Genomic DNA, 72089 nt, shown 5'->3' with positions numbered 1-72089 from the left:
TGGGTTTATGCATAGATGATCAACTTTCATGGAAGCAACAAGCTGATTATGTCTGTAAAAAATAACACCCAGTCTATATGTCTTAAGAAGATCATCACTGTATCTTAATTCTGAAACCCTAAGGACTGTATATTATGGATTAGTGTACCCTTTCTTGTTTTATGGAATAGTACTGTGGGATGGGACATGCCAAACCAATAGAAAAGGGTTTTCACACTGCAGAATTGAGCCTTGAAGATCATAGCAAAAGTAAAAGCAGGAACTTCTTGCAAACCCCTATTCATTAGACACAATATTCTCACAGTTTATGCCATGTATATACTAGTAACTATAATGATAGTGAAAGAAGATACTAAGATCACAAAAAAAATATTCACAACTATGAAACAAGGCATAGAAAAGACCTGCACACTGTTGACAGGATATTAATTTTAACAGCAAAAAGCTCCTTTGTCAAAGGAGCTGTTTTTAATAACTTGTTATCAAGTGAAGTTAAGGTATTGACAGGGGATACTTTTAAAAAGCAAGTCAAGCAGTGGCTTATCCAAAAATATGCTTATAACTTAAATTTATCATGAATTATTATGTAATAAGAAATAATGTAAACTCAAAAATGTAACTGAAATACTTTATACTTAGTTGAAAAAACACATGCATGTAAAATTACATGTTATGAGTAATAAATTGAATTGAATTGAAATGAATTTGCTCTCAACCAAGTCTTCTAAGATATACTGAGCTCTCTGCATCCTAGGTACAGTAACAAGCTGTATTGCATTAACTGTTCTTGCAATGTATGTGCAGACTGAATTCTTATCACTGGCGTCATAGCAGGCTACTCTTTTCTCTTTTGTAAATGGACCTCTGCTACTGTGCTTCTACTCAGAAGTAAGACTTTAATGTTTTGTGGTACTTTTTAAATGGTCTGTTCTATAGCATCTCTTATAATATCAACAGCTTTGTGCTGGTGATAAAATTTTGTTGCAAGATGTTTACAAAAACCTCCTACCTCATCACACACATTTTTACAATGCCCTGTTGCCAAAATTCTCAGTTTTCTTGTCTTTATTTCCTGTAGGGTGTATTCTGAGCTCATAAAGCTGAAACTAGTTCTTAAAATAAGGTGTTACACCTACAGTCATATACACATATTTAAAAAAAAGTGTGCCTGCTAGAGGCTTTTTCATAAATTATTGTCATGTTGACAGCACAGTATGACTTTTCACTGTCAGAAATGAGATTGTCACTGAAAATAACTTAACAATGTGATGTTCCAAGGAAGTGAGTAATATGTGTGAGTACTGTCATTTATAATGTCTGCCAGTGGTAACTTCGAACTTCATTCAAGAAGTAACAGACCAGTTCTCAGCAAAATCAAATCATACACAAAACTCTAAGCATGATGATTCTTATGCAAGTTCAGAGCTGCTTATAACAAATGGAAGAAAGCTGAAAACAGTGTTGACAATATGCTTGTTTTGTACTAGAAATTCGACACTAGATATGCAGAATGATGAAAAATTTTCAACACTTCACACACAAAAAAATTAGGCATTCTGATTGCACCAACTACTAACACAGTAACCAAAAAAATATACAGTACAATTCTTATAAATTTTGTGATAGCGGCGTTTGAGTAAATAACTTGTAAAAACTCAAAAAATGTAATGTTCTAAATTTTTGTAAGCAGGTATTTACAGAACACATATAGCTGGAAGATAGAGGATATTGTTAATGGTTAGACCAGTTGTGCGTGGTAATGTAACCAGAAAGTTAGCATTCTGTCTCTTTCCAAACTAAGAAAAAACTTGATAATTAGAAAAAAGTCTGAGATTGTTGTATTTTCTTCTTAAATTTCTAAGTTAAAAGATATCCCATAAGTGTATATGTCAACAAAGTCTGAACATACTAAGACGGACCTTTAAAGCAAAAAACTTCCAGATTTGCAGTATTTTTGGTTTATTAGTTGTATATTTTTTGTTCTCTATTGTGTTAAAAGTTATTTACAAAATATACATTTTCACAAGGCCACACGATTCAAAAAAATGAAGAATATATGAAAGTATTTTTTTCTTAACACATACCATACAGAAGAGAAATTCATGATAATGATTTGATATACACAGTATGATCTGAGATGAAATTGCCCCTCTGTAGGTCTAATGATTTGTCTTTGTGTGAATGCGATAGTTGAAAACATAGTAGCTGTAAACAGTGAGAACTCCTAATCTGGAAAAAAATTTGTTCACAGTGGTCATAAACACTTTTAAATTAAAGGAGACCCTCACCAAAATGCAGAAGTGTTCAGTTTTCAATAGACACACACAAAAGGAAGAAGACCTGCTAGTTTTCATGAGTTATCCTTTGACAAGCTTCAATTAGCTCATCAAAGGATAACTCCAAAAACTAACATGTTTTCTTTCTTTTGTACATGTAGTCCAGGCAAATTAAGAAAAAAAATTTATAAAGTTTTGAAGCTTTGGGAAAACACTCTTATAGGATAAAGAAGTAAAAACCAGAAAAGTTCCCTCCCCTATCGGGAGAGCTTCTCCTCCTGCATTCCTTAATGTAATTTGTTTTCTTTTTTCCAAACTTTACGAAAAACGGTTCATTTAGTGTAGTTATCTATATGACAGAAAATATTTCTGGTGAAATTCTGTTCAGATAAGGTCAAATGCATGTTTAAACAAGGTATTTAGTTTATGAGTGCTAAAATGTGTAGCTAAGGAAAAGTGAAATTTATTTTAAAGCAGACTTTTGTTTATACACGCCAGTTTTGCTTTATAATGTTTCACTTAAGACTTATGCAATTTAAATTATTGGAATGAAAATCATTTTTCACGAAAATTAAGGATTACTGTAAAGCCATTCAGCAATTACTTTTGTTAGAATAGATTTACAATCATATGCACAGCATGTAGACAATGAAAATACCACAACATCTACGAAAGAAATAAATTCTTGTAAATATTTTTTTTACATAAAACCAACAGCCAGATCTTCTGCCAAATCACTGTGAGGCACATTAGTGCAGCTTTGTCCATGACAGTTTTTGCACATTGTTGTGCAATGTAAGTCAGCCTTCACACATCCACACTTTCTTCCACACCCTTGAGTGCAGGTGTTTGTTTCATGTGAATTGGGGAGAGGGATGAGTTTGATTTCCTCCAGCCCCAGTTTCTTGAATCCAAGTTGTTCCCCAGCCATAGCTGGACTTGTAGGTAAACTCAGTAAGAATGGAGGTGTCCTGCATCAGCAATGGGTGGCAAACGAGAGAGTATGACAGCATTGTTTTCCTGATCCACAAGTACATTAAAATATTTAAATTGAATGGCATTTAAGTTATCATCAGGACTCTCTACTTATTTTGTGTAGAGAGAGAGAGTATAAATTTCTCTCCTGCTTTTGCAATGGTATCAGGAGAGGAAACAGGATCATTGAATATATGTGGAATATTATGAAGTTGGGGATACTGGTTGAATAGTTGGAAAACTTGCAGCTTTCCTTTCCCAAACATTGCTGAAGCGCTGTCGCAACCACTTACTACATGAAGAAACAGTATTGAATTTTTATTCATGAATGAGTGAGGAGTTATGTATGTCTTTAGATCTGTAATACCTTATTCTCGTGCTACCTTTACTTTCCTTCATCAGGATTATGCCTGTGCTGTCAAGAGCAAGAGCGATAAGTAGCACAAGAAGATCTACATCTTGACCCATTATAATCACTTGCTGGTAAAATATTGAGGCATTTATTGCTTTTGCAACAATTTCAACATCTGTATCATCATCTGCAATCCTGGTTTCGATACCAAAACTGTCAAGTTTTTGCACAAGCATAATAAACATTTCCTAATTGCTGAGGTTACTAAGAAAGGCAGACTCTGATTCACCCCATAATGTCTTGTCATTAAAGAAAATTTCTCGTGAGATCTGCTTCACCATCCGCCTTTAGCATTCAATAGTTTTTATGTTCAGAGAGCTTTCTGAATATCCAACAAATATAACAGCAACATCATCTTTATTATGTCTCTGAATATAGACTATTAAGGTTTTATAAATGTTACCAAAAGTTCCATTCTCTGGCCACACACTGTGGTGGATAAGAAACCCTCCATCTACAACAAAGAACTTTGATTCATTATTGTCAGTATTCCTTTCAGGTACATGACTGAAAAGATTGTACAGTGATGACTTTTTTGTATTTTCCTCATCAATCCACTGCTGTCAAATGAGTCACAGGTACACATTCATATGTGAAGCAATCCTTTAAATCATCAGGTGTATGAAATGTGCACAGTAGCTCTGAAATAACTGAGTTGTATCTACTTCAGTTATATTTTTTCAAGCCTAACAGTTGACATGCACACTGTCCTCATGTTGAACCACTTAAGCTTCAGAGAACCAAATTTTGGTGAGACAGTAATTATTGTTCAAAGAGATTCTTCACCAACAGACACAGCTTTGTAGTAGTTTACTTCCTGAAAAGCTACTAATCCAGATCCTAATGAATACAATTGCTCCTCATAAGCAAATGGAGTGAGTTGTTGCAACCATAGCTGAAATCTTCTGTGAATTTTCTCATCAGTTTCTATCCTCCCAATCCTCATTTCAACATTTTGATCACTCAAAATCGAATGTAAATTTCAGAACTGATCCATAGCTTCACATACATGATGGGCTATTGGTACACCCCAAATTCGTCTCTTCAACACACTATTGGTGAAACCCCTTCTGTGTGAAACACCTCCAACACTCTTCACGTTCTTCATAAGCATTTGTTCTATCATCATGTTGGTCCATACTCCACACCAATACTTATCAGAGCATCAAATGGTGAAGAAACTATCCTTGGTGAATTTAGTGAACTCCATGGGTTTCATGGTTTCTTTCAATTTTTCCACATCCTGGAGGTACAAATGACATGCCTTAGCATAAGGAAAGTGTCCAGTAGCATGGAATATTGGGAGCATAGCTCTCACACATTCTGTATGGCGCTCCCAATTCCCCGTACACTCTGCTTGGATGAAATGCTATGTCAAGATGACAAGCTGAATGTATTTCATTCATAACTGGAAAATTTTTCCTCTTTGGTTAATATCATCCATTGTGTTGATAAATTTATTTTTCAGCTTTTCAATTACTTGATCTTTTTCCAAATCAACAAAAGATCCACCATTTCCACTCACATCAAAATTATAGTCTTTAATATGTTGCTTCTCCTCCTCCATGCCTGCATTTCCTCCAGTATTATGATGTAAAGAGCACACATGACTGCAGAGTGAGCTTGAATTGCCCTCATGTATGCATGACCAGAAAGTATATGGCGAACAGAAGCTGAAGTATATACAGTCTCCAAAAGTTGAGAGAGTCCACTGTCTCTTATTAAGGATCCTATTGCTCCTAGAAAAGACATTATCAAGTCAAAGCCTCCTAATCAAATAACTATGTTATTGAATAGCTCTTTCCCTCTGTTAGCCTCCACTGCAACTATATCTTTAGCTTTCATGTAGAGTGGTTGATCAAACTTCACAATACATGTTTACTGTGTGGTCTTCTTACTCTCTGTGATGGGATAAGTTAAAGCAGTTGAAATAGTGCCATAATCTGTGGGCAGGTTGTTGATGGATGGAAGTGCTGATACATTTGATTGCATATAAGGTTCTCCAGTTGTGATTTTCTCCATAAAACCTTGCCATGAAGGAATAAAAAGCTATAAAAACTTTCCAATCATCCAAGTAAAATCGTGATTGGTAGACACTGTTGGTTTAGTGAATGACTGTTCTGAGTACACATTTTTCAGAACAATTTCTTCAGTTCCAACTTTATTCTGCCTTTGGAATGTTAGCAGACTGATTTTTGGGCACTTGCTGTTTCAGTAGAGCTCGGCATGTCAGAGTTTCATTACTTTCTGATGTTCTATCACTCTCCTTGGAGTCACACACATGATTCCACCCATAGCATGGAATGTACCTTTGCCCGTAATTGTTGCAATATTGAAGTCAACGTTATCAAAAACTAACTGTGAGGACAAATCATTTTAAATATTTGGTTTCCAGAACTGAAAGGCAGAAGCCTCAAATAAAGTCACACGTGACAAAGCAAGCTGGCATAATTTTAATTCCCCTCTTGTTTTGCCATCTGCTTCCTTAAATTTGTTTTGTTACTTTTAACTAATTATCATTAACATATGAGAATATAATCTACATTTCCAAAAAGAGAAAGATTGGCTTTCAATTTTAAAGTAAATAACACCAGATCTAATTTTGTGCTCAGTTTTATGGTGTAATTGATTTTCTAATTTATTTTGAGTATTACTAGTTAGTATCTTTCATTATAGGGTGAAATCAGTAATTTTTTGTAACTTAAATTCTATTGTGGACATGTAAACAAATATAAATTCTGTAATAATTGTAAACATTTGGAAGACGAAATGCTAGTAATCTTAAAGTATCTATTTGGCTTTACTCAAAAACATGTTAGAAAAGCCAGCCCTGAATTAATTCCAAAGTAATTAACAGTTCTGTCAAAACTATTGTTTATGTAACTATATATGTTAATTTCATTACTTAAACAAATAATCGGCTTAACCCTTGTTAAGAAGACAATTTTTTTATGTATTCAGTTAATTGAGTGAGTTAAGTTTTAATTATAATTTCTGTAAATTAAACTTCAAATAACATGTAGTTTCAGTACCGATTATTGTGATGATATATAACAGCCTGATTTTTGGTCATGAGACAGCCAGTCCGCGGCTGAGTTTCTGACGAGTAACCTGTGCTGGTTAGAACAACAATAATGCTTCAAATTAACTGTGGAATAACTGTTAAACAATTAAGCCATGTGTATAAACAGTATAGTGTTTGCTCCATATGTACCTGATTATTCTTCAAGAACTGTGAACTTTGTGGTTAGGTTTTACTGCTCATAGATGTCCAACAAGAAACTATTGTAGCAATTGATTGGCGACTCCATAGTGTCCTGTGCACTACGACCAGATAATGGGTATACTTGGAAGGAGAGACAGCATTGGTCATATATTTTTGTTTATTATCACAAAATCGATTTTCAGTCACTTAGTGACCATCTTCAGTGCTGTAATATATAACTTAAATTAGTAAGCACTGGTGTCAATAAGCTTACGGCGATCACATAGACTGACCTCAGTCTATGTGATTGCCGTAAGCTTATTGACACCAGTGCTTACTAATTTAAGTTATATATTACAGCTCTGAAGATGGTCACTAAGTGACCAAAAATCGATTTTGCGATAATAAACAAAAATATACGACCAATGCTGTCTCTCCTTCCAAGTATTGTAGCAATATCTGGAGTTTCACATGCTAACTATTAATGAGGCTTATCAAAAGTCAAACAATAGTGCACTGGCCATATAACTGTGTATTATTAGGGGGATGTGAACAGTGAAATTAAAGTACTGTAAAATGTAACTGTGCATATGTCAGCTACATCATTTAAAGTAGTCACTGTTGGAATCCACACAACCCATTTTTCAGCCAGGACTTCGACACCAAGGACAACAAAGAGAGAAATAAAAGCAGGAGGAACCACTACACACAATGCTATATGAAGAGCAGAAACCCATATTTGAGACAATTTCAAAAATGTTTTTTGATCCCACTTGACGAAATAAGTACACTGCAAGACCAAGTTGCAGTGGGGAGATGAATGTATGAGGCCTGGTAGCTGACACAATCGTGTGGAATATTGCAGTACATTTTTTTTTTAAAGGTAACTTTTCACCACCTTTCTTTCTTGACAAAACCATACCCTTCACAAATTCGTGTAAAGGGTCAGGAACCATAACTTCAGCATTCTCTGTCAAGTCATTCATATCTGCATAATCAGCAATACTGTAAAGAGTCATTCTTGTATCTTCACTGCTACAGCTGCTTCTACTATTCTCTTTCTCTCATCTTTTTCATTAACAGCTCATTTATTGTACCACTGATTCAGTAGTTTGTGGCCACTGCGATGAAAACATTCAACTGGGATTTTTTATTTTTTTGGCATAGTGGCATACAAGACCCCATCACTGAAGTGTTCAGTCAGTTTATTTTTCAGAGCTTTTATAGTCATTGTCTCTCCTTCTGGGAGACATCCATTAATTTTCTGCAACAAATCGAGAAGTGAAAGTGGACATTTCTCTGAACTATCTACAAATTTGCATAATTCTTGGAAAGTAGCCTCTTTTTCGAACAGAGGAGGTGTTCGACACTAATTTAGCATAGCAATCTTCATGATAACGGGCTTCTGCAGCTACTAAACACAAAACACTGTTGATGCATTCAGGAACCATTCTGCTGAAATCATCATCACATTTCTCTGCTTTGTCAGGCAGCATACATTTCACAGTTAAAGAGCAAAGTCCAAACACTCAACAGTGTTTGTGGAGTGGTTTTTTTTTTTCCACCTTTATGTCAAACTTTTCAGCACATATGAAACAGTCTTTTTCGAAATTAAATGGATGAGAGGAAGAGGATCACAAATTTTTACCATGTGGTTGTGCAACATTCTGATTAATCAGTTTCCTTATATTATGTTCCTTAGCATATTATCATCATCATACCTTATGCACTTAAATTAGTCCAGTGTTCAGTAGAAGATTATGAGCCCCGTCCTTCTGTTTCTTGCTGACGTGTATCAGTTTTTCTAAGTCCTTCATCACTATTAATGTCTCTCCTTCTGAAACAGACTTACCACAAACAAGACAGGTAGTAGGGTCCAGATTATTGCTTTCTCAGTCCTGACAAAAAATGAGACTAAGAAGAAGCTCTTCATAACACCATAAATTTATGAATACTGCCACAAAAAAAGAACTCTCTGGCACTACTTTGACAGTTTACAACATTAACTCAACTGAACTGGACATTGGGTAGGAAGAAACGGCAGCTACAATAGTGGTAGGGGTGCGCTGAGTGAATGGGAAGGGGAACTTGTGCCTATTGACAACTCAACTATTTTGCTTTTCACTGAGTGGTCTCATATTTACATTTTACAAGAACTTTCCAAAAACATTTATAGTAGTCAGATTAGTTGTTTGCTTGATGTAATGATCCTCGTAGCTTTCATTTGTAATGAAAGCACATTCTTACAGTCCACATGGTAGCCTCACAACAACAGCCCATAGCTCATGTGGCTGCAGAACTTTGCATAGTATAGACTGTTAATAGTATTAAGGCCAGGTCATTTGAACAGAATATAGTCAAACTTTCCAAAATGGAAAAATTGCAGGAAACCTGCAGGTCATAGCTTCAGGCTGGTTGTCTCCAATAACTGCAGTGCTTTGGATAATATGGACAAAATAATTCAGACAATTCAGTAAGTTTGAAAGCAGTGTGACAATGTATGGCATACGATGCTTTCTAAGTCTACGAAGAAAATTTTTAGATGAAGAAGGTCTTATTGCTGCATAGTAGTCATGGTGGTGCAGGGGAAGGGGCGGCGGGTGGGGGGGTGGGGGGGAGGGAATATCAGAACAGTACTTAACTCTGGGAAGTGATTACCAGGTAACTAATGTTTTTAGACAAATGCAGGGATTAACAATTTGATGTGATAAAAGCAGGGAGGCAGGCAACAGATTGGATCATAACCTTCATCAAAAAATTAAGGATGACATCAGGCACATTGCTGAGAATGCTCCTCACACTAGTGTGAAAATCATGGAACACTTTGAGTGTTGTGGTGAACCTTGGATGGTGTGTCCTATGGAATACAGTACTTAACTCTGGGAAGTGATTACCAGGTAACTAATGTTTTTAGACAAATGCAGGGATTAACAATTTGATGTGATAAAAGCAGGGAGGCAGGCAACAGATTGGATCATAACCTTCATCAAAAAATTAAGGATGACATCAGGCACATTGCTGAGAATGCTCCTCACACTAGTGTGAAAATCATGGAACACTTTGAGTGTTGTGGTGAACCTTGGATGGTGTGTCCTATGGAATACGTTAATCCAAAGCTTGTATAAGCATACAGGGGTGAAGGATGTTCATCACTGATGAAGTGCCTCTCACTTGGCAGCATCACATGCCATTGTTCACAGCAGAATACTTCTAGAAAAAGGATATCTGCATGACTAATTGCTGGAAGCATCCAGTCTAGCCATATCACAATCCATCATATACCATAATGTACCATATTATCCCTGGGCTCTTCATAAAGTAAATTCAGCCAACAGTCAGAGCTACAAGATGCTCATACTTACAGTTCGAACATCTACCAACAAAACAGTATACTACTACTGCCTTCAACAAAACCAAAGATATCTTAAAAAATTACGTTTCATGTTTACTACTAGTACATCAGAAATCACATTAATAAAAAGTGTCACTTTATGACATCCATACTGGAATATCAAAGGACAGCTGGAATGCCAGCACACTTGTTATACATATCATAATATCACATAAAAATAGTCAAAATCGAACAGATTGAACTTGATGGAAAAACACAAGCTCATTTGTAGTCCTGCAGCTAGCAGTGTTTTAACCTCCATAATTCAATGGGAGACAATTTCAGTCAAGTTATGCAGAGTTAACTGAGGTATCTTCTGGTCTGTGGAGACCATAATGTTGATTTATGTCAGACAATATTGATTAATGGTACCTACAGTTATTAATGTCCAGCTGTGATTTATTGTCAAAACACTTATAAACCACCCTCTTATGGAGTATCTCTGTCTGGCATGGAATCTGCGTCAGAGAGGACTGACATAAGACATTGAAGAAGTTCAGAGAAAGGCAGCTCCTTTTGCATTGTCATGAACTAGGGGAAAGAGTGCCATGGATAGATATATGAATTGGGGTGGCAGCCATTAAAACAAATGTGTTTTTTTGCTGTTGCAGGACATTCTCATGATATTTCAATCATGCAATCAGAGCTTCCTCAAAAAGATTTAAGTGTTCGTTTTTCCTGTTTGAGAGAGGAACAGTAGAAAAATAGCTCGAAGGTGGTTCTATGAACCATCTGCCAGGAATGTAATTATGAATTGCAGAGTAATCATGTAGATGTAGATGTAGACTTAAGGTATTTGCCAAAGTAAAATTTCCTGTGATGATTGAAGAACATACTGGTAGTGCCACACATACTTACAACCAGTTTGCATTGATTTAGCTGTAAAACCAAGTTATCTGCGCATGAAGGGTCAATTTGAAATATGCCAGGATGTAACAGTTAATTAGCAAATACTAAACTATGTTTCTTGGCAAAGCAGTACCTGTAAAAAAAATCTGCAAATAACTGCTCCACCAAAATTTTCTGCAACTTGCTGAGTTCTTGACAGTGCAGCTTTTTATTTGGTGGTGTCAAGAGAAATTTCAAGAAATTCAGCTTGACACAATGTTCTCTTTCAGAATACATATTTATAGCATAAAACTGTATCAAAACTTACGTGCAAAAAACTGTCAGAGAACTGAGACCCTTATGGCTGATCTGCCACTGTTTATGTCATCCATTTTTAGGAACAGAAAATTTATGGGTTAGAAACAAAAACTTGCTGGTGTATACTGACTGGTCTCAACTAGTTACACATTAATTTGTTCCTCTCACATTGCAACATCAAGTTTTACACAGTTTTTAGTATTGAAATCCATAAAATATGTCCGATAACAATGCTTTTTATTAAGTAGCCTTATGTCATGATGATTATTAGTTGGAAAAGTTCCTAATCTTTGCAAGAGTTTATTCCATAAATACTAATGGAAAGCTACTATCATTTCTTCTAAGAGGTATTCTGGAATTACAAAATAAGAATCACTTATTTTTATGTTTAAGTATCAATTAGTAACATTAAAACCAGCAGAGAGATATTTGTATGCTTGCTAAAGCTGAAACAAGATCTGTGACAGTATATAAACTAGTATAATATATTGATTTCTAAAATAACCAGATGAATGAAATAAGATTGTTACAAAATTTATACAAGCCTATAAATGTGACAGCCCGAGAATTTATTTTGACACTTCATATCATACTTATCCTAACAATCATATATTGGTATGCTTCAACAATGTATCGCAGATGAGTATCAGATACAATACTCTGTCAAAAATTAAGCTTCAATCAATTCCCAGAAACTTAGTATAAAATTCCCCCAAAAATTCTAATCAGTGCAAAATGACATTCACTTCAGTGAACATAAAATGTTACAGTAAGTGCACCAGAACAAATATGCAAAAACTTTAATCAGACTCAAAGCATAGATTAGCACAAAGATTCGAATTTAAACCTTATCCATTTCCATATAATTCGAAAAAGAAATAAATGAACCAATCACACAAAATTATAAAAAAATGCATTCTTCTGCATTATATGCTTATTTCATTGCTTCATTTGTGGTAACACATACTTCCAGATACATTACATTCCTCTGGTGCTCACTGGCACACAGTGTTCAGTAATTTCTGCAAACACATACAATTGACTTCTAGTCACCATTTACCATTCCAACATACACAGTGTAGTGTATTAAGAAACAGAACAGGAAACAATTATACACAGTTGATGCTCAAATGCCCAGATATAATGCTTATATTGAATAGTCTCAAATTTGATTATTATTACACAAATACAGTTTCATAGACAGTAGCTTTCTAGCAAGATAAGTTTTGGTCAGTTCTATCAACATGGGTGCACAATTCGCTCAAATGGCGTATGTGATTAATGTACACATTCTCAAATATCACTGCCAAGACACAACAGAAGTTAAAACAGTATGTAGACACCATGATAATTAGTTTGTGTGTTCAGTTTCTCTGCATATTTGTATATTCATTTTTGCAGTACACTTTCTGTTTCCTCATGGTACTCCATAACATAAAATATTGAAATATTAAGTAATAAAACATTTTGTTCAGAAGGGGGAAACACTGTGCAAGCACATGTTTTTGTGCTAGAGTACCTCTCATGTCAGCAAAGGGACATTTATAATAATAAAGTAATGAAATTAGCAATTAATAAATTCCTCCCTTCAACTTCTCAGTATTGTACAATAGTGATCACATAGGTAATGGAATACTATGCAGGTAAATGCTTTTGTGTTAATATTCCTCACATTGTTATGTAATAAAACTTCTTACAACAACAAATTGATATGTTCAGTGTGCAAATTACCCAGTTACAACTATTAATCCATTCAATTTGCAAAATTTTCAGTTACAACTATTAATCCATTCAGATGTGTCTAAGCAATACCTTACATACATTTTTTTCAGTTAACTCCTTTTTTTATACATTAAAATTACACTACAGTAAGTCAACAGCTATCCTTTACCATAGCTCATCCAAAACAACCCTCCTTTCAAAATCCCTTAAATGTATTGTGTAAATAGCATTCATTATGTCTGCAATACAAATATTCTTTTGACATACCATATACTGAAAGTGTACTCATGACTCAACAGCAGGCTTGTGTTTCAACACATCTGTGACCTCCCATAAACTATTCACATAAGTTTTGCAATTACATACCTCTCAGAATGCAATAAAAGTTAAAATTGTGTTACAAATGCATCTCTTGACAAAAAAAAAATGAACTCAAGTGCACATTTCCAAGTGCACCACTGAGGCCATGTGTCTTTACCATATTAAAATGTGAAATACCATTGTAGTAAAATACAAGAATACACAACAAAAACCAAGCAAAGTGGCACAGTAGTTAGTACACTGTACTCACAGTCGGGAGGATAATGGTTGAAACTCGTGTCCGGCCACCCTCATTTAGGTTTTCCGTGATATCCCTAAATTGCTTTAGGCAAATGTCAGGATGGTTCCTTTGAAAAGGCATGGCTGCCTTCCTTCCCCATCCTTCTCTAATCTGATGGGACCAACAACCTCGCTGTTTGGTCCCGTCTCCCAAATCAACCAACACAACAAAACTCTCTAATGATCCTTGTCCCTGAACGAAAGCAGGAATGAACATATCTGACTAGAACATTGGCTAAATGGTAACACGAACTCCTGTGACTCCCATCACTCAGACAATCTTTTTTGTTTATTATTCAATATCTCATTACATAGATTCTATGGTTGTTATGATAAAAAATAGGTAATTCATGTCTCATCAATAAGATATTTCTCATAACATAACAGGCTATACTTTCAGTTCTCTTAAAGTCACTTTTTAGTTTTGTGTATTGTATAACTATTTCATGAAAATATATTTGAGATATTTCATTTATAAACTTCAATGACTTCTTTGTAATAGTCTCCCAGACACTCAGCATCTTGATGATAAAAACAACAGTGGAAATTAGTATTGATCATATTCATTGTGTACCACTAACTTCATCTTTCCTTTACCAGTAGCATAGAAATCATGTTAAACAGCATACAATCGCAATATGTATCTATAAAGCAGCTTCATATGAATAATGGGTGCATTGGTTCAAAACACTATTCATCTCCTTCTTACTCATCTCAACTGAACCACAAAATTATCCACAGGAAGAACATAAAGTATTTGGCATACATTTGCAGCAATATTCTCATTACAGTATAGCACCTTTTAACAAAGTAATTCTCACATAATAATTTTTTTTAACCAAAGTAGCATCCTTATCTCTCATCAACCTAAAGAAGCATAGCTATTAGCATCAATAGTAGATCATGTGTGTGCTCTATTTTTTTATTTTTATTTTTTAAGATTGCTAGTATAACTGACTTACTGATTTCAAGCATAAAATTCTGCATGCATAGCCATGTATTCACATCAAAAGAACTCATCACAGTTCAGTTTTAAACAGTGTACATACATAGATTACTTAATATGTAGAATCTACTCCTTCAACAAACTCTTCTAATGCCAAGTAAAATGTGCCTCACCTGTGTAATATTTTTGCGACATAATTTTCAGTGTGCACAGGGTGAACATTAATAAAACTAAGAAACTACAGAGACTTATTCCTGACTGGAAATGGAGGAGAAAAGTCCTATGAACATGTATCCAGAAACGCATCATTGCCACCATAGATGGTGCTGATGAATGAAAGTTCATCTGACTATGCCATGTGTTCCTTGTGTGCTGTAGGCTGTGTGATTCAGCAGCAGAATGGTCTGGTATTCATGTCAGGAACAAGCCAAGATGTTGTTAGTGTACAGCTAAGCAGATGGGAAGGGTGAAGAGGCAGCACAGCTATATCAAAATGAGTACCCTCACAGACACCAAACACATCATACAACATTTCAAGACCTTTTTGGGTGTTTGTGTATCGTGCATCCTTTCAGACAGACAAATGTGCAGTAAGGCAATGGACTGTGCATACATCAGATTTGGGGAGCACATTGCATGATGCATGATGCCTTTCCAGACACATGTTCATAAGACGTTTCTTCCTCCATTTCCGGTCAGGTATCCATCCCTGCAGCTTGCTTGTTTTATTAATGTTCATCCTGTTTATGTGTTTGATATTGTGTCAGTTTGAGGGAAATCTTAAAGTTATATTATTCATGAAGAATCAAATTAGCCAGTATCACTAGAAATTCTTTTTATTGCTAGCACCAGTTTCAACAAATCTATGCTGTCATAAAGTTACAAGATCCAATTGTGATGGTGTAGCTCTGTAGAAACCAGTCATAGTAATAAAAAGAATTGCTATCAATCTTGGCTAGCTCAATCCTTCAAGAATAATATTTCAGTATATAGTTGTGTAGTTGATAAACTCATAGGATACAAATAAGATGAAATTAATGCAGAAAACAAATAAATTTTCAGTACACAGATTGAGATTCTTTGAACTGATTGTAAAAATAACTTCTCTATGTGCTTTAAGCTGTTTCCTTCCAAACATGTAAAAGGACCATAATTCCACAATACTAGTAAAATTAAAATTGGAATTCACAGGTCAGACATCACCAGCAAGAATCGAGTAAAAAATAATCAGAGACTACCTGAACTATCAGGAGGCTACATTACAGAAGTAAATGGTACAGGGGTGGGTGCCCTGAGACTGCCACACTCTTAATGTACAAAGAAAACACATTCACTGAGGGAATATTGACACTGTTGTAAAATAAAAATTATATATATCACACTTTATGTGTTCATAAAGTAGTATGTAAAAGATTTCTAATTTTCCACTCCACATCATATGACAGTTCACTTTCTCTCTGCTTTTCTGTAAGCCTTTATTTGTACTGCAGTCCTTATGCCAAATGTCTTTTCCTTGTTTTACAATTAATTGAATGGTTTATTTCAGAAACCAGTCAAGTGCCAAAACCAGAAAAAAATGTGTTAATGGTGCCATATTTGTCTTTGAGGGTAACGGCACATATCAGTGCAGAAATCTGTTAAATATATCCAACTGTTGTCTGGCATTACGTTTAATTTCATGTTTAGATCAGAAACCAGTCAAACGACTCTGTTTGACTGCTTTCTGCAGTAAACTGTAGGGACACATTACGTTTCTCTGTTGTCAATTGGTACTCGTGTTCTGAATCAACAATAGTTAAGTAGAATACTGCTTGCATAAACAGATGAGTCAATATTTTAAACATAATGATATACTCACCTCCTCACAGTATGGTTTCAGATCCAGCCTTTCTACAGCCATATATCTGCCGTACAAGCTGAGGAACAGTGTCAGTAAAGAACTTCTGTTATATGCATATTTTGCATTCTTCCATTCACACCTGAGTGATGGAATACTATCTTGGGGCAATACTGTAGGCTCAAAATTAGTGTTTATATTGCAAAAGAAAGATATAAAGTGCATAGCAGAACTTAGCCCATATGAATCATGTCAAGATAATTTTAAGAAACTAAATATAATGACAGTGCCTGGCCTGTATATTTACAACTGCCTTGTATTTGTTAAAGAGAATCTGAGTAAATTTGACTTAAGAAGGACAGCTCATGACCATAACATAAGAAGTGGATGAACAATTAATATGCCATTTGCTAGGCTTGCAAAGACACACAGCAGCTACAAATATCTTGGCCCTGTCTACTTCAATAAATTACCTGAAAATGCCTACACAGTGCCAGTAAATAAATTTAAAACCAGTCTTTTGAGGTGGATCAAAAGTAGAGCAATTTACTCTGCTCAAGAGTTCCTTGAGTACGTGACAAATGACCCACTTTCCTTATGAGAATGAACTATAAATTAACTGCAAACTGTACAAATGCCACACTGTGCAACTATTTTATTACTGTTTCATGTACTTATCATTAATTATCTGTTTGACTATTTATTTGTCATTCCCTGAACTATGTAGCTCATTTATGTTGTAATTGATCTATTAGGAAACTTCTTGTTGTTATTGACATTTACACAAATATGTATTCCATCCATCTTGAATTATTACATTGTAGTTAATAACATTTGTCATGTCGAAGTTTATATTGTTATTATTGTTATTATTATTATGTTAACACTGACAACACCAATTGTATGTAATTATGCTCAATGGTGGAATAAAACATTTGTAATTGTATTTATTTGTATTCAAATGTTTTCATTGTCATCACTGCTCAGTCAGCTTGAGCTTTTTGAGTAAATCTGTTCTTTTTTTACAGTGTTCAAAAGTCTGTCATAACAGTAAGTGTATATCAAAGTGAGATGTCTACAAGTTCAGAAGATGAACCTCAACACAAAAGGAAACAAGGAGTAGTAAATGATGACTCGTGCAAACATAATCGTATTTGGAATGCAAGGGGAAATTAGAGGGTTATGTTTCTTACTCCTATGAAAAAGAAGCCCAGCAGTATCATTTGTAAGTGCAATGCAAATTGCTATTTAAATATTAACCAGGATCTCATTAATGAAATGTGGAGATATTTTCATCTTTTGAAAATAAAATCTGTTAAGATATCTATACTCAGACTTTGACTGAGATTAATGAAGTTAAGTGTAGAAAACAAGCTCCAGACAAAAGGTTAGGCAAAGAAAGTGGTAGGCATACTAAAGGCAGTTTTTAAAAAAATCACTCTTGCAGATATAATGTAAATATTGGCAGTGTACTAAAACACATTTGCAAGAATGTGTTTATGGAAATCCATGGTATATATCATAACAGATTAGGTAGAATTTGTCAATTAATGCAATGGCAATGCTCTTCCTGGCAACACTTGTGTACATATCCATGATCATATTAAAATTTTGAATTTAAAGAAATCCACTATGGTGGGCAACACAAAAAGTATTTGGATGCTCGTTTAAATGTCACAAAACTTCATGAGATGTTTATTAATGGCAACCCTGACTTAAGAAATACTTTCAAGTACCATTTTTACTGTTCTTATTTACTAGAAAACTTTGGTTACTCATTCGGTCAACCACAGGTTGATGATGTAAGCAGTCAATGTGAAAGCATAAGTGCAAAATTGAAGGATAGACAATTGAATGATAATGCTAAATGTATGGCAACCGCAGAGCTCATTGAACACAAAAGGATGACCAAAAAGTTTTATATTAGTATGAAAGAAGCATCTCAAAGTGATGACTAAGAAACTGCTGCTTAGTGTTTTGATTATATGCAAAACTTGCCACTCCTGAATATTCCTGTTCAGGAAATTTTTTACATGTGGCAGTTATGCATCAATGTTTTTAGTATCCATGATTTGAAAACCAACAAGTCCAAAAGCTACCTTATCATTTTGGTTAAGGTAAGAAGTCTCCATATGAGGTATGAAGTTCTTTATTGAATTACATAGAGACTGAAATATCCAGTAGAGTAAAGAGATGAACTCTTTTTAGTGGTGGTCCATTGGGACAGAACAAGAACCACACAGTTGTTAGAATTTTGATGAACATCTGTGAGTAAGGGCAATTTTATAGTATGACCCACAACTTCCTTGTTCATGGTCACCCGTATTCACCAGGTGACAGAGACTTTGAGGCTATAAAGTGTACCATGAAAAAAGTGGATCAAATTTATATACCAGAGCAACATATGGAGCTTATACCAAAAGCCAGTAAGACAAATCATTTTACTATACACAAAGTTTCCATCCAAGATATCAGAAGTTTCAAAACATAGTGGCCTCAAGCATACAAAAAGGTTACAAACTCAGACAAAACTTCTGGTAGAGGTGTTCCTATAGTCCAAAATGAGAATTTCAAGATATCCACATACAAACAATTTTGTTACAACAGTAATACACCTGGAAAAGTGGCAGTAAAGCCGCATATTGATGGATTCATTCAGTCAACTTTCACATTGCTGAAAACACAGCCTGTTCCTGACTCACCTACCAATTTGGCCTACCCTTTCAGGAAAAGTAAGTTTATGAATAATATAATATATCAGGCAAATCACACAAAAATTACTGTTAGGTGTGACTATTTTCTTCCATTCAAACATTTACCTAAAATATTGTAGTGAAGTCTGAAATAATATTTTTTGGACATTCTCCATTTGTGTTTAGATCTGAGCCCTAATTCCTTCATTATTGTTTTAGGTTTCTATCAATATCCAGAAGCTGCCAGACCTAAATGCCCTAAGACCTTACCTGGTGGGGTATCATTAAAAATTCTGTCCTTTTCCAGATATAGGAGTTTTATTTGTAAATACTAAAAATAATGAGAATTATACCATAAAACTACATTTGGTTTACTTGTTTACTACAGAAACCAGTTAAGTAAAATTTTTTTGTTCCATTGACAGCAATGTTAAATAACCCAATACATTTTGTCTTTGATACCATGATTTGCAACATATACTACTTTCAGAAATAAATACCAAAGTCACTACCAAAACAGGTAGTATGATGGTAGAGAGTTTTTTGCGTTTTCCCAAAATGGATAAACTTGGTGCTTGACTGGTTTCTGAAATAAACAATTCAATTAATCTGTAAGCATTTGGATGAGGATTTGATATTACTTCAAATGGCTCAATTCATTGATCATCACAAGAACCAGTTCCCCAATTCTAAATTGTGTAAGTTTTATTTTTCTGTCATGTCTCTATTTTCTTAAACTGTACTGTCATTCCATCATCCTTACTACAGCCCCTTTCTATGACTCCAGTTCATTTTTTTGTAATTTCCTCTCAACAACTTCTCTTACGATCAATGGATTATACCATTCACTGCAACCCCTTTCTATGACTCCTCCAGCTCTTCATTTCCTGTAATTTCAGTGACACCTCTTTCTGAAACTGAAATCCAGTAAGGCTTTGGGAAAAATGGTTCATGAGGTTTCAGCTTGAATTTACATTGACAGTTCTGCATTCTTACAGGTTTCTCACTACACATCTTGATTTAATTTTTTTTTTTTTTTTTTTTTTTTTTTTCAATTCCCTTTTTGTTCATGGTCATCATAACTTTTGAATTCATCAATTTACAATACCCATCCTCATCAAGTTCCTCGTCACTACTGTATACATAAATTGCATGCCCCCTGCCTTCATTTTAAACTGTCACTTTTATTTGATTAGCTTCACCCCTACTGTTTCACACTGACAGTATTGTTTTCCAGTACATCACTCTTTGGCTTTGTAAAAATGAGTTCCTCAGTTCCTCAACTAAAACATACATTTGGTTTAATAATTCAATCAGTCTCCAAACATAAGTCCTCACTAAGCATCCTCATACAGTACACCACAAATTTTACTCTTTTACTGTGCCTCCCAGTAGCTCTGTAATCCTGACACCAGCAACAGTTAATTCAACAAAATTCTTATTATATTTAATTCTATCTCTAGGTTCCTCAGAAATTTCGCAGATTGTACTGCCAGTGTCCATCAAACAATTACCTTCCCAGTTAGCAGTTTTAACAAAGCCGTAAGGATTCCCATGCAGCTCCGCATCATCTCTACCTTCTTTTTCAAATAACAAATCATCTGCTTTCATCACTGAAGATCACAGTGTGCCATTCCATTTATTTATTTATTTAGTCCTCCAAATCCTATATATATAGAATATATACAAGGATATTGTACATGGTTAAGTATTTACAAGATAAAATACAGTTTGTATTGCAATCCTAAGGACTAGATATTGAAGTAATTTAGCAAAGATTCATACATACAACAAACATTACAGGCAACATACAAAGTAGAATATTAATAATGCATCTTTATTTTTGTTGTTTGGCTTTTATATATTCTGTCAGACTGTAAAAGCAATGATCAATTAAATATGCCTTTACTTCAGCCTTAAAACTACAGAGTTTACCTATTGATTTAATATAGTTAGGTAGATTATTGAAAATCTTTATCCCAGTATGTAGTGTGCCTTTTTGGCACAATGATGTTCTCACCTGTTCCATATGAAGGTCAGATTGTTGCCTTGTATTGTGTGCATGTATATCTTCATTTTTTAATAAGATATCTGGGTGTCTATCGATATATTGTTTGATGAAAACCAATGTTTCGTAGATAAAAATGCAAGGAAGAGGAAGAACTGACAGTTTTTTGAATATGGGTCTGCATGATTTCGTATTGCTTACCCCATCAATAATTCTTACTATTCTCTTTTGCATCCTGAAAATTTTAATATTTGTTGTTGTATTGCCCCAGATGATTATGTCATATTTAATTACAGAATGCACATAGGAGTAGTATGCATTTAACAGGCTGTATTTGCTCCAACAAGCTTTTAAGATCCGTATCATGTAACAGGTTTTGCTTAGTTTTCTTTGCAAATATTCAATGTGTACTTCCCATTTTGTGTTGTTCTGGAGCCAGAGTCCCAGAAATTTAGTGCTGTCAACACTTTGAAGAACTATATCCCTAAGTTCTATTTCTATGTTCGGGTGGTGTCTTCCTTTTACATTATACAAGTTCAGTGCTACTGTCTTTTCTTTGTTTATAATTAGCTTGTTGTAGCTGAACCACTGTTCTACACTGTTCATTGTTTGGATAGTGGAGTCTTTAAGTTTTTGTTCTGTTTTACCACTAATAAGGAAGCTTGTATCATCTGCAAATTGGAGGGTAGTTTGGCAATACTTGTTGTACATAAGATCATTGACATAGAGGAGAAACAGAATGGGTCCTAATACTGATCCTTGAGGGACGCCATATTTCACATTTTCATATCCTGAATAGTAGTAGCTGATTTTGTTATGGTTAGTATATTGCACTTCAACCACCTGTTTGCGACCACATAGGAATGTCTTGAGCCATTCATTGTATATACCTCTAATTCCTAATCGGTCAAGCTTCTGCAGTAGGGCATTACGGTCAATGATGTCAAAAGCTTTAGATAAAGCAAGACATATGCCTGTCACAAACTCACTTGCATTGAGTTTAGTATAGATTTCATTAAGAAATTCAAATATTGCACTTTCAGTTGAATAGCCTTTCCTGAAGCCATGCTGCGAAGGAGAGAGAATTTTATTTTTATTTAGGAAATCAGACAATCCCTTATAAAAAACTTTTTCTAAAAGTTTTGAAAATACAGGCAGTAGGGCTATTGGTCTATAATTTGAAACACATTCTGGATTTCCTTGTTTGAACAGTGGTTTCAGTTTTGCTGTTTTTAAGCCTTAAGGGAAGGTTCCTGATGCCAGTGAGCTGTTGCACAAGTTTGTCAAGGGTTCAGTTAAGGCAAGACAGCATTTTTTTAATAAATGCATCTGGTATCCATCAATTCCACATGAGTACCCTGTTTTCAAGGTTTTTCTAACTGATAAAATTTCTTCAGTATTTGTGGGTGAAAGGAACAAAGATGTAGACACATTTCTCCCACTATTGCATGATGGAGGTGATATTTTGTTGTGTTCTTCCAGTCCACTCATCAATTTTGTGTTGAATGATCACTCGTTTCAGATACCATTCGAATAGTAAAAGTGGCAGCATTAAGTCTTTGAACAAGATCCTGAACGTGTGCTTTCCACGACAGTTTACTATCTATCTGAACACCTAGAAATCTGAACTGTTCAGTTTCACCAATCACATGCCCATTCTTTGAAATTAAAACATTTTTAAGCACTTTACAATACTGTTTGTAATGGGCTACTGTAGCTTCATTGTGACTATTTCTAAAATTTTGATCTAATTCCCATTTTGCTCTACATGATATCCTTGTCCCATTAGTCAGGCACACAGGCTATTGCTAGAACCCCATGTAGAACATTCTAATGGAAAGCAACTCTCAAAAAGCATGAGAAATGTGTCAGCAAAAGCATTATATTTATCATCTATGTTATCAGTACTATAAACATCGTGCCACTCTTGCTCCTTGACAAGGTTTTGAAAAACACTCGATTGCTGTTGGATTAACTTTCCTACATAGTACATAATTATATTTGACATTTGTTTGAGTACAAAAGCCTTTTAGTGTTAAAATTTGTCCATCATGGTCTGAAAGGCCATTCACCCTTTTACTAACAGAATACCCATCTAGTAATTAAGAATGAATAAAAATATTGTCTATGGCTGTGCTACTGTTCCCATGTACCCTAGTTGGAAAAAACAGTCTGCATCAGATCATATGAATTTAGGAGGTCTATCAACATCCTTTTTCTTGCACCATCATATGCAAAATTTGTATTGAAGTCATTGCATATTAGTAATTTCTGGTATTTCCTACAAAGTGAATCAAGAACCCTCTCTAATTTGAGCAGAAGTGCTCTGAAGTCAGAGTTAGGGGACCTATAAACAACAACAATTAGTAGTTTCAATAAATTCAACTGCCCCTGCATAACATTCAAATATGTGTTCAGTATAGTGCCGTGATATGTCTATGGACTCAAATGGAATACTGTTTTTTACATACATAGCCATCATATATATACCAGTACTGAATATTTGCCAACAGAGATACATAGTTCATTTGCCCCAACTATGATAATAACTTATGTATCAACTAGTCCATTATATGCAGGTTCTCTGCTAACATTTCACTCTCAGTTAAGAACACAGATCAGTTGCATATTGTCATCAGTGATCTATCTGAAAGTGCTTTCAACAATATGTTTACAAAACACCTGTTAGAGTTTTCTGTGTACGTTACGTAGAGCAGCCTGATTACAGTGAACATTATTATTTGTGATGCAGTTAATAGCACTCTTCATTCTTTGACCTCAGATAATTTTTAGATTGTGTGACTGATACAGTTGTGGCGCCGATGAAATCGACACCAACGTCGATGCATCCATCTTTGAACTGAGCTAAGATTATCTTTGGCCCCTTCTGCCATGTTCAGTCCTTTGTGAGCCTTTGATGTGTTTAGGTGAATAAATAAACTACTGTTAAATGGGTGTTGTTTGGTGTAACCAACCCGGACTTCCAAGTCCTCTGTGAAATAAATGGATATCCACACAATATTCTTACTGCCAAATTTTGCTGATCGATATTTTCTTTATTTCAGATGTATGATTTCAGAAGATAATCCTAAATATAGTAGGCGGTGACAGCAAAAGTTCCAAAGCCTTTCCCTAGGACATCTCTGAAGTTACTTCTATATCTGTTGATAGCTCTCCATCCAAGATAAGATATTGCATCCACCCTAACAAAAACTCCTCAACCCAAATAAAAAGTTCCTTTGAGGGCTTATGTGATAATACTTTTGTTAATTAGCGTTTGTGTGATACTGAGTCAAACGCTTCTCAGAAGGCAAGCAATACATATACATCTGATTCCTTTGGTACATGGCTTTCAAGAAGTCAAGTGAGGAAAGCCCAAGTTGGGTTTCCTATGACTAGTGTTTTCTGAATGCATGCTGTTTTACATGGAGAACATTATTATGGCTGTGATACTTCATTATATTTGAATTCAGAATACATTATAATATTCTACACCATACAAAACATGAGCAATGGAGTTCAACTACAAAATGAAGATAGAGTATAATGGATAACTAATTCATTAGTCAGTTATAAATTTCTCACTATTCTGAAGAAGTTTAAAGGAATATGTGCCACTGATTCCATTAAAAAGATATAGTACACTAACATCTGTTAATCCCAAACGAAGTGGTAATTCACACTAATTGCTTCATTCCATAATTTTACTCCTCACCTCTACATCTACATGCATACTTTGCAATCCACTGTATGATGTATTGTGCAGGATACCATGTACCACTACTAATCATTTCCTTTCCGGTTTCCTCCAAAATTGGAGTGAGAGAAAAACAATTATTTGCCCCTGTACAAGCCCTAATCAATCTTATCTCATCTTTGCAGTCCTAAGACAAGATGTACGTTCATGGCAGTAGAATCATTCTGTCATCAATTGCAAATGCTTGTTCTGTAAATTTCTCAGTAGTGTTTCGTAAAAAGAACACTGTTTTCCCTCCATTTATTTCCATTTGAGTTCACCAAGCATCTCCATAACAGTCACATGTTCATCAGACCTACTGATAGCAAATCTAGAAACACACCCCTGAATTGCTTTGATGCCTTCATTTAATCTGATATGGTGGGAATCTGAAACACACTAACTGTGTAAAAGAATGAGTCGTGTAAGTGTTCTGGAAGTAGTCTTCTTTGTAGAAGAGCTACACTTCCCTAAAACTCTCCCAGTAAACTGAAGTTGACTATTCGCCTTCCCTGCTACCATCTTTATGTGCTTGTTCCATCTCATATCACTTTGCAATGTTACAAATTGATATTTAGTTTATGTGACTGTGTCCCACAGGACCTCACTAATACTGTATTTGAACACTACAGGATTGTTTTTCCTACTCATCTGTGTTATGAGAGTCAATCACAAAATAACATGTCCCCTTTTTTTGTCAACAACATCAAATGCAAATACATACATTGAAAACCACAACATTGGTGATTAATTTAAGATTTTCAATATAATCCCATCCATTTCCACAGATTTGGCCCACATTTTAACAAGGACATGTATTCTAGTGTGGTAAAATGTGTGGCCTTGCTTCCAAAGCCATTGACATATGGACATTTTCATGGCCTCCTTATCTTCAAAGTGAGTTGTAAAATGAGCTTCTTTTAGTAGCTTGACAGATTTAAGTTTGATGGTTCCAGGTCAGAGCTGTGTAAGAGATGACGCAAGATTTCCTATTCAGTTTTCACTATCTCTTCAGTAGTTTGACGACTGGAGTGTGGTCCTGCATTGTCATGTAAAAGAACAATATCTGCCATAGCTTTCGTTTGACAAACTTCTGTAGACACATTTTAAGCTTTTCAGAGTTCTGACATGTTACATAGAATTTATCATGCATCCAAGCTTCAAGAAATCAACCATAATCACACCCTCTGCATCCCAGAATACCGTAGTCATAACTTTCCCTGCCAGTCACAGTTTTAATTTTTTTCTTTTCCAGTGAGTTTCTGTGATGCCATTCCACCGAACGCCTCTTTGATTCTGGTTAAAAGGAAAAAAAGAAAAAGAAAAAAAGAAAAGAAAGAAAGAAATGTTTCATCTTCCACCACAACTTTTTCCAGGAACACCTCTCCCTTCAAACGGAAATGCTGCAAGAGCTGGGAGGCAAGTGTTTCTATTGTCTCTTTATTCTGGTTGTTTAACATTCTTGGTACCCTAGTTGCACAAACCTTTTAGTATCATAACTGATGAAGAATTGTCAGCACACTGTCTTTTTGAGGGAGGTAATGTGACACAAATCATCTGCAGTCACCCCGCAATCAACACAAATGATGTCATCATATCTGAATGTCATATGGTGTTACTGTAGTCACCAGCCTACCACTTTGCATTTCATCAGATGATGGTGATGGGTGCTCAGCTTCATTTCAGCACTGAACCCATCATCTAACCATGCTGATATCCACTCTCACATCATCATACACTTTTTCAGTCTTCCATAAATACAAACAGGCATTCCACTTTCTACATTCAAGAAATCTATCACAGAATTCTGTCTACTATGAACATCAATGTTGAACTTTTGCAAGTACTGGACTCTGTTAAAACAGAAAGTTATGACTGCAGTGCATTAGAATAGAATCTTTTCAGAACAACACCAAATTTAAATTTCTCACTTAGTGAATTTCATTTAAGGAAAAAAAAATAGGAGGCATTACTTTTTGACTGATCCTAGTAGCCTGCCAGTGTGGCCGAGTGGTTCTAGGCACTTCAGTCTGGAACCACGCTGCTGCCACGGTCGCAGGTTTGAATCCTGCCTCAAGCATGGATGTGTGTGATGTCCTTATGTTAGTTAGGTTTAAGTAGTTCTAGGTCTAGGGGACTGGTGACCTCAGATGTTAAGTCCTATAGTGCTCAGAGCCATTTGAACCATTTGATCCTAGTAACTTAGATTTTGCTACATTTAGAGCAACAGCTGCATTTAGAGCAAGCTATTCATCATGCCAAATATAAATTATGAATTTAATCTTCTTCCTGCCATACCATCTGCCAATATAACCTGGTTTTCTGTTGTTAAGGTACGACTCCTTTCACAGAAATCTACTTTTACATCTGTCGATGACTCTCCACCTAGGACAGCACGCTGCATCTTTCATAGCAAGAAATCCTCAGTCCAGTCTCGTATTCTGCCTGGTACCCCATACGATCATTTCTTTGATAATAAGCATAGTTGTGACACTGAGTCAAATGCTTTTCGGAAATCAAGAAATACTGCATCTGCCTGACTGCTTTGATCCATGGCTTCCAGGATGTCGTGTGAGAAAAGTTTGAGGTGGGTTCCACATTAACGATGTTTCAAAATGTGTGACTTTCTAAGGGACCAAACTGATCTGTGTTTCATATGATCAATGGTTATGATGGAGGTGTTCCATTTTGAGATATCTCATTATGTTTGAGTTGAGAATTTGTATTAAAGTTCTAAAAGAAATGAATGTCATGGATATTGGACAGTAGTTTTGTGGATCACTTCTGCTACCTTTCTTGCAGACAGGTGTTACCTGTGCTTTCTTCCAATAACTCAGATCAGATATTTATCTTTCTTTCCTTTCTTCTTATCCTCCCCCCTCCCCTTCGCCCCCCCCCCTGCCCCCCCCCCTCCTCCCACTCTCTCTCTCTAAGAGATCAGTGATAGACTGTAGTTAACAGAGGGGCTAACTCAGCTGTGAATTGGTTATAGAAGCTGAGAGGCATTCCATTGGCCCACTGAGGCTTTGTTCAGTTTTAACTGTTTCATCTGTTTCTTAACGTCACTGACAATAGCATCTATTTTACTCACCTTACTGCTGGATTTTCCTTCGCAAGTGAACATTTGAAAACAGAGTTAAGCATTTCTGCTTTTGCTTTTCTACTCTCAGCTTCAGTTCCAGTCTTGTTGATGAGTAACTGGACTGGACACTAACTCTGATGCCACTAACAGCCTTTATGTATGACCAGAATTTCTTTGAGTTTTGTGAAAGATTATTTGACTTGAAGGCTTCATGCATTGCGCTCTTGACAGCCTAGCACATTTCATTCAGATCTCTCTATCTATAGCCCAATGCTTTGTTTTATACCTATTATGCAGTAGCCCTTGTTCCTTCAGAAATTTTTTACAGTGACTACATACCATGGAGATCTTTCCCATTATGAACTGTCCTAGTGGCTACATATCTGTCCAATGCATGATCAATCATTCCTTCAAACTTGAGACATAGTTCCCCTACATGCTCCTGTCCTGAGTTAAAAGTTTCAAATTCCTCATTGAGGAATTACACTACTTTTTGTATGTTTAATTTGCTGAACACATAAATCCTTCTGTTCATTTTAGTTGTCCTCTGTTTTTGGTATTCATTGTTGCTACAACTGTCTCATGGTCACTGACACCAATTTTGATGTCAATTTCCTCAAGGATGTCAGATCTTTTTGTTGCCATTAGATCTAACATACAAGGTGATTTTTTCCACAGTGTGTGAATTCTAGGGATTGATTGATGAGAGGATATGGAACAAAAAAGGTCTAATGAACTTAAATGCTTGGTTTTCATGCTAGAGAGCACTTATTCAATCACGCATTGTCACAGATACTGTGGTCTATATGCACTGTACCATGCAGCACAGTTACAGTATGCATGGTTTCCTCCTACAGGGTCGTACTGTTCCTCATACATCATCCCCTAGCACTCTCCCCTGTCATAGTAATTGGACATGTTGTGTCTGATTCATTTCTCTTGCTGATTCACCTTGCAGTGGATGTGATACAATGTTGTATGCAATGGTTCTGTATTGAAATTGAGAGCAATCCGACATGATATTTACTTACAGAAAGACAAATGACAAACAGGCAGCGGGCAGAAAGGTTGTATCAGGAGACATATCCCCACCAACAGCAACCACACCATTCAATGTTTGCAGCAGTGTTTCACCATATGTCTGAGACAGGGTTGTTTCAGGAAGCAGGCAGTCATGCAGGACGCACCTGAAATGTTCTGACACCAAACTTGCAGGAAAATGTGATTAACACTGTGGAAGGCAGTTGCCGTGTCAGTACCAGGCAGTTGGCCCACCAGTACAGCGTAAGCCAGATGACTGTTTGGAACACTCTCCATGAGAATTGTTGCTATCCTTATCACTTACAGCATTTTCAGGGCTTACTAGTGACAGACTTTCCATATTGAGACCAGTTTTGTCACTGGTTTCTTCACCAGGCAACCATGATTCTGGGATCTGTGTCATCCATCCTATTCACAGATGAGGCCACTTTTACATGGAATGGTATCTTCAACTTTCATAATAGTCATCTGTGGAATAGTATGTACAGCCAGCCCCCATAGTATGGTGACAGCGAGTCTTCAGCATCAGTGCAACTGAAATGTGTGGACCATGATAATTGGTGACCATATTTTGGGACAAGTCTTTCTTCCACATCGCCTAATAAGCCAAAAACATAGGCGTTTTTTTGTGGGTGACTTTGCCTCCCCTGCTGGAAGAAGTGCCATTGATGTTTCGAAGGGCTATGTGGCTGCTACATGATGGTGCTCCAGCCCATTTCGCCGTTAACATACGGACACTCTCAATCATGTCTTCCCTAGCCAATGGATCAGATGATGGGGTCCACTTGTGTGGCCTGCTCATTTGCCAGACCTCAACCCATGCAATTTCTGGTTATCGGACCATCTAAAAGGTATTGTGTATGCTGAGCCCATTCCAGATGTGGAGACACTGGAGAAGCATATTCATGCTGCCTTTGACACTGTTCAGATGGAGTCCGGCTAATGTGAACATATGAGACAAAACATGCTACTGCACATACCTGCATTCATTGAGGCACATGGAAACCATTTTGAACACATACTGTATCTGTGGCTGCATAGTGCAGTGTGTATTAGATTGCGGTCTCTGTGACAATGTATGATTGAATAAATGGTCTCTAGCATGGAAACCATGCATTTCCAAATGTAGGTTCATTATACCTTATTTGTTCTGTATCCCCTCACTGATCAATCCCTAGATTTTGTATACTGTGGGAAAAATCACCCTGCATTTCTATTGTCGGAGGGGTTGTGAAGTATCTGTCCTAGATAGGTTCCAGGGAAGGCATTTAGTAACATTTCACACGATGCTTTGTCAGGCCCACCACTAATAAAACTGCAAGTATCCCATTTGATTGTTAGCTGATTAAAGTCTCTTTGATAATTGTAGTATCATTAGGGAAGTTATATACAAGCAAACTGGGGTTTTCTCTAAAGTTTCTGGTTACATCAGGAGGAGAATCTGGTACTCATAGAAGGACCCTACCATAATTTTTCACCCACCTTTGATACTGAGTCCTACTCAAACAATATCATACACTGGTTCAGCTTCTATTTTGATGTATTTGAGTTTCTTGTCTATTGCAACAAATACACCAACTCCATTTACCATTTCCCTACCTTTTCAGTACATGCTTAAGTTTCCCCCAAAAATCTCACCACTATCAACTTCACCTTTTAACAAGCTTTCTATGTCTAATGCTATGCGAGCTTCAGTGTATTTTAGGAGTGCTTTGAACTCTGGCACTTTGTTGCAAACACTTCAGCAGTTAATTACTGAGGTTGTGATACCTTCATCTGCAGGAGGCATTTCTTAGGGTCTTACACTGATACTTCTGGGTTTCCTACAACTATTGTTATCTTGACTCGATGGAGAGTCACCTAATTCCACACACAGTCATGTACTTGGGCAGCTGGTTCTGATGTGCAGTGCACACCTGACCTGTTTAGGGGGACAATACAACTCTCAACCTTATGGTAAAAGTCTAGGAAGTCACAGTCTAGCTTGTCACAGAACCCTCAGAGCCTCTGGTTCAAGCCTTCCACTCAGCTAAGAAGGGGGCCATGAACTGTTCTGGGAATAATGATGCAAAATTTGAGTTTTTTTTGAAACTCCATGAGCAAGGCTGATATTCTAACTCTCTCTGCTAGTATGTGGAATGATCCAAGTATGACCTCGGAGCCCAGATGACATATATTATTTGTTCCAACATGTGACACAATCTGCAGTTGGTTGCATCCTGTTCCTTCAAAGGCCACTAGAGTGTGCTCAATGAGGCCTCCAGACATACACACTGAGAGTGTTGATTTTGCTTCCCACCCCTTGTTGCCATGTTACTAAGGGGTGCCATTATTTGCCCTACATTTGAACTGCCAATGATCAAGACTCCTACCCTTCTGTCTTTGTCTCCTCTTGACACAGGCAAATCATGTTTCCCCAGAAAAGGTGAAGTGAGTCAAACTGGCTCAGTTTCAGTTTCTCAAACTTGTTTCTTAGAGGGGTCAGTATAGCATGCTGAGTCCTCCTTGGTCCCTGTCTGTTCTGTTCAGGACACCTAGACCCAACACTGCTATGCCACTCACAGTCAAGTGGACATGTAATGATGGCATTTGTATTTCCTGCAGGAGAGACAGTGTCCACAAGAGAGGATAGAATTTAAAGTACCTATAGTATCTATGGTACACAACTCTTGGCAGCCCTTCCAGCACACCTGTTATGTCTTCCTTTGCACACTGTGTAGTTATTTATTGGATACAGGAGTGAGGAGCAGATGCCAATTATGAACAGAGAATTTAGATATTAATCTACTCTACATGTAATATCAAATAGTAAAAAAACACATAACTTTCTTGCAGTAATTCCAGCATCACTTGCTAAAAGTTGATTTGGATGTAGAAATATACATGGTGACTCAGGAGGAAAGGTACATGCTTTGAGAAGTGATAGTATTAGTGATTCTGAACAAAAAACTTCATATGGACATATGCCCTATTCTGAATGGATTCCGAGATAGAACACATTTAATATCACTTTCTTATATTTTTCTTGAATAACTCAAATACTGCACCCTCCAGTGAAAACATGTTGCAGTACAAAATTAAACTATATTAAATTTTCTACAAGGAAGGTCCTATTCATTTTTTCTCTATAACTAATAGTTTGTGCGAAGAGAGTGTGAGAATGTTGAAAACCTTGGTCAACTCACATGCGCTGTAGCTTATGTAGTTTTTATAGGCCAATTTGAGGTAGCATATTGAGGTAGCAAGTTGAGACGAACAGTTTTGATATGGAACATCATGTCACTCTCCAATACAATGTCTTTTCAGAAGATGCCAAGCCATGGCCTATATGAAATGTTATTCGACTGACAAACACACAAAAATGGGCTCAGTGCATGAATGATCAAACCAACAGCTGGAGCTCTGGAGAGGGGATGTTTACATCTAATTGGTGGCAGCATAATCATTAATGGCAGTGCCCTTGTGCCATGATGGCAACCATAGAAAATGTGGCTCTGTAACTGGCAGCACATATATTTAAAAATATGACCATCCTGGTTGCGGCTGATACCACAACACCCATTCACAACAGCTTCTGTTCAGTTAACAGTAGTCGTGGTGATTTCCAGATGCTTACAATTAGTCACCAATTCATCCCCTGCCTGAGGACAGCAAACACAGATGGGCTGCATTATGCCTGGCACAATATTTTACAGAATGACAAGCAGTTTATGACTGATGCAGTATTTTACAGATGGTAAAGAAATGACTTTATACTAAGCTTTCTGACCCTCATCTAATTTATGAGTATTTTGTGAGTTTCTTTCATGAACAGGTATTACTTTCAGGAAATACATCTAGGCTCATTGACTGTTTAAAATGTTTCTTTTTTACACTCTTTCTTGTGTCATAAAATAATTACAGCATTATTCCACTTTAGGGGAATCATCTTCTTCCATAAACATTCTGTTACCAATTTTGCAATTTCCTTTTGTATTACTTTGCTTCCAGCTTTAATCAGTTCTACTGAAATACCTGATACCTTTACTTTCTTCATGGCTCATGGTTCTCTGCTGTATTTTATAATAACATGCATCTAGCAACTAACAGTCAATGCCTAAAATGTCAGCTAATGTTAAGGAGCATTTTAAGAATGTCGTTTTCCTGGTGAGTAACAAACAAAATTAGTTGTAGACAGTAATACAGGATGTATCAAAAAAAAAAATCTGATTTTAAAAATCATAGCTATTATGTTATTTGAGATTTGTGCATGAACAATGTACTGTTGGAAAGAGCAAACTCTCAAGTTTTACATGGTTCCCACTACGTAGCAGCAGTGTGTGCCCACTTCAGTTCTAGTAATAGTGGTTTTGGGCTAACAGAAAGTCCAGGTCAGGAATAACTGTTCTGCGTGACTTTCATACTAGGTATGTTGTGGATCCTTCCACAGCACAGAGCATTAGACAATGGAATGAACAGTTCCAATAAACAGGTTGTTTTTGTAAAGGCGAATCACCAGGCCATCCCCAAGTGTCTGACATAGACGTCAAACGAATCCGCTATAGTTTCACAAGGAGTCCGCAGAAATCTGTTTGCTGTCAGCTCGGCAGCGCAACACATCCCAAATGTCCACCTGGGATGTGTTGCATTGATGTTTACACATGAAAGCACACAAAAGTCAGCTACTGCAAGCTGTCCATGAAGGTGATACACAACAACATGTGGAATTCTGTAATTTCGTTCTTGGCAAGATGGAGGATGACAGTTTTCTTCCACACTTAGTGTTTAGTGATGAGGCAACATTCTATTTAAATGTAAAGATGAACGATCATAATGAGAGAATATGGGGTACAGAACAACCATATGAAGATGTACAACAAGAGAGGGACTCTCCAAAATTTGATGTGTTTTGTGCATTTTCATGGGTAAAGGTGTATGGTCCATGTTTCTTTGCTGAGAATGCTGTTACAAGAAGCACATATCTCAATATGCTTCACAATTTTTTTTCCCACAGTTGGAGACTGATTCAAATGAGTTCATTTACCAGCAGGATGGGGAAGAGTGGGAATTTCTAAATCAAAGGATTACTGAACAATGGATCGCTCACACTGGATCAAATGATTCAACCTTACATCACTGGCTTCCAAGGTCAGCGGACCTGACTGAATGTGATTATTTCTTGATGCGGTTTATAAAAGAATCTGTTTATGTGACTCCATTACTAACAACAGTGAATGAACTGAGACATCGCATAGCAGCAGCTGAGGAAGCTGTAACTCAAGACATGCTCACTGCAGTGTGGGAACAATTTGAATATCACATGGACATATGCCATGCATCTCAACGGGGGCATATTGAACACTTATGAAAAGGCATGAAAATTTTTTTTGTGTTTCCTGATCATCAAAAAACAAAATTCATTGCATATGTTTATTAGTTTCAGGAATATAGACGTGTCATATTTGGTGATTCTTTTTGATACACCCTGTGTTTTAAGACGTGCTTTAATTTTAATTGACATTAGTAAATCTGACCCTGAGCTAATTATAGTTGGCTGCTTATATAGTGGCAGAGGGTAAGTAGTGTTTCCATTAGGGGTTAGAGGATGTGGAATGGTGGGGGGGGTGGGGGGGGGGGGGAGTGGATGTTTTAATGTTTGTCTTCTGTTAGTGACAACTAGGACAACTAGCGGGTGTGCGCAACTTGTACTGATCACCAGCTACAGTATAAAGTTTCACAAGGAAGTAACGTGGATTCATGAATGCTCATTACAGAGACTACCATCTACATATACAGTACCTATTTGTATCAAGGAACATTACATTAATTAAAGCAATTGTAATACAGTGCATTCAAAAAAGAAAAACTCAAATAATGGAAAATCCAGGATGGAATGTAACAATACCAGAGAAGGAAAGTTGCTAATCACCATCTAGCGAAGATGCAGGGTCGCGATAAGCACAACAAAAAGATTCACATAATTGTAGCTTACATTAAGGACTTTGTCAGCAGTAGACACACATACACACACACTCATGCAAACACAACTTGCTCACATGCCTGCAGTCTCAGAAAGCTGAAACCACACTGCGAGCAGCAGCACCAGTGCGTGATGGGAGTGGCGACTGGGTGGTGATAAGGAGGAGGCTGGGGCGGGGAGGGGGAGGGATAGTGTGGTGGGAGTGGCGGACAATGAAGTGTTTCAGTTTAGATGGAGGGTAGGAGAGAAGGTGCAGAGGAGGGAGGGGGTAAGAAGTGGAAAGGAGACAAAAAGACTGGGTATGGCGGTGAAATGATGGCTGTGTAGTGCTGGAATGGGAACAGGGAGGGGGTTGGATGGGTGAGGACAGTGACTAATGAAGGTTGATCCGGACCTTATAATCCTACCTGCAGACAAAGGCTCCACCACCGTTGTATTGAACCACAAGAATTATGTGGCAGAAGGACTCCATCAGCTGTCAGATACTTCCACCTACAAACCATGCCACAGTGATCCAATTGCAGTAATCCAGCAGGACTTCCAGTCACTACTCAAATCCTTAGGCCCATCCCAGAACCTCTCCCCAGAGTCCATCTCTCTACTTACCCCTGCTGCTCCCCACTCTCCAACCTTCTACATGCTTCCTAAAGTCCATGAATCCAACCACCCAGGATGCCCCATTGTGGCCGGTTACTGTGCCCCCACTGAGAGGATCTCTGCTCTTGTAGACCAACACCTTCAACCTATTACCCGGAACCTATCCTCCTATGTAAAAGATACCAACCTTTTCCTCAACTGACTCTCCACAATTCCTGTCCCTTTACCACATGGTGCCCTGCTCGTCACTATTGATGCCACCTCCCTGTACACTAACATTCCTAATGCCCATGGTCTTACTGCTATCAAGCACTACCTTTCCAGATGCCTTATGGATTCCAAGCCAACAACCTCCTTCCTAGTCTCCATGACCAACTATATCCTCACCCACAATTACTTCTCCTTTGAAGGCACTACCTACAAACAAATCCATGGTATGGCTATGGCCACCCTCATGGCATCATCCTATGCTAACCTATTCATGGGCCACCTAGAGGAATCCTTCATAAAAACCCAGAATCCTAAACCCCTCATCTGGTTCAGATTCATTGATGATGTCTTTGCTATCTGGATTGAAGGTGAGGACACCCTATTCAAATTCCTTCAAAACCTCAACAACTTCTCCCCCATTTGCTTCACCTGATCCCACTCAACCCAACAAGCCACCTTCCTAGATGTTGACCTCCACCTCAGAGATGGCTACATCAGTACCTCTGCCCATATCAAACCTACTAACTGCCAGCAATACCTCCACTTTGACAGCTCCCACCCATTCCGTACCAAGAAGTCACTTATGTACAGCCTAGCCACCTGCGGTCATTACATCTGCAGTGATGAGCAGTCCCTCTCAAAATATACCAAGGGTCTCACTAAAGCCTCCACTGACCGTAATTATCCTCCCATCCTTGTACAAAAACAAATCTCCCATGCTTTATCTTTCCAGTCTCCCACCACCTCCCAAAGTCCCACAGTCCAACCACAGAGGAGCATTCCCCTCGTAACTCAGTACCATCTGGGACTGGAACAACTGAATTACATTCTCTGCCAGGGTTTTGATTACCTCCCATTGTGCCCTGAAATGAGAAATGTCCTGCCCACCATCCTTCCCACCCCTCCTACTGTGATATTCCACTGTCCACCGAACCTACACAATATACTCATCCATCCTTACACAACCCCTGCTCCCAATCCCTTACCTCATGGCTCATACCCCTGTAATAGACGTAGATGCAAGACCTTTCCCATACATCCTCCTACCACCACCTACTCCAGTCCGGTCACTAACATCATCTATCCCATCAAAGGCAGGGCTACCTGTGAAACCAGTCGTGATTTAGAAGCTAAGCTGCAACCACTGTGCAGCATTCTATGTAGGCATGACAACCAACAAGCTGTCTGTCCGCATGAATGGCTACTGACAAACTGTGGCCAAAGAACAAGTAGACCACCCTGTTGCTGAACACGTTGCGAAACATGATATCCCTCATCTCAATGACTGCTTCACAGCCTGTGCCATATGGATCCTTCCCACCAACACCAGCTTTTCTGAATTGCGCAGGTGGGAACTTTCCCTGCAATACATCCTACATTCACGTAACCCTCCTGGCCTCAACCTTCATTAGTCACTGTCCTCACCCATCCAGCACCCTCCTTATTCCCATTCCAGCACTACACAGCTGTCATTTCACCACCATACCCAGTCTTTAAATTTCTTTTTATTTCTTTCCTTTCCGCTTCTTACGCCCTCCCCCTTCCACACCTTTTCTCCTACCCTCTGTCTAAACTGCAACACTTCACTGTCCACCACTCGCACCATATTATCCCTCCCCCTCCCCCTCCTCCTTGCCACCACCCGGTCGCCACTCGCATCATGCACTGGTGCTGCTGCTCACAGTGTGGTTTCAGTTCTCTGAGACCGCAGACGTGTGTGCAAGTTGTGTTTGCGTGAGTGAGTGTGTGCGTGTGTGTATGAGTGTCTACTGCTGACAAAGACCTTAATGGCCAAAAGCTATAACGGTGTGGATCTTTTTGTTGTTTTGTTGTGCCCCCCCATGAACCATGGACCTTGCTGTTGGTGGGGAGGCTTGCGTGCCTCAGCGATACAGATAGCCGTACCGTAGGTACAACCACAACGGAGGGGTATCTGTTGAGAGGCCAGACAAACGTGTGGTTCCTGAAGAGGGGCAGCAGCCTTTTCAGTAGTTGCAAGGGCAACAGTCTGGATGATTGACTGATCTGGCCTTGTCACAACAACCAAAACGGCCTTGCTGTGCTGGTACTGCGAACGGCTGAAAGCAAGGGGAAACTACGGCCGTAAATTTTCCCGAGGGCATGCAGCTTTACTGTATGATTAAATGATGATGGCGTCTTCTTGGGTAAAATATTCCGGAGGTAAAATAGTCCCCCATTCGGATCTCCGGGCGGGGACTACTCAAGAGGATGTCGTTATTAAGAGAAAGAAAACTGGCGTTCTACGGATCGGAGCGTGGAATGTCAGATCCCTTAATTGGGCAGGTAGGTTAGAAAATTTAAAAAGGGAAATGGATAGGTTAAAGTTAGATATTGTGGGAATTAGTGAAGTTCGGTGGCAGGAGGAATAAGACTTTTGGTCAGGTGACTACAGGGTTATAAACACAAAGTCAAATAGGGGTAATGCAGGAGTAGGTTTAATAATGAATAGGGAAATAGGAATGCGGGTAAGCTACTACAAACAGCATAGTGAACGCATTATTGTGGCCAAGATAGATACGAAGCCCACACCTACTACAGTAGTACAAGTTTATATGCCAACTAGCTCTGCAGATGACGAAGAAATTGAAGAAATGTATGATGAAATAAAAGAAATTATTCAGATAGTGAAGGGAGACGAAAATTTAATAGTCATGGGTGACTGGAATTCGAGTGTAGGAAAAGGGAGAGAAGGGAATGTAGTAGGTGAATATGGATTGGGGCTAAGAAATGAAAGAGGAAGCCGCCTGATAGAATTTTGCACAGAGCACAACTTAATCATAGCTAACACTTGGTTTAAGAATCATGATAGAAGGTTGTATACATGGAAGAACCCTGGAGATACTAAAAGGTATCAGATAGATTATATAATGGTAAGACAGAGATTTAGGAACCAGGTTTTAAATTGTAAGACATTTCCAGGGGCAGATGTGGACTCTGACCACAATCTATTGGTTATGACCTGTAGATTAAAACTGAAGAAACTGCAAAAAAGTGAGAATTTAAGGAGATGGGACCTGGATAAACTGAAAGAACCAGAGGTTGTACAGAGTTTCAGGGAGAGCATAAGGGAACAATTGAAAGGATTGGAGGAAAGAAATACAGTAGAAGAAGAATGGGTAGCTCTGAGAGATGAAGTAGTGAAGGCAGCAGACGATCAAGTAGGTAAAAAGAAGAGGGTTAGTAGAAATCCTCGGGTAACAGAAGAAATATTGAATTTAATTGATGAAAGGAGAAAATATAAAAATGCAGTAAATGAAGCAGGCAAAAAAGAATACAAACGTCTCAAAAATGAGATCGACAGGAAGTGCAAAATGGCTAAGCAGGGATGGCTAGAGGACAAATGTAAGGATGTAGAGGCTTATCTCACTAGGGGTAAGATAGATACTGCCTACAGGAAAATTAAAGAGACCTTTGGAGATAAGAGAACCACATGTATGAACATCAAGAGCTCAGATGGAAACCCAGTTCTAAGCAAAGAAGGGAAAGCAGAAAGGTGGAAGGAGTATATAGAGAGTCTATACAAGGGCGATGCACTTGAGGACAATATTATGGAAATGGAAGAGGATGTAGATGAAGATGAAATGGGAGATACGATACTGCGTGAAGAGTTTGACAGGGCACTGAAGGACCTCAGTCGAAACAAGGCCCCCGGAGTAGACAATATTCCATTGGAACTACTGACGGCCGTGGGAGAGCCAGTCCTGACAAAACTCTACCATCTGGTGAGCAAGATGTATGAAACAGGCGAAATACCCTCAGACTTCAAGAAGAATATAATAATTCCAATCCCAAAGAAAGCAGGTGTTGACAGATGTGAAAATTACCGAACAATCACTTCAATAAGCCACAGCTGCAAAGTACTAACACGAATTCCTTACAGACGAATGGAAAAACTAGTAGAAGCTGACCTCGGGGAAGATCAGTTTGGATTCCGTAGAAATACTGGAACACGTGAGGCAATACTGACCTTACGACTTATCTTAGAAGAAAGATTAAGGAAAGGCAAACCTACGTTTCTAGCATTTGTAGACTTAGAGAAAGCTTTTGACAATGTTGACTGGAATACTCTCTTTCAAATTCTAAAAGTGGCAGGGGTAAAATACAGGGAGCGAAAGGCTATTTACAACTTGTACAGAAACCAGACGGCAGTTATAAGGGTTGAGGGACATGAAAGAGAAGCAGTGGTTGGGAAGGGAGTGAGACAGGGTTGTAGCCTCTCCCCGATGTTATTCAATCTCTATATTGAGCAAGCAGTAAAGGAAACAAAAGAAAAATTTGGAGTAGGTATTAAAATCCATGGTGAAGAAATAAAAACTTTGAGGTTCGCCGATGACATTGTAATTCTGTCAGAGACAGCAAAGGACTTGGAAGAGCAGTTGAATGGAATGGATGGTGTCTTGAAGGGAGGATATAAGATGAACATCAACAAAAGCAAAACGAGGATAATGGAATGTAGTCGAGTTAAGTCGGGTGATGCTGAGGGTATTAGATTAGGAAATGAGACACTTAAAGTAGTAAAGGAGTTTTGCTATTTGGGGAGCAAAATAACTGATGATGGACGAAGTAGAGAGGATATAAAATGTAGACTGGCAATGGCAAGGAAAGTGTTTCTGAAGAAGAGAAATTTGTTAACATTGAGTATAGATTTAAGTGTCAGGAAGTTATTTCTGAAAGTATTTGTATGGAGTGTAGCCATGTATGGAAGTGAAACATGGACGGTAAATAGTTTGGACAAGAAGAGAATAGAAGCTTTTGAAATGTGGTGCTACAGAAGAATGCTGAAGATTAGATGGGTAGATCACATAACTAATGAGGAAGTATTGAATAGGATTGGGGAGACGAGAAGTTTGTGGCACAACTTGACCAGAAGAAGGGATCGGTTGGTAGGACATGTTCTGAGGCATCAAGGGATCACCAATTTAGTATTGGAGGGCAGCGTGGAGGGTAAAAATCATAGGGGGAGACCAAGAGATGAATACACTAAGCAGATTCAGAAGGATGTAAGTTGCAGTAGGTACTGGGAGATGAAGAAGCTTGCACAGGATAGAGTAGCATGGAGAGCTGCATCAAACCAGTCTCAGGACTGAAGACCACAACAACAACAACAACAACATCACAGCTCAGCATCTCTGCTAGATGATGAGTAGCAACTTTCCTTCTCTGGTATTGAAAGAAGAGAAAAGACATTCAAAACAGTTACCAAACATTTGAGACTGTGTTTTATATTTCATGAAGTATTTAATGATAAATTCAGCTACTGTTATTAATCAATTAATCATCTACTCATGGAGGCAACAAAAAACACTTCATTGGGTAATTACAGTGTCAAAGCTTCACAGGTGCTGAGGGTGGCAGCAGTCTGAATTGGAGAACAGTTGACATGAAGTGTTCTGACTGGTGCTGAGTTTCAACAATCAGTATTTGAAGGCCAGCAGCCAACTTATCACACCCTTACTACACTCAATGCTCGTAAATTAAGGATAATGCTGTATCATGGTGAAACAATGCTCTGGTGGTTGGTTTGTGAGTTTAAATCACCTCAGGGTATTACCATGCAGTGCATTTGACCTGCAGTTGTCACGGTGTTGCTGGCAGCAGTCCACATATGCAGAGGTGTGCTGGTGCATGTCAGGGTATGGTGCAGCAAGTAAGTGTGCAGATGTTTGCAGATGTGCTAATGGTGACTGTGTGTTGAAAATGGCTCAAAGAACACATATTAATGACGTTATGAGGGGTAGAATACTAGGAAAACTGGAGGCTGATCGAACACAGCAGGTGTGATTTCAAGATTATGGCAACAATTCCAGCAGACAGGAAACATGTCCAGGCACTACAGTATAGGACGTCCACAGTGTATAACACCACAGGAAGACTGATATCTCACCATCAGTGCCCACAGATGGCCACAGAGTACTGCAGGTAGCCTTGCTTGGGACCTTACAGCAGCCACTGGAACAGTTGTCTCCAGACACACAATCTACAGACGACTGAACGGACATGGTTTATTTGCCTGGAGACCTGCAAAGTGCATTCTACTGACCCTTCGTCACAGGAGAGCCTGTAAAGGCTTGTGTCAAGAACACAGTATGTGGTCATCGGAACAGTGGTCCCAGGTTATGTTCACGGACGAGTCCAGTTATGGTCTGAACAGTGATTCTCACCGGATTTTCATCAGGCTGAAACCAGGAACCAGATACAGATACCAACCCCTTAATGTCCTTGAAACGGATCTGTATGGAGGTCATGGTTTGATGGTGTGGGGTGGGATTATGATTGGTGCATGTACACCACTGGATGTCTTTGACAATGGAACTGTAACAGGGCAGGTGAATCGGGACGCTCTTTTTGCACCAGTATGTCCGCCTTTTCAGGTGTGCAGTGGGTCCCACCTCCCTCCTGATGGATGCTAATTCATGGCCATTCTCCACTGATCTGCCATCGTGGAGGACTACCTTGAAACAGAAGATATCGGACGAATGGAGTGGCCTGCCTGTTCTCCAGAACTAAACGCCATAGAGTACATCTAGGATGCTCTCAGTCGATGTATTGCTGCATGTCTTCAAACCCCTATGACATTTCAGAAGCTCCAACAGGCACTGGTGCAAGAATGGGAGGCTGTACCCCAGCAGCTGCTCGACCACATGATCCAGAGTATGCCAACCTGTTGTGAGACCTGTGTACATGTGCACAGTGATCATATCCCATATTGATGTTGGGGCACATGTGCAGGAAACAATGGCGTTTTGTAGCACATGTGTTTCAGGACAGTTTTCTCAACTTATCACCAATACCATGGACTTACAGGTCTGTGTTGTGTGCGTTCCCTATGTGCCTATGCTATTAGCGCCAGTTTTGTGTAATGCCACATTGTGTGGCACCACATTCTGCAATGATCCTTAATTTATGAGCATGAGTGTATAATTAGTCTATTGGGGGTCATAACAAACTAATTTATGCATGTTAGCAATTAATAATAAGGTCAGAATATATGGCCTGAGGTGCCAGCCCACAGTGTTAGTATTGGCTCTTGAGCAAAAGAGTTTGATGACAGCTGCTCTAGAGCATCAACCAAAATTCTTTTTCATCAGTTACTCAGACATGAGGGCTACAGGGTATGATACTTGAGACCCTAAACTACACCACTGTATAGATGGTTTCAAAAGGTTGATCCCATGCCTGGGGACCTTCCCTTGTTAGACTCTGTACTGGGCTATCCCCTTTCCAACTTGCCCACACCGAGAGCCTTCAAGATTGATCCGTTAAGTCCACCATTCACTCACAACATTAAATTCCTTATCTTAGTCATCTTTGCAAGCATTAATCACTGCAGGTCAAGAATGACTAGTTAAAATTGTAGTTACATGGGCTAATGTAACAATGAAAATAATCAATTATTGATAATATAACATAGACTGATAATATAACATAGACTGTATATAAGAAGGGTAGAAGGACAGATCCTCAACATTACAGACCAATATCCTTATCATCGGTTTGTTGCAGGATTCCCCAACATATTCTCAGTTCGTATATAATGAATTTCCTTCAGACAGAGAAGTTGCTGTCCATGCATCAGCACGGCTTTAGGAAGCATCACTCCTGCGAAATGCAATTCGCCCTTTTGTCACATGATATCTTGCGAACCTTGCATGAAGGGTATCAGACGGATGCTATATTCCTTGACTTCCGGAAAGAGTTTGAGTCGGTGCCCCACTGCAGACTCCTAACTGAGGTACAAGCATATGGGATTGGTTCCCAAGTATGTGAGTGGCTCGAAGACTTCTTAAGTAATAGAATCCAGTACATTGTCCTCAATGGTGAGTGTTCATCGGAGGTGAGGGTATCATGTGGAGTGCCCCAGGGAAGTGTTGTAGGTCCGCTGTTGTTTTCTATCTACATAAATGATCTTTTGGATAGGGTGGATAGCAATGTGTGGCTGTTTGCTGATGATGCTGTGGTGTGTGGGAAGGTGTCATCATTGAGTGACTGTAGGAGGACACAAGATGACTTGGACAGGAATTGTGATTGGTTTAATGAATGGCAGCTAACTCAAAATTTAGAGAAAAGTAAATTAAAGCAGATGAATAGGAAAAAGAATCCTGTAATGTTTGAATACTCCATTAGTAGTGTAGCGCTTGAAACAGTCACATCGATTAAATATTTGGGCATAACATCGCAGAGCGATATGAAGTGGGACAAGCACGTAATGGAAGTTGTGGGGAAGGTGGATAGTCATCGTTGGTTCATTGGTAGAATTTTGGGAAGATGTGGTTCATCTGTAAAGGAGACCACTTGTAAAACACTAATATGACATATTCTTGAGTACTGCTCGGGTGTTTGGGATCCCTATCAGGTCAGATTGAGGGAGGACATAGAAACAATTCAGAGGTGGGCTGCTAGATTTGTTACTGGTAGGTTTGATAATCACGCAAGTGTTACGGAAATGCTTCAAGAACTTGGGTGGGAGTCTCTAGAGGAAAGGAGGCATTCTTTTTGTGAATCACTACTGGGGGAATTTAGAGAACCAGTATTTGAGACTGACTGCAGTAAAATTTTACTGCCGCCAACTTACATTTCGTGGAAAGACCACAAAGATAAGATAAGAGAGATTAGGGCTTGTACAAAGGCATATAGGCAGTCATTTTTCCCTCTTTCTGTTTGGGATTGGAACAGGGAGAGAAGGTGCTAGTTGTGGTATAAGGTACCCTCCGCCACGCACCGTATGGTGGATTGTGGAGTATGTATGTAGATGTAGATTTAGATGTAAAGGGATAGATAAAAAAATCTATACACACATAAAAGGATTTAACTTTTACAAGCTTTCAGATCAAATAGCTCCTTCTTCTGGCAAAAGGGTAGAAGGGGAAGGAAGAGGGGTAAGGTAAAATGACTGGAGAGGTTTAGAGAAAGAGGTACTGTTCAAAAAAGTCACCCAGAACCCTGGGTCATGGGAGACTTACCGGCCGGGATGAGAAGAAGAGACTGATTGTTGGAGACTGCACCGGACGAGATTTGAAAACCTGAGAGCTTAAAAGTGGAAGACAGGGTAATATGCAGACAGAGATTACCACTAAAACATCGTGCATGAGTTAATAAGAGTGAAAAGTTAAGTGCATTGTATGTAACAGAGATGGGAGGGGGGATGGCGAAAAATAGACAAGTCAGAAAATGAAAGTTGTAGGAAACTAAAGTGGTGTGAAGAAAGGAGTAGTTAATGTGAATAAATGCTGAGACATAAGGAATTAACGTAAATTAAGGCCAGGTGGGTGGCAAGAACCAAGGACAAGTTTTAGTGCTAGTGTCACCTGCGGAGTTCTTAGAAACTGGTGCCTGGAGGAAGAATCCAGATGGTGCGTATGGTGAAACAGGCACTGAGGTTATGACTGCCATGTTGTACAGTGTGCTCTGCAATAAGATATTATATGTTGGCTGTATACTCTCTCTATGCCCATTCATCCTGACTGATAACTGGGTGGTAGTCATGCCGATGTAAAAGGCCAAACACTGTTTACATATACCAGCTGTCTTATATGCCAGCTGTTATGTAAACACCTCTGTTATATACAATGCACTTTGCTTTTCACTCTTATTAACTTGCGCATGACATTTTAGTAGTAATCTCTGTCTAGCATATTAACCCTTTTTTCCACCTTTAAGCTCTCAAGTTTTTCAAATCTCGTCTGGCGCAGCCCCAACAATCCATCTTTCCTTCTCATCCTGTCTGGAGAGTCTCCCTTGACCCTAGGATATGGGTGACTTTTCTAAATGGTACCCCTTTCTGTAAACTTCTCCAATTCTCCAGTCCTTTTCCTTCGCCCTTCTTCCGTCTCCAACTCTTCTGCCAGAAGAAGGAGCCACTGGCTCCAGAAGCTTGTAAAAGTTAAAATCCTTTTGTGTGTGTGTGTGTGTGTGTGTGTGTGTGTGTGTGTGTGTGTGTGTGTGTGTGTGTCTTTTCCATTGCTGCCGCTTGGTGAGTAGATTTTTAATCTATCCATTTATATCATAAAATTGTATTTATATGGACATCAGTGTAGATAAAGTCTTTAGCATTATTAGAATAGTTTCTTGATTATTACAATATTAAATACTAATGCTAGAATTTACTTGTCTTGGCACTGAATCTAACAAGGGATTGGCTGTATCTGTCAATGCTTCAGAACTATGTGGCATACTCTCAAAGCTTTCCCACTCTCCTTGTCCATACGGTATGACCACTTATTACTTGCAAAGTTGGTAATCTCATTTTGCTGTCAGCTCACATAGCTATAAGATGGTCATTGCATTCATGTATGTCATCTCCTCTCTGCTTCTCTTGAATACAGTTTTACATGAAGCATATATCAAAAGAACACACATTTGTTAGATCCAATAATATAATTTTGCTGAAAATAAAGTCATAATATTAATATTGTTTATTACAATATTCTAATCCTCTAAACAAACCTATCTCAACACAGGTGACACATTACTTACATTTTTATTCAGTATAAGAGTAGCTGCCTTGCATATTGATAAGCTAAGCATGATTCCTGATGATGCTCTGCTACACATCTGATGGCACTGTATCACCTGTTCTGTTTTGGCAAGCCAGTAATGCATACTTGACCATGGCAGGAGGTGTCATTCAATTTGTTGCTCTTTGCATCAGAAGCCACTAACCTGCAACTCAGCCCTTGGTGTGCCTGGAAGTGCTCAACTGTTTTGACAGTTCTCACACTGCAGCTTAACAATACAGTTTGCTCTTTCCTATAACATGAAATGTAAAACATTTGTGTCCAATGCCAGAAAACATTACCAATGAATTACATGAAATGAACTAATTTTTCAAGCATCTTCTATTAAGTAAGTTTCCCTATCTCATTTCTCTGCAAAATCAACTGTGTCTGTGACATGTGAGGGCTGGTGAGTTTGACTGGTATGTGTTGACAATGCTCACACCAGTTTATGATGCACACCACAGTATCTTGTCAGTATACTCCCAGTTTTCATGGCATTACCACTACAAAGTGTGTCTGCTTGTGAGCTGTGTTCTGTAGCTTATTTTTTTGCAGCATAACAACTGTCCGCTGTCAGTACCCACCAGGAGTTACCTCTGTCTGTGGGGAAGGCTGTAGGAGCATTCAATGGTTCAACGTTGATGTGTAAAGTTTCTCAAAGAGCACAGAAATGTGCTCGATGAACAGTGGACAGGGAGGCCATCTACAGCAAAATGTGCTATGGTGATGATGCCATTATTGCAGTTCACAATATTGTGGAGGGAGACTGTCACATTGCCGTCAAGAACATTCCTAATGTGGCTACCTCCTAGGGTTCCAATTTGACACTCATCCATCACAAACATCCTGACAGATGATCTTTCTTACCCCAGAGTCTGTGCAAGATGAGTGCCACATTTTCTGAGTGATGTTGACAAGCAGCAACAAATGGATTAGGTCAGAATGCTTCTGGAAATGCATCAGAGAATGGGGGATCTGCTCTTCAAATGGTCTGTCACAGGGGATGAGACCTGGGCTCATTATTCGCCTCCTGAGACAATACATCAGGGCATGGTGTGGAATAAACCTGGCAGAAGTGCTCCAAAACAGGCAAAGATCACCCATTTGTCAGGAAAAGTAATGGCAACCATCTTTTGCGGGTTGTCATTGGGGGCTTTGCTCATTCATTACCTGGGTCACAACATCACAATGAATGCAGAGGATTACTGCAATCTTTGAGGAATCTACAAGCTACCATAAAAGGAAATGCCCTGGACTCTTGTCTCACAAAGTTCTCTTCTTTCATGACAATGCTTGGCCTTATACAACTCAGATGACTTAGGCAGAGCTCAGAAGATTCAACTGGGAAGTGTTTCCACAGCCTCCATATTCACCAGATCTTGCCCCAAGTGATTTTCACATGTCCCCCAACTCAAGGGTCTTCTTGGAGGAAAGCACTTCAACACCAATCATGAAGTCACATCAAAAGTGAACAGCTGGTTATGAGTATAGGATGTGATCAGTTACAACACTGGTTTGGAAAAACATGTGTCACACCACCAAAAATGCTTGAAAAAACATGTCAACTACGTGGAGAAGTAACAGAAGCATTGTATGAAGTCAATTATTACAATGTGATAAATTGTTTGTAATGATTTTTTTTTTTACAAAATAAGGAAACTTACTTATTAGATGCCCCTCATACAATAAACATCATACTAATATCCACTGAGGTGATAAAAGTCGTGGGGTAGCAATATGCACATATACAGATAGTGGTAGTATCATGCACACAAGGTATAAAAAGGCAGTACAATGGCAGAAGTCATTTATACTCAAGTGATTCATGTTAAAAGGTTTCAGAAGTGACTATGGCTACACAATGGGAATTAATGGACTTTGAACACAGAATGGTCGTTGGAGCTGGATGCATGGGACATTCTATTTTGGAAATCATTAGGAAATTCAATATTCTGATATTCACAGTCTCAAGAATGTGCTGAGAATATCAAATTTCAGGCATTACCCCTCACCATGAATAACGCAATGGCTGACAACCTTCACTTAACGACCAAGAGCAGTAGCTTTTGCATAGAGTTCTCAGTGCTAACAGACAAGCAACACTGCATGAAATAACTGAAGAAATTAATGTGGGAAGTATGATGAACATAGTCATTAGGACAGTGTGGAAAATTTTGCGTTATTGGCCTATGGCAGCAGATAACCAACACAAATGTGTATTCTAACAGCATGACATCACCTGCAGTGCCTTTCCATGGCTTGTGACTACATCATTTGGTTCCTAGATGACTGGAGAACCATGGCCTGGGCAAATGAGTCCTGGTTTCAGTTGTTAAGAGCTGATGACAGGCTCTGAGTGTTGTGCAGACCCCACTAACCTATTGCCTAGGTTATTAACAAGGCACTGTGCAAGCTGTTGGTGTTTCATAATGGTATAGGCTATGTTTACATGGAATGAACATTGAACCAAAAGTCATCATTAACTATAAATGGTTAAGTTCAGCTACTTGAAGACCATTTGCAGCCATTTATGGACTTCATGTTCCCAAACAACAATGGGATTTTTATAGATGATTATGCACCATGTCACCAGGCCACATTTGGCCATGAGTGGTTTGAAGATTCATTCTGGACAATTCAAGTGAATGATTTGGGCACCCAGACGGCCAGACATGGGACATAAATGAGAGCTAACTTCATGCACAAAATCCTTCAATGGCAATGATTTCGCAATTATGGACAGCTATAGACAGTGGCTCCAACAACTAGTGGAATCCAAGCCACATTGAGATGCTGCATTATGCCAGGAAAATGCAGGTCCAACATGATATTAGGAGATATCCAATGAATTTGACACCTCTGTCTAAATTCTGCTTAATTTCTTTAACAAGTAGTTAATGTCATTAACTACAGCTTCCCATTTTACTATGAGCATGATATAATGGCATCATTTGAAAGGGCTATTCTCTCTTTACCTCAAATCCGTAAACATTACTCTGTTTATCTCTTATAATCAATTGTTCCATACATTTCACCTCTATTTCTACTTTAATCATTTTTATACTCATGTTTTCACCTACAAAATCTACATTTGACTTTTATTTACAACTCTGAGGCTCACTCTTTCCCATTTTATCATCATATTCATGCACTGTACTTCCATTATAAATAATCTTCCTTAATGTCTCATTTTTGTTATTTTCTACCACTTGATTCATTTGGTCATTTTCAGTATTTAGCCCCCTGTCAATCACCATATTTTTCCCATTAACAAATTCAGAGTCCATTTTGTCTAATTCAATTACTTTGCTCACAATGCTTGTGAATCTGTATTATTTGTTGAAATGCATGTAATGTCTCCTTACATTCAGTTTCTATTCTTTTATTCATATTACACTTCTTCTTTCACCTTCTGATTCTGTTTTTCTCAAGCTGTTATTTGCATTTTGTTTCCCAGTCACCTTAACTTAGATATCATTGAAACTTCCTGGCAGTTTCAGAGACTCACCTACTTCACCTACTTCAAGAATATTATTAGATTTACGATAAACTAAAAAGATAATATTACCATCAATATCATATCATATTTTCTTGAACTGGCATCTCATCGCCCATATTCTCATTATTAGAAATCATTTTTGCTTATTTACTGATATCAATAACTTGCAAAATACATTAATCCAAATCCAAAAATTGCAAGATGAATTCTCACAAAACTAAATCAAGAGATTTTTTCCTCACACAATCTTGTGTCACTTGCATTACCTCTGCAAAGTCATGTGCCGACCTCTGCCACATGAGGTTGAAGCCATACATGCCAAACTGTCCAACTGGCCCACCTCTATGAACTCACAGAACACCGACTCCACCAATCGCCACACTCGGAGCCATTCACACCATCCAATGTGTGTGCCTCTTGGCTGCAGGATTGAAGCCACACACAAATACTATTTGACAGCGAAACACCTGCTGACAGTCAGTACAGCACCTCTCTCAATCATCACCTTCAGTTCCATTTGGATGATGTCCATTGCAAATGCCACCTGCACTTTGCTGTTCCACTATATATGCCATCTCATCATCAAAGTGCTAGCTGACAGTCACACACAGTTTGCCAAAAGGCTTAATGTTCCACTACTGCTACCTGAACTTGTATGCTGGTGATAACACTAATATTTCATTGCATATAACATTCATGCAACATGTCATGACAATCCATTACAGATTCCATATTTAATCATTATTCCACTTTCCAAACTAGTATTTACATTTATTGTTCATAGGTATTTTCACAGTACTGTTCATAAGATAATTTTCCATGCTACTTACCAATGAAAATTGAAAATCAATGTTCTCTCACAATATTCAGTTTTCAACATACTCTTTACCTTACGTAATATTCACTGTTGCAAATGATTTTTATCATGCCAATTAATCACTGCAGTTTCCTTCCAAGCCTATTAATCACTGTCTACTAGCACTCAGCCAATATTTGTCACATTTAATATTCACCATTCAAAATTAATTTTGTCACACCATTTAATGACTGTTGAATGGCAGTTTTCCCACAAGGGATGCCAAGTGTGGCGCGTCCTCTCCTGTCCAATAAATGAATGAGAAGAAATGCTCCTACCATGACACAGTAACACTAGATGTTTCAAAAACGAATATAATTTATTACATTGAAATTACAATTATAAATAAGACATCAAATAAAAGAGCAACTCAGACAACATTTTTTCTACACCTGTGTGCATGCACATGCACTGTTTCCTGTGCCTTCTGTTAAAAAGTATAAGTATCAAAGAGGATGACTAGTGAACAGAAGGCTTTCTATGTTTTCAGTTCGTAAGGACTGGTTCTGTTGTTACAATGCAACATGCATTCTACATTAAGTTCCATTGTAATCCTGCAAGTGATGTCTCAGTTTGAAGACAGTGGCTGTCTTTGCAAAGGGAAGAGTATAAGATGAGTAAGATTGAATAACACTTTGAATGAGTGGGAAACTCTTTCACACATAACCCTAAAAATCAGTTTGGAAGGCTAGTTGTATACTAGCAATTCTGGTCATGTCTATGTGGAGACTTTTAAGGTGATGCTTACACCTGTGTCATTTTTTGTAGTAGTTACAAGCTCTTTAACTTTATGGACTATGATTTCCTTGGCAACTTTTCAAATGGAGTATTGCTGCATGAGAACGAGGATTTTCTGGATCATGTCATCTTCAGTCAAGAATTGACATTTCACTTAAGTGGAAATGCAAACGTACCTAATTTGTGCATTTGGGGGTTAGAAGATGCCCAGAAGATGGTACAGGTGCAGCAAGACTCCCATAAATTGAATGTTTTTTGTGCTGTATGCCAGTGGTAAGTTTATGGGTCATTCTTTTTTTTTGACAAAGTAACTATAACTTGTTTTTTATCTTGATGCACGAGAACTATTGCTTTTTCCTCAGTTGGAAGAAGCTGAACCACAGAACTTTATTTGGCAGCATGATGGAGCACCAACTCACTGGCATAACTCAGTATGTGGTTAGTTAAACAATGCTGTACCTGACTGCTGGTTCGGCTACAAGGGGCTGGATGACAGGGTTTGTTTTGCATGGGCTCCATGTTCACCCAGTCTGACACCATGCAATTTTTACCTTTGGGGGCTCATGAAGGATTGAGTGTAAATGCCTCAATTAGACTGCTGATTTATCTGACTTAAGAAACAGATTGCAACACTCCTTGGCCTCAGGTATACACAGCATTTACCACAATATTTCTTTCAAAGAGGATACAGCTTAGTTACTGTCCAATTCATTGCCAAGGCTGATGATATCTGTGGGAAATTAAATGTTTAAGTTCCCTCCTACATTCCTCTCAGAAGTTTAGGTATGGCATCACTTCCTCAGACAGATATCATTCATTTTTCTTAATCAAATGAGAGACCATTATTCTAGTTGGTATTATGTGGGATCCTGAACTGATCCACATTTCTCACTGATATTTAAGAAATATATCAAGACACTATACATCAACTTCAATCTTTTATATGGGCCATAAATGGTTTATATCTCCATAGATCTCTCCTCACTGTATTAAATAAATTTTTCAGAAATCTGTATCATCATTAACTGATGTTTACATTGTCACTGCAAGTACACTGTATTCAGATTTTGTAAAATAAAGAAAATAAAGCTTTCTTTTCATATTCTTTTATTCACTGATGATAGACTCCCGTAATAATTAGTTTGTCTTTCCTTTGAATTTTCACATTTTTTTCCCCTGTGCTGTGAAACTGTTTCAGGCCCTCACATAAGTTTGAGTATGTGAATACCTATCACATTCTACCATAATCATGAGTGCTTCATTATTACATGTCATTTGTTTATACAGGGTGAGTCACCTAACGTTACCACTGGATATATTTTGTAAACCACATCAAATACTGACTAACCGATTCCACAGACCGAACGTGAGGAGAGGGGCTAGGGTAATTGTTTAATACAAATAATACAAAAATGCACGGAAGTATGTTTTTTAACACAAACCTACGTTTTTTAAATGGAACCACGTTAGTTTTGTTAGCACATCTGAACATATAAACAAGTACGTAATCAGTGCCATTTGTTGCATTGTAAAATGTTAATTACATCCGGAGATATTGTAACGTAAATTTGATGCTTGAAACCTCCGACGTTCAGTTGCGTGTTGTAACAAACACGGGCCATAGTCGGCGAGCAGCATCTGCAGGGACATGTTTATGATGACGACCGTGTTTACGAGTGTGGCTGTAGTGCACTGTTGTGGTTTGGTCTAGCTGTCGCAGTGTCCGCATGTAGCGCTTGCTGCTATTGTTATTCTGCATTCGTCTCCGCATGCAGACCAACTGTAGTACACCGTGTTACCAGACGTCTGTGATAGTGTAGTGTTGTAGGAACTGTGACCATGGTGTATTCTAACTCTGAAAAGGCGGAGATGGTACTCATCTATGGCGAGTGTTGACGAAATGCAGCTGAAGCCTGCAGGGTGTATGCAGAATGGTACCCAGACAGAGAGCATCCAAAGTGCCACACATTGCAAAACATCTACTGCCAGCTGTATGCAACAGGTATGGTCGTAGCACTCAAACAGGCCCGTAACAGCCCCGTCACAGGAGAAGCGGGTGCAGTTGGTGTGTTAGCTGCTGTTGCCATGAACCCACACATCAGTACACGGGACATTGCAAGAGCTGGTGGACTGAATCAAAGTAGTGTCATGCGCATACTGCATCGTCACCGCTTTCACCCGTTTCATGTGTCGCTACATCAGCAATTACATGGTGATGACTTTAATCATCGAGTGCAATTCTGTCAATGGGCACTAACAGAGAATGCGTTGCAGTTCAACCTGTTTACCGATGAAGTGGGTTTCACAAACCATGGGGCAGTGAATCTACGGAACATGCATTACTGGTCGTGGACAATCCTCGCTGGCTCAGACAGGTAGAGCAAGGTATGGTGCGGAATCATTGGCGACCACCTCATTGGTCCTCACTTCATTGCAGGGGCCCAAGCAGCTGCAACATACATTGCTTTTCTACAGAATGATCTGCCAACACTGCTCGAAAATGTCCCACTGGAAACGCGTCGACGTATGTGGTATCAGCATGATGGTGCACCTGCACATTCCGCAATTAACACTAGGCTGACCCATGACAGGATGTTCGACGTGCGTTTCACAGGATGTGGAGGGCACATAAATTGGCCAGCCCATTCTCCTGATCTTACACCTCTGGACTTCTTTCTGTGGGGAACGTTAAAGGAGAATGTGTACCATGATGTGCCTACAAGCCCAGAGGATATGAAACAACGTATTGTGGCAGCCTGCGGCGACATTTCACCAGATGTACTGGGGCGTGTATGACATTCATTACGCCAGAGACTGCAATTGTGTGCAGCAAATGATGGCCACCACATTGAACGTCTATTGGCCTGACATGTCGAGACACGCTCTATTCCACTCCGTAATTGAAAACGGAAACCACGTGTGTACGTGTACCTCACCCCTCATGGTAATGTACATGTGCGTCAATGAAAAAGACCAATAAAAAGGTGTTAGCATGTGGACATAATGTGCTGTTCCAGTCTCTTCTGTACCTAAGGTCCATCACTGTTCCCTTTGGATCCCTACGTAATTCGGTGCTCTCCGATACACACGATCGAACAGCGGAGGAGTGGTACTCAAGCGTCAACTTTAGGTTACAATATCTCCGGATGTAATTAACATTTTACAATGCAACAAACGGCACTGATTAGGTATTTGTTTATATGTTCAGATGTGCTAACAAAACTAATGGGGTTCCATTTAAAAAAACGTAGGTTTGTGTTAAAAAACATACTTCCGTGCATTTTTTTATGGTTTTTATTAACCAATTACACTAGCCCCTCTCCTCATGTTCGGTCTGTGGAATTGATTCGTCAGTATTTGATGTGGTTTACGAAATATATCCAGCGGTAATGTCAGGTGACTCACCCTGTATATGCCATTACAAATGTCCTGTGTCTATAAGTTGTTGTTGTGTGAATGTGTGAGAGTTCTGCTTCAAAGGAAGAGCTTTGTCTGAAAGCTGAAAATATTTCTAATGTTATTTTTTGTTGTGTCACTCTGTGACCCAACTCTGTCTCTGTGCAATGAATAACAATCCATCATTTCCATATTGTTGTTATTCCATCCTAGACTTAGCATCATTGGATTTGTCTATACATCTATTTTTGACTTGTGGCAGCTATATATTATGAAGTTTTCAGATTTCAAAGTAATTAGATCCTTATATCCATCCACTTTTAGTGTCAATACTCAAAATTCATCATCTTCTCTCAGTTCAGTAAATCACGCATCGTACAAAGCATTTCAATGCTGACCTTACCGACACAAATTCAAAGTTTCTATGTGTTATTATGGATCCACAGGAACCCTACATGTAATTACACTGAGAATTATAATAAATTATTTAGAATATTCATCTCATAAATAACACAGTGAGGAAATGCACTATGTTCAGTCAGTTTGGACTGAGTAAATGGTAGGAACAATCTAGTTCTTTGTTTTAGCCTTTTTCACCAAAATTCATGGTCAGCTTTCTAAATACCTTCTCCCATGACATTTCTGTTTACTATTATTGAAATTTGTTAATGAATCAGGAAAAGCTTCTACTAATGTTAATGAAGTACAAGAGCAGGGCAAATATCATTGTAACTACTTTTTGCAGATTCCAGCCCAGTTGGCAAATGTGACACACACAAATGAAAAGGTGAGGTGGGAACTACATGTGTGGACATTGGAGAACACACAGACATTGTCCCTCACATATATGTTATGGCAGTGTACAGGACAATACTGGATTCATGGTGCAAAATGATTACATCACAGCACACAAACAGTTGCCATGGCAAAACTGGGTCTGCCAACAATATGATAGGCACTGAATGTCATTTGCATCACTATTTGCCACACCATGTCCCAATCAGGTCATCTGTTATTTAACAGCATTAGTAATGTCCACTTACTATGTATTGGTTCCTTTACCATCCATATAAGATTAAAGTCACAGGGCAGAAGCTCAGGAAAGTACAATAAGTGCTCCAATTCTTCCCATTCCCAGAATTGCAGTTGTTACTATACAGACTCTGCATTATGTGATTTTGCCTTTTCATGCAATATGATTACCCTACCCAGAAGATTTAGACATTTCTCCTGGATGTCATGTTGTACCTGTCACATCAGAAAGTCCCTGTAGTACTCTGTGCTCATTGTTCTGCCATGTGGAATGAAGTGGCACACAGTGACACCCCTAATGTCATATGTGATTAACACCAACAATATCATGGGGAAAGAATTCTGATGGAATTTCTGCTATGCTAGTGATCGAGCATGTCATATTTCTGTGGACTGACACCTGAGCTCTGTTGTGTTAACCCCTCACATATGTAAAAAGTATCAGATTGCTGACTCACTCTTCTGACAGCAATGACACTACAACTGTTTCTGTGTCAGTGCTTGTTGTCATATGATGAAAGAAATACATGAAGAATTTGAATTCTGGTACTTATCTGGTTGATGCATCAATCTGCTCTTCTGCTTTCTCCCACTGTTTTCAAAAGTTGGGCAGTGGGTTGTTTAAATATTAAACTGGACACTAGATGTTTTCCATATGTTTATTTAAAAAGTCCATGTCATATCCTCATTACTGCTGTATACCAATCAACATTTATAAAAACACAGTTTGTTGTACAACATTGCCAAGCATCAGAGCATAACAAGCTACTAGCTCCCACCACTGATGTCACTGTCTGATTGACTGACAAAGTGCCTCCCATTTGTTTGTACACAAAAACAGATGCTTTCTGATATGTGGGTAATGCTAAATTTACCAATCAGTTCAACAATTTTGTTTTAATAATTTTGATTCTTAGGTTTATATGACTGTTTAGTTCATTGTATTTAGTTTTTATAATAAAGCAGATAACAAAAAATATAAGAAAGACCAGCTTTTTTATGTCTTTAATTAAGATAATCAAGTCTAATCATTAATTGATCTTTGAATCAATGTGTAAGAGATGTGATTTAGTAACACAAATGCAGTTGTGCAAAAATTTCTGTAGTCTGCATGCATTAATAAACATTTAATAAAGTTAGAACCCATTCTACTTTTTCTCTGAACATAAATACAAAAACTGTAGAGAAATTATTTTATAGAAATATGGCATTTTTCTATTATGTGATAAAATTGGTTTAATTGTAGTGTGAATTACACCTCCTTGCACTGATAAAGTCATTAGTGTTGGTTTGTATTCCTGATTTGGTCCAAATTTGGAAACACAGTCGTAATGTGAAGAAAAATAGTATGGTATCGATCTCATCATTAATGGTAAAATAATGTGTTTTAAGGGCTTGTTTCATTGTAGGTGCATATGCCCTGACCAAGAATTAATCTATGGTAATTTTTTGTGACAGGAAATAATCACCATCCTGTTGCCAATGTACTAAGTAGTTGGAGCATATTGTATGCATATCATATCCACCATTGAACTTCCATCTGTTCATGTGGTACAAAATGCATTGCAATTTCCCACAGTTGCTGTTCTGTCCACAATATCCTGTTAATGATGTGCATCTTGATGCCATTTGCCCTCTCTATCCCCAGTAGTGTTCACTGTATGCCTTCCTCCAGGAGATGCCCAATGATGGCACATGAAATATCAGTCTGCACACTGACGAGTCATCCCAGGTATTGCTGATAATTGGTTGCCACATGTCCTTGTTGAAACTTTCCTATCCATTGTGCTACTTCGTGGTATGGAAGGACATTATCCCTAATGCCTTCCAGCAATTCACTGTGACAGTCTCTTGCATTTCTCCCTTGGAGAATGACTATTTTGATATATGTGTGCTGCTCAACACGGGTTACTTTCATCTTGCAGGACACTTCCCACACACCTGATTTCACAGTACACTCTGTGGTGCTACTACCAATCACAGAGCCATCTGTTGTTGTGAATACACAATATGCCTGCATAGCTTCCAAGTGAAAAATAGCAGCTTGAGATGTGCTCACAAAACAGAAATGGATGCAATGCCTTTTGCCCAACCCTTGTATTTTGGACATAGACTCTGCAGTTCATCCTCTCCTGTGCAGTCCCTAAATAACTGGATATTAAATTAAATCAATAAATTCCTCATTCTTCTATATTTCTTACATTCTACTGCTACCTCTCTCACCAAATTTTTAAGTCTAGGTAGCATGGTGATTCTTCCAAAAACATTTTACTCCCCTCAGAATCCATTTGCTCAGATGTATTTCACTGTGTGTACTATGTACTCCACTTTGTCATACTTTAGCAGCCCATTTTAATTTGAAAATCTTTCCAGGGGACAGCACTATAACTGCTTTCATCCCTTTCATCAAACTTTCCCATGGTAATCCTTTCACTTCACAGAGTGATGGCCGGCCGTGGTGGCCGTGCGGTTCTAGGCACTTCAGTCCGGAACCGCGTGACTGCTACGGTCGCAGGTTCGAATCCTGCCTTGGGCATGGTTGTGTGTGATGTCCTTAGGTTAGTTACGTTTAAGTAGTTCTAAGTTCTAGGGGACTGATGACCTCAGATGTTAAGTCCCATAGTGCTCAGAGCCATTTGAACCATTTGAACAGAGTGATGTTTTCCAAACAGATAGTTTAGAAGCTTAACCTTCAATTTCAGATCAATATTTGATATGAGAAAATTCTTTGTGTTGAAGAACGGTTCATTTATCTCTTTGATTCATTTTACATACCAGTTTTATCATGTTTCCAGTGTTATTTTATTACTCAGTAAATTAGTACATTTAGATTGTCATTCTCCTTCTAGTTATTTTTCATGCTTCCTAGAATTAAAATAGACTTAAAAATAAGCTTTTTTCAGGACATTGAACAGGTGGAACAAAAGGTATCAACACACGGAACAGCATTTACAAAAACAAGCACTCCAATCTTACGAACGCTTAGTAAAGATGACGGTCAGTTAAATGATGTAATATAGTACAGTATGTAATAGAGGCAACTAACATAATATCCTGTGACTGCTGCTTCTCTGTTAACAGTATCAGTTTTGTCAACTGTATCATTATGTGAGGAATCTTGGAGTATAGTACAATGTCCTACATATCTATGACTCCCATAGGCAAGGGCGTCACCAGCACTAAATTGTTGGGTGGGAACGACTATAGAGAAGGTATAGATCCACTTGATAAAAATTGCAAACATTTGGATCTAAAACCTTTTTTTGCAGCCTTCTGGATGCCTCACTCCATGTATTTCAGTAGCACTTAAAACTCATAAAGCATACCAATTTAAGCCTGGATTAAAATGTAGATTGTGGTTACTGAGTATAAAAAAGTTATATAACGTTCAGACTTAAATTTATCAACGGTGTGTGTATGATTATTATGGATTACACCATAAACAATCACGAAAACGAATTCAATGGTTTTTGAAACTAAATTCTGCTTATTTAAAGTTTTGGTTACACGATAACCAACCGTCATTAAGTACTTAAGAAAATGCATTATTAACAATCAGCTGTTTATCATAAATATATATCTCTATCGGCTTCTTGGTCACAAGCAATGTCCACAGGACATAAGATGAAAAAGATTAGGTGGAAGCATACTTCACAGTCCATATAGGCTTACTCAGTATCAAAGTTATCACAGTGTAAGTCCACCCTCCACTTTCACTATGACAGCTCTGATGTTGTCTGAGCCTATAAGGACCATGAATTGCTTTCATCTAACCTGCTTTGACCTTGCATCATGTGATTATGGTTTATGACCAAAACAGGTAGGTATATATGTTTAAAATAACAGCTGAAGGTTAATAATGCTGCCTGTTAAATTCTGTTTGATTCATCACTTGTAGCCACACCAACATGAGTCATTAAAGCTATGAATATTGTCCTTTTTCTATAATATGAATGGATTTACTTGCTCGTTAGTATATCCTACAAACAATTAATTTTTAGTGCACAAGTGCTTTTAGTAGTGTAATTACACTACTGGACATTAAAATTGCTACACCTAGAAGAAATGCATATGATAAACAGGTATTAATTGGACAAATATATTATACTAGAACTGATATGTGCTTACATTTTCACGCAATTTGGGTGCATCAATCCTGAGAAATCAGTACCAAGAACAACCACCTCTGGCATTGAGTCAATCAGAACATGGATGGCATGTACAAGTACAGCTGCCCATGCAGCTTCAACACGATACCACAGTTCATCGAGAGTAGTGACTGGCGTATTGTGACGAGCCAGTTGCTCAGCCACCATTGACCAGACGTTTTCATTTGGTGAGAGATCTGGAGAATGTGCTGCCCAGGGCAGCAGTCGAACATTTTCTGCATCCAGAAAGGCCCATACAGGACCTGCAACATGCGGTCGTGCGTTATCCTGCTGAAATGTAGGGTTTCACAGGGATTGAATGAAGGGTAGAGCCACGGGTCGTAAAACATCTGAAATTTAACGTCCACTGTTCAAAGTGCCTGAATGTGAACAAGAGTTGACCCAGACATGTAACCAATGGCACCCCATACCATCACACCGGGTGATACGCCGGTATGGCGATGACGAATACACGCTGACAATGTGCATACACCGCGATGTCGCCAAACATGGATGTGACTATCATGATGTTGTAAACAGAAACTGGATTCATCCGCAAAAATGACGTTTTGCCATTCGTGCACCCAGGTTTGTCGTTGAGTGCACCATCGCAGGCGCTCCTGTCTGTGATGCAGCGTCAAGGGTAGCTGCAGCCACAGTCTCCGAGCTGATAGCCCATGCTGCTACAAACGTCGTTGAACTGTTCGTGCAGATGGTTGTTGTCTTGCAATGGTCCCCATCTGTTGGCTCAGGGATCGAGACATGGCTGCACGATCCGTTACAGCCATGCAGATAAGATGCCTGTCATCTCGACTGCTAGTGATACGAGGCCTTTGGGATCCAGCACGGCGTTCCGTATTACCCTCCTGAACCCACCGATTCCATATTCTGCTAACAATCATTGGATTTCGACCGACGCGAGCAGCAATGTCGCGATACGATAAAGCGATAGGCTACAATACAACCTTTATCAAAATAGGAAACGTGATGGTACGCATTTCTCCTCCTTACACGAGGCATCACAACGACGTTTCACCAGGCAACGCCAGTCAACTGCTGTTTGTGTATGAGAAATCGGTTGGAAACGTTCCTCATGTCAGCACGTTGTAGGTGTCGCCACCGGCGCCAACCTTGTGTGAATGCTCATTTACATGTCACAGCATCTTCTTCCTGTCGGTTAAATTTCGCGCCTGTAGTACGTCACCTTCATGGTGCAGCAATTTTAATGGCCAGTAGTGTAGTTACGCGTTCAACGGCGTCATTTGTTGTCAACTAACAATCTAAAAACTGAAATAACTTTTAAAAAATATTGGAGAGGGTGGAGATCACTGTCTCCGACCCCTCCCCTTCCCCGGCGGTGACGCCCTTGCTCCACAGGAAGACAAACTCAGACTAATTATAATGCAAACGGAGCAATTTAAACAGCCATTCTTATTGCGCTCGCAATGCGAATGGAGCGGGCAGAATCGCTAGTTGGTACAGTGGGCAGTACCCTACAGATGTGGATGCAGAGGGCCTAGTCGCTGCCGGTGGGGCTCGAGCTGCGGCGTGCTCGGCGCCGCCAGTGGGCGGGCGTGGCAGCGTACGCGGCGGCCATGGCGGCGCAGCAGGGCCGCAGCGTCTCCTCTTGGGCGATGCAGCCCAGCACGCCGCCCACACCGCCGCCCACCCGCCGCTCAGCGGCCGCTGATGCTGACGCTGACGCCGAGTCTGCCTCTTCTTGGGCTTCCTTCTGCCACTGCTCCCTGAAACACCAGCCCCCGCTGTAGCAGCTTCCTTGGCAGTGCTGTAAACTTTACGACTACATTTTGTGATGTACAGGGTGATTATAATTAAAGTTAAACTTTCAAACAGCTGTAAAAATAACACCACTGGCTAGAATAACGTCAAATTGCAATGAATATTATCGCAGAAGGGGAAAAACGTATAGCAGAAGAAAAATAAATAGTTACAAAATGTAGCAATAGATAGCGCTGTAAGCATCATAATTTAATAATGGTCGACTGCAGATGAGAAATGAATCATACAACAATGCCTAAGGTGTACGTTTGACGCTAAACAAACAGGTGTGATACTGTTAGTTACATAAGCCCATCCACCACAGCAGGTCGTATCACATTGGATGGGAAAAATCGATTTTTAATTGTCCTGAGGCTAAACACAGCATAAAAAGCATCAGTAATCAAATTGGATTATTAATTTCCCTGTGACTGGCGCGAAACATGTTCAATATGCTGTCCACCGGTTTCTGTGACAAGTTGAAATCGAGAAACAGCATGTTCCACAACTCATCGGAGTGTTTCCGGAGTCACGATCAGAATGTGTTGTGCAATGCGTGGGTTCAGTGGAGCTAAGTTTCTAATCGGAACACAGAATACAACATCTTTCATATAGACACACAGCCAGATGTCACTCGGATTAAGATCAGGTTATCGGGACGGCCAGGCTGTAGGGAAATGGCGGCTGACAATTCTAGCATTTCCGAAATGGCGCTTCAGCAGCTGTTTAACTGGATTTGCAATGTGCGAAGGTGCGCCATCTTGCATAAAAATGATCCATCCACACATCCACGCTGTTGGAGAGCTGGCATGACGTGGTTGCGCAGAAGACACTTGTAGTGCTTACAAGTGACGGTACATGTAACAAGTCCGGAAGCACCTATCTCTTCGAAAAAATATGGCCCTATGATAAATGATGCCCGTAAACCCACACCACACAGTGACTTTTTCAGGGTGATGTGGCACTGATTGATCTGCGTGTAGATTCTCCGTTGTCCATATTCGACAATTCTGTGTATTGACGTATCCTGTCAGACGGAAATGGGCTTCGTCTGTCCACAAAACCTTTCACGGCCAATCATTGTCCACTTCCATGCGAGCAAGAAATTCTAAAGCAAAGGTATCTCATGCTGGCAGGTCAACAGGAAGCAACTCGTGCACATGTGTAATTTTGAATGGATACCGGTAGCAAAGAAGGATGTTTCGTAGGATTTTACGCACCGTGCTCTCGGGTATGTCTAATGTTCGGCCAATTCTGCATGCGCCACGCGTTTGCACACCACCACTCGTATGCTCCTGCATTTCTGTGGCCACTACTTCCACTGACGTCGAATCAGTTCGTTTCCTCCCTCTATCACGTTTCACACCAAAAGAACCCGTCATTTCCAAGTTCCAAATCATTTTATCCAGACCCGCGGCAGTCATTAGACCAACGCCTTTTTTCAAACCCTTCAGTGCCCGGAACGTGTGCACAGTCATTATTCTTGTAATACAGCTTTACAAGCAGAGCGCGATCCTGCATTGAGACTGTGGTATCGATAGTTCCGATGCCACAGTGTAGGTGCACGCTGGTAGGTTGGCACTACGAGAGCGGACCAACTACGCCGACCACGGCGCCCTCTAGCCGACGCTATGGAGCTCAACGAGCGCCGCACTGCTTTCTCTCCATTTCATCATGAGCAGACGGTCTGGATACATCGCGTCTACTTCAGAGGGTGTTGGCTCGCCATTGAGACTTTGTACTACTTACGACGGGAACACGGCTTTGCATCTACGTGCTCATCATCGCAAAGTTATGTAACCACGTATTAACTTGTTTTTGCCTATAGTAAAAGTGCTTTTACTTTACACGCAGTACCGAAGTGTTTTACCTCACCTGCTCCTATTCGCTTCCTTCATTCGGCCTATTTTGCAGATCGCAGAAGCAGACCCACGCGCCCTCCAGGCGGGATACAAAAGAGACAGTCATGGCGAACGTTGCAGACGCGAAAGGGGGAAAAGCCGTGTACCCGGCGTGTTCATACCAAGTTCAGTGGGTCGTGCACATGACAGATCTTTTCATTTAGGTATTCTGACACATGCAGCGCCATCTATTTGTCAATTTTCACACTATTTTTTTTCTTCTGCCATACGTTTTCCCCCTTCTCCGATAATATTTCGTTGTAGTTTGACGTCATTCTGGCTAGTGGAGTTATTTCTACAGCGTTTTAAAAGTTTAACTTTAATTATAATCACCCCGTACTGGATGTCTCTCCTAAGAGTCGTCAAGCGCATTCTCTCTCGTGTTTCAGCAGATAGTAATTTTATTTTGCGATACGTAGCTGTTATCACCTCAAACAAACCCTAGTCATCTGTCTTACATGCAGTGTTCAGTGCCGACAGAACGTGTCGGTTAGATTCCCATCATGAGCAAAACAATTTTTAAAGCTGAACTTTACATTACCATTCCACAGAGCGGTCCCAAATTAGTCTATAGGCTGATTAAAATTACTCGGTAGTTGGCACTCCACAGGCTGGAGCTGGTTTCCTCCAATCAGAGTGCTCAACGTCACGCTCGAACCGTTCGCCGTTGCCAAACTACCACAACAGTCTGGCTTTCTTTCTTGTTGTGTCTGGATCCCGAGTCCTGTATCTGCCACTTTAATTTCATATTTCACTACACATGATAACCATAAAACACACACACACACACACACACACACGGCGCTAACGATATACACGCGTTTCATACATAGCAATAACCAAACACAGCTAGTTCCATCCGCACAAGACGCCATCAGCGTCACATATACAGTTATTATAGTCACGGAGATCGGCTTCCGTTAAAAAAGCTTCACACGACCGTACCTGACGCAATTTGAGTCATAAATGGAACAGCTGGAAGTACAGTAATGTCGTAGTGTAGTGGTTCGCGTATTACCTTTGTGTTGAAGGTCTTGGATTCGAAACTCGTTCCGGTCTCTGTGGCCGAGCGGTTCTAGGCGCTTCAGTCCGGAACTGCGCTGTTGCTACGGTCGCAGGTTCGAATCCTGCCTCGGGCATCGATGTGTGTGATGCCCTTAGCTTAGTTAGGTTTAAGTAGTTCTAAGTCTAGGGGACTGATGAACTCAGATGTTAAGTCCCATAGTGCTTAGAGCCATTTGAACCATTTTTTTTAATGGTGGAAAGGGGCCAAAATAAGCGGCTGTCAGTCACACTCGAACATACAACTTTATTTATTTGACCAAACATAACAAGAGCCAAAAAAAATTTTAAAAAACACAGCATTAATTTGCCGGCTGAATGCGCCATACAATCTCATGCCTTAAGGGCAAGACCACATTAATTTAAAATTGGCTGAAAGCCAATAACTAAAGACTCAAACCAAAATCATAAATTTAAAAGGCAGAAGGACTTATCTTAAATCAGTTCTTTCAATTAGGCTGAAGACCCAAACAGTCTCACACCTTAACAGCAAAACAGCTTTAATTTAAAAAAAAAAAATCGGCTGAAGGCCCATCAGTTAAGACTCAAACCAAAATAAATTTTTAAAACGCCAAGGCCTTACCTTAAAACAGTTCTTTAAATAAGGCTGAAGAACCAAACAATCTTACGCCTTAAGGGCAAAACAGCCTTAATTTAAAAATCGGCCAGAAGCCATACAAATACAAACAACAAGAACAAATAAGAAAAGGCAGTACACCCAACGACGCTCAGAAGTTTCCGAGGGTCGGCCTGGAATTCAAACACTAACGCTCGCTTCTGTGAGACAGGCAGTCGGGCCAACCATTCTCGATCCGACGACAACCCAACCGCCAACCGACGGACAGTCAAAGGACCCACCGACAAGATAACTTCCGCTCCACCCGACCAGCACACAACAGGGAGTTTAATGGAACAACGTAGAAGGTATTGGCGCCCTCTACCAATTATGCATTGAGCTGTCAAACTACACTTAGTGCTGGACAATGACAACACGATGAGGAAAATACACTGCCTGAATCTACGTCAACGCCAAGGACAGGTAACCGCAACGTTAACGGCCAGAAGGCAGAAGATTGCGCTGGTGCACTTCAATTCAAAATAACCGAGTACGGTTAAACTCCACCGGAGGGTGGCTAAAATTTGCCAACTCGAAAACAAACATTTTTGCTCGCAGGAATGTCTCAACAGTCAACAACGAAATCCGAATGACTCAACGTGAACAGTCGTGACTTGCTGGTAGATTAAGTCAAAACTCAACTTTCGTGTCCAGGATCGGTGAGCCACGGACCTCGTAGCGTTGGGAACAGCACTACACACTCCGACCGCGCGTGGACGCCGCCAGCGGCCTCGGCCAAACCACGCGCCGCGGAGATTTCCTCGCTGCTCCACGCCAACCGAACAACTGCTCGCACACACCACGACCGGAAACTATAAGCGCCAGGCCAAAGATAGTACAAGGTGCGAATATCGATACACACCGCTGCTGCCACTCGCCCGAGAGAGAGGATAACAGCATAATCGCGATAACCGCGGGAGACTAAACACAGAATAGCAACCAAGGGTTAATGCAAGGCATAACACGAGCCAGCCACGGCTCGTTAAGGTCTGCTTGTTGCCAGGAGATCTAAGACGTTACCCTCATGAGTTGGTACTCTGACTACCTGCTGAAGGCAATTTTCGGACAAGACATCCAGAACAATGCCACACGATTCACTGTCTCTGGCACCAGTTTTTATGGCATGACACTCCCAGTCTACGCCCAGCAAGTTGAAGTCACTCCCTATTACAACCGCATGATCAGGAAAATTACTAATGATGTTCTACAAGTTCAGTCTGAAGCGCTCTACAACTATAGATCCTGACCCAGGTGGTCTATAAAAACATCCGATCACTATTTTTGACTGTTCTTTGATACTTAATATCACCCAGGTTAATTCACATTCAGAATCCGTGATAACCTCGCTAGATTTTCTAAAAAAAAAAAAAATTCTGCAATAAACACGCCGCACCATTGGCGACTACCCTATCCTTACTATAAACATTCCAATCTGAACTTATGATTTCGTTGTCACTGAAGTTTCAACCAGCTTTCTGTTCCCAATGCTATCTGTGCATTATAACCTTCAGTAAGCGATATTAATTTTGGGATCTTTCCATGGATGCTCCTGCAGTTTACAGAATCATATTTGTAGTGGACTGTCAAGGCAGCCAGTCCACAGTGACGGGTAGCCAAAAGAAAGGCACGCGTACACACACGCCGACTGGCGTGAAGTCTGGAACAGGATAAGTATTGAATGCTAATAAGAAAAGTATGCAGCTCCTCGAATACTTAACTTTTATTTATCCTTGTTGTATACATCGTTCTTCTTGTTGAGACATTTCATACGATAACTATCAAACTATGTAAGGCTAATGGCGCCTTGCTAGGTCGTAGCCATGGACTTGGCTGAAGGCTATTCTAACTGTCTCTCGGCAAATGAGAGAAAGGCTTCGTCAGTGTAGTCGCTAGCAACGTCGTCGTACAACTGGGGCGAGTGCTCGTCCGTATCTCGAGACCTGCCTTGTGGTGGCGCTCGGTCTGCGATCACACAGTGGCGACACGCGGGTCCGACATGTACTAAATGGACCGCGGCCGATTTAAGCTACCACCTAGCAAGTGTGGTGTCTGGCGGTGACACCACAATATTGATCTTTTCTATCTCTGATCTGCGAGGACCAAGATTCTCTGAGGTCGCTGTGGCTGATTTAAGAGGCGAATCGTCTTTGATCGAAAGGGAGGGGTTCTCTAACCTAAAAAAGCCCCATGTGTACGCCACACGTACTATGCTACCCTAGCAGCCGCTTCCTGTGTAGTGCACGCCTGACCTATTAAAGGGAACCCTACAATTCTGCACCCGAAAGCGGAGGTCGAGAAAATCGCATTCGATACCGTCGCAGAGCCGAGGATGGCCTCAGAACCCAAGCGGCAGGCGTCATTCGTGCCGACACAAGCAGCCGGTTGCACCCAGTGCGCTCGATGGCTGCCGGCAGGGTCTCCTCCACTTCACAGATGAGACCTCCCGGCAAACATACCGAATGCACACTGGAATTCTTTCCTGCCTTGCCTACTATCTTCCTCAGGTGCTCCATCACCCGCCTAACATTGGAGCTCCCAATGACTAGCATACCCACCTTCTGTACTTGTCTGGACTGGGCGGGAAAATCGTCCGCTGGCCCAACAGGAGAGGCATCCCGTGCTGGGTCAGAGTTACCATAAACACTAGGCAGCACCTCGTACGTGTTGCTAAGACGTAGGGAGCCAGCTGCACGGCCTGCTCCCTCCTTCGCCTTCCACCCAGTGACACAAGAACCCACCACTGTCTGCCACCCACTCTGGAGTGAGAACGGACCGGTCAGATGTTGCACATTAGAAGCCGCAGCGACGTCCGGGTCACCTGGGGATTCCAGTGGCACCAAAGGTGTCGCAGGTCTCGTCACCGGCGCAGTGACGTCACCGCAACTTTGAGCATTAGCTAGAAGCTTGTCGACGGTAGCCAATGCAGTTTCCAGCTGTTTACGGACAGCAGCCAACTCTCCTTGTATCCGCTCACAACAAGCACAGTCCCTAGCCATATCGTACAGTGTGAAGAAGAGATATACGGTCTCAAATGGGGCTACTGAGTTTGAAAATCTACCAAAGGAGAATAAAGTAACACCACAGTCTAACATAACAGTCGCGACACTCACTGCTGTAAAAGTTGTTGCCGTTTGACAGATGGAGCGACACTGGCGCTCCAAGCGGCAGGTAAGGTGAACGTCAGACGCGTCGTAAGCATAATGTTTGTTTGCATCCATTTCCTACGTAATTTCCGAATAATTCGAGTTAGTTTCTTGCCTCCAAGAGTTTGTGTAGTATCAGAAGGCATATATGTTTCTAAAAAGATTCTAAAATAAGCGCAAGTGTGGACAAAAACCATGAATAGAGTGGCGAGCTACAATACATTCGTGAAGAAACACTTGTGACATCGGACAGAATTGCAGCTTACTACGTTGATATCAAAAGAATATAAACATACAGATTCACATGTAAGAAGCACAGACATGTACCTCTACATGCAAAAGTGATGGACAGCTCGTTTATAGTTCTGTAAGCCTGTTGTGTTTGTCATTGTCGCCTGTTGCCACAAGTACGACCTTAATCTTTATATTACTCTAAGTGGGACAAGCAACTGACAAATAGTGGGAGAAATATGCTGAAAACATTATAATCAGCTGATTACATTTCACGAAAAACCAAATATTTGAATAATTTTCAAACAATCTGTCTGTAGGCACTTTCCTTGTCCCATAATAGTTTCGCTCGAAGTCTAGCGATCTGCACATTCTGACACTTCACACGCTTTTGTAAGACACGAACAGCTGCAGTTAATCTACCCAGTTCATCGTCAAAGTAGATCTGTGTTGACAATTCTCACGAATCTGGTGCTAATGCATGAAGAGTTGAACTGGCTGCTTCTGTGCCATAGGACTGTTTTACAGCTTTAGATTGACTGTCGAATCTTTGTGGCAGTTTCCTCTTCATCGTCAGTTGAGGTGGCTTATTTGGAATGTCAAACAGTGTGGGTACTGCATTCCACACGAGTTTGTTATTGTCTGCGTTCATGAACTGGTTTTGTTCGAAATGTAGCGAACAAAACCTAATATTATTATACAGGTAAACCGTGTCTTTCTTCATAAGATCTTCTGGTCTGCTATTAAGTAGCCATTTTTTTGCTCCTAAAATGTTTTTTTTTTTCTTTATTGTGATTTCATGCCCCTGCCCCATATGGGCAGGGGAGGGCTGTCAGCAGCACAATCCGCCGCTCTTCAGCCGAGTGACATGACAGCTACAACAAGAATAAAATAATACATACATAAGGAGGTAAAAAAGGGGAACATAAAACAGAGTAAGGGGAGAAAATGGAGGTAAAAAATACACTGACATGTAGACGTTCATTGGGGACAGTTAAAAAAGTCACCAGAAAGTTAAAAAACACAGTTGGCGATTCTTAAAACACAGAGAAGACACTGGATGCGTATGCACAGGTTAAAAGTTGGCCACAGTATTAAAAACTCTCCGAAACAACACACTTAAAACCCACTTGGAGCACACACGACGAAGAATAAAACTACCAGGCGGGACCTGCCGAGGGAAAGGTCAGAGAGGATGGAAAAGGAGGGGAGAGCATGGGGCAGCTGGGGAAGCGGCTGGATGAAGAGAGGAGGGGCAACCATGGGTTCACGAAGAGGCGGGAGACACATGGGGCGGGAGAGGAAAAGGGAAGACAGGGCAGAAGGGAGCGCAGAGACACTGAAAGAAGGCACAAGAGATGGACGGGGAGTAGGAGGGGAAATCCGCTCAGAAGGAGGGAGGGGGAGGAGAGGGAGCCCTGAGGAGGAGGCAGGAAGAGGGGGTTAGAGTTGGTAGGAAGGGTAGATGTCAGGGCGAAGCTCATCATCCGGGAGTGGTAGACGATGGAAGTTGTGTTGGGAAAGGAGATGGAGGGTGTGGAGATGGAGAGAGGGAGGGAGCTCCTAAAACGAAACATTCATCATTTATACACAGACATTTGCAAGTGAATCCTGACGATACAGTTTAGTAACATGATGGTATATACCTCTCAGGATCCTTAGGAAACCTAAAAAAGACGGCTGTGGTGTCTTCTGCCTATTGCTGCTGCAATTTATTGCGCTACAAACGCTCCCGATGGTAAAAACCATTGTATAAATCAAAATAAACAATCACTATTCGCTTTCACGATCGCGCCGAACTCACAGTTCAACCTACCGGGCGCTTGGAGCGCTGCTTGCGCTGAAGGCAACAAAATCGAGGCGAAGTGTCGCGACTGTTATGTTAGACTGTGGTAACACTAAAAGTTTCTGTGCAGATTTATCACTGTACTCTGAGACCGCAATCTACTAAACAGAAATAAATTTCTCTACTGAAGTTGATGTATTTACAGATGCCTGTTATTAGAAATCATGTTTGCCGAAAAGTTCCTGCACGAGATAAATATTCAAACCACAATGCACTGATTTAAACTGTGTGCTGTCTACTAGCACAAAATTAAAACGCAGTGGCGTGACGCAGTTTCTGGCGACGGGAAAATTTACGCTGGGAAGGCTGCCTACACAAGAATATTCACAAGACTTACGCAAAAACGAAAACTACTATTAAATGTTCTAACCACTAGCCTACACCGTCAAATACACACGTACAGTTCACTTTTCAGAAGCACGTGTACAAAAAACAAAGACTAATCTACAGTTTATAACACAAATGCCGCTGCTGCTCTGCCGCGCGTCCTCTCGGCTCGGCGGCTGCCGCTACACTGACTGTTCTCCTAGACTGAGAAAATTACACACCTTTTAGTGCAGAGCTAGCTTCGGTGCAGTAAAATCGTAAGATTTAGCAGCAAGTCGACAAAGATTCGATTTTTCTAGTAATTCAAGTATGGTATTAAATAAGCATTTCTTTTACCATTACATTACTGCATTTGTTCACGAAAATAAACATCTGAACAATCTAATAAGTCACTCTATCTTAAATACAGTAACTTCCACACCGTCAGGAGTTGGCCACTTTCGGCATCGTTCAGTATGTGCACAAAATTAATTTGTTTCTTAACATATCAGAGTTAGAGAACTGTCATTAACAAACTCATAAGTTTTTAGTCAATCAAGTTTCCCTTGTTTCCAGGGCTCTCGGGTGTCCAGCTGGATGCGATCGTTAAAGTCCCACGATATTTCGGCGAATAACCTTTCCGCCATCATCAGGTGGTTCTGATGGTGGGACTTCTACGATCGCATCCGGCTGGACACCCGAGAACCCTGGAAACAACACATACGCCGGGAAAGCTTCCGATCACACAAGTTTCCCTTGGTTGCTGCAATAGAGGCGAGTGCTCATCATAAATAGGAAGTTAACAATGAAGTGAATTCATTTTGGTGGTAAAAATCAAAGATTCCGCTCCTGATAGCTGCATAAGCTCATTACGTCTGTATGGTTCTATTGAAGACGACTTGCACAATTTCCCTGTCTAATCTGCAGTCCGAGCTTCTGATCCGCCTCCAATGGCCTCTTTGCCGATGGAACGCTACATTCTGTTCTTCCTTCCGTCTCAGTTGCACCCCTTCATGTCGGGCTGCGGTTTGTGGTGCTCTAAAGTAGCAACGTTCCCAGAATGATAGGAATGACTTACACTTATTTCGGCAAAATTCTTCTGGTATTGATTGCCCAACGCAATGGTTTCAGCACATCTCTGCCATCACAAGTGCGACCTTGGTTACACTGTACTTTGCAAATT

This window comes from Schistocerca americana, chromosome 7 (genome assembly GCF_021461395.2).
Source record: "Schistocerca americana isolate TAMUIC-IGC-003095 chromosome 7, iqSchAmer2.1, whole genome shotgun sequence".
In the NCBI taxonomy this organism is placed as follows: domain Eukaryota; kingdom Metazoa; phylum Arthropoda; class Insecta; order Orthoptera; family Acrididae; genus Schistocerca; species Schistocerca americana.
Note: the sequence above shows the minus strand (reverse complement) of the source record.